At 39.1% G+C, this 72089-nt stretch overlaps 1 protein-coding gene and 1 long non-coding RNA gene across 2 annotated transcripts; one reads left to right on the top strand and one right to left on the bottom strand.

Annotated features, from left to right (window-relative positions):
* Positions 1 to 20610: 20610 nt before the first annotated feature.
* On the bottom strand, positions 20611 to 28231 carry LOC116419571. The gene is made up of 5 exons (XM_031940295.1): positions 28102 to 28231; positions 26344 to 26393; positions 24158 to 24289; positions 23419 to 24048; positions 20611 to 22581 (listed from the first exon to the last, which is right to left on the bottom strand). Exons 2-4 carry the CDS (start codon positions 26372 to 26374, stop codon positions 23600 to 23602), a joined length of 612 nt encoding a protein of 203 aa, XP_031796155.1. The 5' UTR covers positions 26375 to 26393; positions 28102 to 28231; the 3' UTR covers positions 20611 to 22581; positions 23419 to 23599.
* An 18753-nt stretch (positions 28232 to 46984) lies between these two features.
* Positions 46985 to 63246, top strand: LOC116419568. Its single transcript, XR_004229820.1, has 4 exons — positions 46985 to 47204; positions 48500 to 48574; positions 52804 to 52868; positions 61767 to 63246. It is a non-coding gene; the product is annotated as an uncharacterized LOC116419568 (long non-coding RNA).
* Positions 63247 to 72089: the final 8843 nt, after the last annotated feature.

Below are 72089 nucleotides of genomic sequence, written 5' to 3'. Positions count from 1 at the left end.
TTAAATGATTCTGTCATTATTAGAGGCATGGCCAGGATCATAGGTTCTCTTGTGATGGCATTAGTTCTTTTGACATGACTACTTGGGGTGTCTTCATAGGGTCTGTATTCTTCTCCCTGTGTTTTTTGGGAGGAGGGTTTGGGGACTGTCATAGGAGATGCCTTGGATTCTATGACCAAGGTAAGATGCACTTTACCAGTTCTCTTGGGAGGAACACTGGTTCATTTGACAAGATTGGCTAGTTTGTCTTTTGGGGTCTGTATCCTCTTTCCTGGGGTTTTGAAGTTGAGGATTTGGGGACAGTCATGGAGAATCCTTGGATACCATGGCTTAAAAAAATGGCTTCCTTCATGGGAGGAGGATTGGGGACAGTTTGGGGAGAAGGCCTGGATTCCATGTTAAGGGAGGATGGACTTTAGCGTTCCTTTTGAGAGGAGCACTGGCTACTGATTTAACAGAACAGGCTGGAGTAGCTTCTCTATGATCCTGGATGTACTTAGGATTGAACGATTCTGCCATTATTAAAGGCAAATCCAGGGTCATAGGTTCTCTTGGGATGAGCACTGGTTCTTTTGACAGGACTAGCAGGGGTGTCTTCTTGTTCGTATCTTTCTCCCTGGAGCTTTGAGGTGGAGGGTTTGAGGACAGTCAGGGGTGAAGTCTTAAATTCCATTGTCGAGGCAAGAAGGACTTTTGAGGTTCTCTTGGAATAAGCACTGGTTCTTTTAACAGGAGTGGCTGGGGTGTCTTCCATATAATCATGAATGTAATTACAATTGAATGATTCTGCCATTATTAGAGTCACAGCCAATGTCATGGGTTCTCTTGGGATGAGCACTGGTTCTTTTAATATGACTGGCTGGGGTGTCTTCTTGCAGTCTGTATTCTTCTCCCTGGAGTCTTGAGGTGGAGGATTTGGGGACAATCAGGTGGAAGTCTTGGATTCCATGGCCAAGGCAATAAGGACTTAAACAGTTCTCTTGGAATAAGCACTGGTTCTTTTGACAGGACTGTTCTTGGGGTCTATATCTTTCTCCCTGTGCCCTTTGAGATGTGCATTTGGGGACAGGGGAGAAGCTTGGATTCTATGGCCAATGCTGGATGGAATTTAATAGTTCTCTTGGGAGGAGCACTGGTTTATTTGACAAGACTGGCTGGGCTGTCTAGTTTGGAATCATATCTTTCTCCCTAAGTCCTCGAGTTGGAGGGTTAGGGGACAGTCAGGGGAGAAGCCTTGGATCCCATGGTCAAGGCAAGAAGGGCTTTAGCACTGGTTCTTTTGACAGAACTGGCTGGAGTATCTACTTGGGTCCATATCCTACTCCGTGGGCCCTTTGGGAGGTTTGGGGACAGTTTGGGGAGAAGTCCTGGATTCCATGGACAAGGGAGGGTGGACTTTAACAGTCCTCTTGGGAAGAGCACTGGTTGCTGGTTTGCCAGGACAAACTGGGGTGGCATCCTGATGATCATGGATGTAATTAGGATTGAAAAATTCCACTATTATTAGAAACAGGGTCAGGGTTATAGGTTCTCTTGCAATTAGCACTGGTTCTTTTCACATGACTGGCTGGGGTGTCTTCTTGGGATCTGTATTCATCTCTTTGGAGTTTTGAGGTGGAGGGTTTGGGAACAATCACGGTAGAATCCTTGGATTCCAGGGCCTTTGGGGTGTGGGTTTGGGGACAGTGAGGGGGAGAAGTCTTGGGTTTTATGGCCAATGATGGATGGACTTTAGTGGTTGTCTTGAGAGAAGCACTGGTTCATTTGAATAGAATGGCTGGGGTGTCTTCTTGGATTCCATGTCTAAGGCAAGAAGGACTTAAGCAGTTCTCTTGGAATGAGCACTGGTTCTTTTGATAGGACTGGTTGGGGTGTCTTCTTGGGGTCTGTATCTTTCTCTCTGGGCCTTTGGGTTTTAGGGACAGTCAGGAGAGAAGCTCTGGGTTCTATGGCCAAGGCAGGATGCATGAGACTTCCTCCTGGCCCTTGAGGTCTGGCACTTGCTTACTCCTGGAGCCCAAGGGTGCAACACAGTGATGGGGACCTCGGGGTATCACTGATGTTTCCTGTTGGAACAGGCTCTTCTGCTGCACCTGGACCAAGTCTGTAAATGAAGAAGGGGCTTTATGAGCAAAGAAAAAGGAATCAGGAAACTGATTGTGGGTGGGAAAGATGGCAGCAGCAGAGAGATTATGATCTACCAAGGAGTGATTCCTGGCCTTTGGAGGAGTACTGGACCCTAGTCAATGTGCTCTTGCATATTCTTTTCCTCATTTCCTACTTCGATCAAGCCCAAGAGACAACTTCATTACTTCCAATTTTTCTGGTAAACCACTTAATTATACAGAGTTGTTCTTATGGAGTCCACCCCTAAGACTGGGAGGTCCTCCAGACCAGGGTCTGTTTTGGGCCGTTCTTTGTTATCCCTCTCCCCCGCCACCCTACCCCAGTGCTTCCTTTGGAGTTTGGCCCATAGTAGATAATAAATATCAATGCATTGTGGCCTCCACTTATTCTTTCCCTTTTCTCTCTCTTCTAAACTCTTCGCAGTCTGGTTTCTCACATTCTCAATTGAGTTTTATTCATTGAAATGCAAAGTTACTATTATAACCTTGAAAGTTCAAAAGTGAATGATGTCTTTTTTTCCTTTTTTAAATTTTATTTAATATTTTACCCAAGGTACATTCAAAAATTTTTCTTTTGCATTTGGTTTTGACATTTTTGCTTTGTAGGTTCTTTCTCTGATTCCCACTCAAGATTAAGAAACTATATTTGAAATTATTCAAAACATTTCTGTAAAAGTTGTGAAAAAAAACCCCATAGCTCTCCTACCCTCATGAAAATAAAAAACCTCGAGAAATTAAATTAAAAATAGAAAGATAAAGAGGGGAAAAAGAGAATGCTTCAATCTGTATTTAGACACAAACATTCTTTCTCTGTGAATGGATAGGATTATTTTTTTTAATCATAAATCCTTCAGAGTTCTTGTGGTTGATTGTGTTACTGAGAACAAAATCACTTACAACTGGTTATCGGAGAGCACTTCTATCATTTCATATACAGATATTTCACTTTGTTCATGGAGGACTTTCCAGGTTTTTTTTTTTCCTCCAAGAAAATTCTGCTCATCATTTCAGAGAACAATGATGTTCCATCAGAGAAATTTGCTTCAAAAATTATTTTTACAATTACTATTGCTAATTGTACCCCTCCCCCCCCATTTAGTCTCTCTCTCTCTCTCTCTCTCCTTTCACTATGTGTCTCCTTGAAAGGATTTTGTTACTGACCACTGACTCTCCTCAAATGTCTTGTTCTTTTAATACCTCTCTTGCCATATTCCATTCTCCTCCTATTTTTCCTTCAGATTAAGATAGATTTTTATACCCCTATTGAGTATTTATGGTGTCTCCTATTTAAGCCAATTCTGATGAAGTAATATTCTCACTCCACCTCTCCTCCTCTCCCCTTTCACTGGAAAAGCATTTTCTTGCCTCTTATTTTTAGGACAGATAATTTGCACCATTCCACTGCTCCCTTTCCCTTTTCCCCCCTTTTTTTTTTGGCTGAGGCAATTTGGGTTAAGTGACTTGCCCAAGGTCACACAGTTAGAAAGTGTTAAATGTCTGAACTCAGGTCCTCCTGGTTTCAGGGCTGTTGCTCTATCTGCTGTGCCACCTAGTTGCTTCAAGCACTTAAAAAAAAAAAAAGATTATCCCTTCATATTCCACTCATACCGGCTCTTTCTAATTACTAGAATGTTGAGAATGTCCTAAGGAATTACAAGTATCTTCCTATGGCAGAATGTAAACTGATACAGCTTAAACCACTCCCAGGTATATTGATCCTGCCTCTGTCTCTCTCTTGAGCGCTCTTCCCCAATTCCCACATAATCTGTTGGACATTTTGACTCGGATGTCCGATTGCACCTGAATCTCAATGTGTTTAAAACACAATCCATTCTTTGTCCTCCACCCTCTGCTCTCTTCTGAAAATACCTTTTTAGTCACCCAGGTTTGCAGGCTCAATCATCCACCACTCTTCCTTTTGCTTAGCCCAAATATTATCCATTTAGTTAAGCATTTTTTAATTCCTTACTCAACATTTTATCCCCAGAGATTTTCTTTGCTTTCTCCCATAGTTATTGGTCTGGTAAACCTGTAAGCCTCTCTCTTAAACTACTCTGATAGCCTCATTGTTCCATTAGGATTATGGCTTCTGACATTTTTATATACTTTGTATCTAGCAAATTCTAGTTTATGTACTGTTGGTCCTCCCTCTTAGAATGAATTTTTTGGGGTGTCTTCCGCTTTAATAAGTGAGTTATTGCTCATGTTTGTTGATAAATTAATTCTCACTCACCAATAACCTGGTTTATTTTCACTATGCTCAATTTCAAGGATTTCTTGAGGGAAAAAAATGTCAACAAATAAATACTAAGAACTCTGGTTTCAAAACTACCCCATCTTCTCAAATAAGGGAGTAATAGGCAGCCCAAGAAAGTCCTAATAGCTCACTGGGCACAGCCTAACCATTACTTTTCATTGTCCAATATGTTTTTACAGGAGAGCCAGCCTAGACTCAATTGCTTTTTTCCCTGTTTTCTCCTTTCTCCAACCTATCTCTTCTATTCTCCTCATTGAAAGTGATCCAAAGGAAGCAAATTAAAACCTTCCTCATATGCCAATAGAAGAAACTGAAGATGAAATATTGCAGGCAAAGTGTCAGTATAAAGAATCAAGTTTATTTTTTTTTACTGTGGTTTGAATGGCCTGTTTTAAATGGAAGGTGGATACCTTCTTATCAGATGGCCAATCACAAAATTTCTAAGAATTTAATTCTAATATTCATTGATTTCACAACCTCCTATGGATCCTGTCAAATTCTAGGTTATGTTGGGTTCTCTGTGGCTACCAGCTCTATCTCTCTCCTTCCTTCTCTCCCTCTCTCTATCACTCTATTCCCTCTCTCTTTCCCTTTCTCTCCCACCCTTTCCTCCTCTCTCTTTTCCTCTCTTTCCTTCTCTCTCTTTCCCTCATATAGCAGATCAATATGTTATTGGGACTATGAAAGAAGCTCTGGCATCACATCCAACATTTCATCAACCTGCTCGGAGGCTCAGAAAAATGTTTCAAATTACCAAAGAGCAGGGCCAACAGATAGAGATAGTCAAAGGATGTCTTATGTGTGTGTGTAGCACCGCCCTAAATTAGAGGAAGATATCTTAATGAGCTTGGCAAATGGAGGTTACACATGTATTAAAATTTGGAAAATGCAAATATGTGCATGCTATTGTAGATAGTGCCACAAACGATACAACATTGCCTCAATCTAACAAGCATTATTATGGGTATTTTGGCAAAGAGCTGTGGAACCACACCTCCCAATTGGGGAATCCATGTATCACCCTGTCCAGATTGGGACTTATGGGACTCTGAAGAAGCTGACCCTCCTTTTCTGGACTGCACAACAGAGCAGAGACTTTGTCACACAATTTGGAATCAGACGTATGTGTCCTGGCAAAATGACTCTCATTCTCACCATAAGTGTGGGGGTTACCCCAAACTGAATTGGTGGGGAAACAATCAAAAGGGAATGATCAGGTTTGGGGAAAGCACATTGCTGATCGCTCTGATAGAAATAAGAATGTATCATATAATGCTTCTGTGCAGGCGTGTTTGGGGAATGATTATGCTTCATGAGGGGAGAAATTAGCCAAGTGACAATAGCAAAGGTGGAAGGAGTTTACAATGTTTCTTGCAGGGAATACAAGGTTTCTAAATGCATAGAAAGTAAGTATTGTGTTTGTTATAATGAAGCCTTCATTTAATATGTTACCTATACACAGTGATAATTGGTATCACACTCAAGCAGACCATTCATTGGAGAACATTGAACATTTACTCAGCAAAAGTAGAAAGAAAAGTTGTATTTCATTTATTGTTTTTGGTTTGATTGCATTAATTTTTATTTTAGCTTCAAGTGCCTCAATTGCTAAGTCTCTAACCACTACTCAAAATCAAGTAATTCAAGCTAATTATTTACATGAACTTAGTGTGAACATCTCTAAAGGATTTGCTATACAAAATAAAATTAATAAGGAGTTTGACGAAGCTATAAATCAATTAAGGGAGGATGCCCTTGAAATAATAAAGAGGTAGAAATATTGAGGACTAGACAAAGATTGGTGTGTGATTACAGATTCACTAGTTTCTGTCTCATTAATAAGGAATACAATGAGTCAGAGGGAATGGGATAAAATTTGAAATCGCCTTACTGGATTATGGGGAAATTCAAATGTTACATTGGATGTTGAAGATCTTCAAAAAATTACTGATGTTAGAGTATAAGGAACATCCAGTGCTCTTGGGCATGAAATTATACTCACACCATTTCCTGTAATTTTACTAATATGTATTTGTATCCTTAGATCTACTCTGATAGCCTGTTTTCTGACCATAGTTTAAAAAATTGCAGAGAATGTCCGCAGGCAGGATCTCAGACTGCAAGACTTGAGAGCATCCCCCATAAGCAAAAATGGGGGAGATGAAGATGAAGAGAACTCCCAGAAAGCTAGAAACTTTGGTAATTGGCATATTCCCCTGTTCCTAAAATTAATCAAGGATGCATTTAAGCTTGAAGTCATGAGAAAACAAAGTCCTAGCATAATTACTGCGGCATTGTGAACTTTACATAAAATTGGGTCCCTAGAAGCTAACAATCTGCTTCAGAGAGCTAGATCATAGTAAACAAACCAGAGTTGGTCTCAGAACAATGCTTTTCATAATAACATGTGGTTTTAAGATATATAAGAACGATTTCTCTTAATAAACGGCTCTGTTGAATTATCAGCAAATGCGACTCTTTATTTTCAACTACCGCTAGCCTATTTGTGTTGTGCTGGTCACAACTGAAAAGGGCCTGATCGAATGGGCAATTTCCTCCACCGACACCCCAGATCTCTGTACCCTGTACATATTCATTTGGCACTGAAGCATATACTATCTTATTATACCTCTTGTTTTGCTATCCCATATGCTTGACAATACAAACGTTCTGGTTTCCCAATTAAATCACCACTGCCTTGTGAGCCTCAGTTCCCTCACTTATAGAGTGGGAACAGATAACAACACTTGTATTCATGAAGGGTTCTGAGAAAACCATTCTCTGTTTTGGAAAATGTAAATGATTGCAATTGTTATTTGACTATTAATGTTCCTGCTTAAAAATTTCTGTCATTCAGGTTGATGTCTAAGAATCAGAAGACCTGACCTGAGGTCTTAGTTCAGACACTATGAAATACTAAATAAGGAGCCCAAAACTCACAAAAATCTCTATACTCTGTTTAGTCAAATATAAAATGTGTCTAAGAAAAGGAATCCTATGCAGAACTGGTGGGAAGATAAAATGAGATTGTACATATAAAAATCCTTTGAAATCAAAAGAGTGAGGAATGTCTATAGTTCCCATTTCAAAGTACAGATTCTCACCAATTGTTCAGTAACAATTACAATCCATCAAGTATCTTAAACATATGCAATGCTTCCTTCCTACTCTACAAAATCTAGGGAATTCAGAGTGGGAAGGGACCACATTACATTGGGCCATCCCATCCAGTGCTCTGATCTTATAAGAAGGATCTCCAATAAGCCTGAAGAGATCTTGAAAAACTTGCCTGTGGCCATGGTTGTGGCATGTTCTTAGTTGGCAGGCTAAAACCTGAAAGGGACTTAGCATCCTAAAAGAGTTACATCTGCTGAAAGCTGTGATGAAAAAAAAAAAAAAAAAGAACCTAGACATCTTATAGGAAATCATAAAGAAAAACTTGCCCTGATGTCTTAGAAGCAGAAGGTAAAATAGCTATTGAAAGAATTCATTGCTCATATTCTGAAAGAGATGCTGAAATTAAAACTCCAAGGAATATCGTGGCTAAATTTCAGAACTATTGCTCCAAGGAAAAGATATTACAAGCAGCCAGAAAGAAACAATTTTAATACCAAGGAGCCACAATCAGGATTACTCAAGACCTATCAGCTTCAAAGGGCCTGGAATCTGGCATTCTGAAAGGCAAAGGAACTTGGATTATAGCCAAGAATAAATTATCCAACAAATATGAGCATTATCTTTTAGGGAAGAAGATGGACATTTAATGATAAAGGTCAATTTCATCTATTTCTGATTTAAAAAAAAACTAGAACTGAACAAAAAATTTGATCTCCTGTTTCAACATTGACCCTTGCAAAACTTTCTGTTCCAAATTTTTTCCTCCTTTCCCCCCACCCTTTCCCCTAGATGGCAGGTAGTCCAAAACATGTTAAATATGTTAAAATATGTTAAATTAAATATATGTATACATATTTATACACTTGCTGCACAAGAAAAATTAGATTTAGAAAAATCTGACAAAAAACAAAATTCAAGCAAACATCAACAGAAAGCATGAAAATGCTACGTTGTGGTCCACACTCAGTTTCCACAGGCTCCTTTCTTGGGTGTATGTGGCTTTCTTCATCACTGAACACTTAAAACTGATTTGAATCATCTCATTATTGAAGAGAGGCATGTCCATCAGAATTAATAATTATATAGTCTTGTTGCCATGTATAATGATTTCCTGATTTTACTCATTTCACTTAGCATCAGTTCATGTAAGTCTTTCCAGGCCTCTCTGAAATCATCCTACTGGTCATTTCTTACAGAACAATAATATTCCCTAACATTCATAGACCATAATTTATTCAGCCATTCTCCAATTGATGGGCATCCGTTCAGTTTCCAGTTTCTAGCCACTACCAAAAGGGCTGCCACAAACATTTTTGCACAGGTGGATCCCTTTTCCTCCTTTAAGATCTCTTTGGGATATAAGCCCAGTAGAAACACTGCTAGGTCAAAGGGTATGTAGAGTTTGATAACTTTTTGAACATAGCTCCAAATTGTCTCCAGAACGGTTGGATTCATTCACAGTTCCACCAACAATAGAACAATTCCAATACTATATAAACTATTTGAAAAAATAGGGAAAGGAGTCCTACCAAATTACTATTTTGACACAAATATGGTGCTGATAGCTAAACCAGGGAGGGTGAATAAAGAGAAAAAAATTATAGAGCAATTTCCCTAATGAATATTAATACAAAAATCTTAAATATTAGCAAAAAGATTATAGAAAGTCATCCCCATGATAATACACTATGATCAAATAAGATTTATATCAGGAATGGAAAAACTATTAGCATAATTAACTATATCAATAATCAAACTAATAAAAATATGATTATCTCAAAAGATGCAGAAAAGGCATGTGATAAAATCCAACACCCATTCCTATTAAAAACACTAGAAAGTATAGGAATAAATGTTCCTATGTTTTGTAAGGAAAAAAATCGTTTTCCTTAAAATGATCAGTAGCATCTATTTAAAACCATCAACAAGCATATATAATAGGGACAAACTAAAACCTTTCCCAGTAAAATCAGGAGTGAAATAAGGCTGCCCACTATCACCATTACTATTTGTAGAGGGCTGAAACTCTGAAAAAGGTGTGCTTGAATCAGACAAGAGTGCACTTAAGGCAAATTACCTATTCAATGTGAGATAATGGCTCTATAAGCATATATTTAGATGATGGCTCTTATGATTGGGACTTGCTAAATGCTTGGTGGTGAGGTAATCATAGGCAAAAATCTCCACACTTTTCTCCTCCTTGTCCTGTGGCCAAGTGAAGTTTTCTTGCCTCTTTCACCCCACCCTTTAATCCTTACCTACAATTATCTTAACCCCAAACACTGAACCAGCATTAACTGTGAGAAGAGCAATTCCAAATATATGCTAAGTCATTGTCAAATAGGTAATTAGCCTTAAGTTCTCAGTTGTCTGATTCAACTACACCTATTCAAAGTTTCAACATTTTACAAAGAATTTCAAGAGAATGAATGAAAAACAAAATGCCAATGATGGTGGCCTAGGTGTGCCAGACCTAAAACTTGATTATAAGGCAGCAGCCATCAAAACCATTTGGTACTGGCTAAGAAATAGTGGTCAGTCAGTGGAATAGGTTAGAATCACAGGACAAAATATTCAATAACTATAACAATCTAGTTTTTGACCAACCCAAAGACTCCAGCTTTTCGGATAGCTCACTATTTGCCAAAAACTTCTGGAAAAATTGGAAATTAGTATGGCAGAAACTAGGCATTGACCCACACCTAACACTGTATACCAAGATAAGGTTGGAATGGGTTCATGATTTAGACATAGTGATATAAGCAAATTGGAAGAACATGGTGTAGTTTACCTCAGATCTGTAGAGGAGGGAATTTGTGTCCAAAGAAGAACTGGAATCATAATTGAATACCAATTAGATAATTTTGATTAAAGTTAAAAAAAGGTTTTGTACAAACAAAATTAAAGCGGATAAGATTAGAAAAGAAGCAATAAATTGGGAAAACACTTTAACATTTAAGGGTTCTGATAAAGATCTCATTTTTTTACTGAGGTAATTGGGGCTAAGTGACTTGCCCAGGGTGATACAGCCAGAAAGCGTTAAGTGTCTGAGACCAGATTTGAACTTAGGTCCTCCTGACTTCAGGGCTGGTGCTCTATCCATTGCACCACATAGCTGCCCCTAAAGGCCTCATTTCTAAAATACACAATTGAACCAAATTTACAAGAAAATAGGCCATTCTCCAATTGATAAATGGTCAAAGGATAAGAACAATTTTCAGATGAAACAATCGAAACTATTTCTAGTCATAAGAAAAATGTTTTAAATCACTATTGATCAGAGGGGAATGTGGCAAAACTGGGACACTGATACATTGTTGGTGGAACTGTGAACCATTCTGGAGAGAAATTTGGAACTATGCTCAAAAAGTTATCAACTGTGCATACCCTTTGGTCCAGCAGTGTTTCTACTGGGTTTATATTGCAAAGAAATCTTAAAGAAGGGAAAGGGACCCACATGTGCAAGAATGCTTGTGGCAGCCCTTTTTGTAGTGGCTAGAAACTGGACACTGAATGGAGCCCATAAATTGGAGAATGGCTGAATAAATTATGGTATATAAATGTTATAGAATATTATTCTGTAAGAAACGACTGACAGGATGATTTCAAGAGAGACCTGGAGAGACTTACATGAACTGATGCTAAGTGAAATGAGCAGAACCAGGATATCATTATACATGGCAACCACAAGACTGTACAACGATCAATTCTGATGGACGTGATTCTTTTCAATAATGAGATGATTCAAACCAATTCCACTTGTTTGGTAATGAAGAGAGCCATCTACACCGGGAGAGAGAATCATGGGAACTGAGTGTGGACCACAATATAGCATTCTTACTCTCTTTTGTTTGCTTGCATTTTGTTTTCTTTCTCATTTTCTTTCCCTTTTGATTTGATTTTTTTTTTGATGCAGCAAGAGAATTGTATAAATGTGCTAACACATATTTCATTAACATATATTTTAACAATATACATTGGGATTGCTTACCATCTAAGGGAGGGAGTAGGGGGAAAGAGGAGAAAATCTGAAACACAAAGCTATGCAAGGGTCAATGTTGAATAATTATCCATGCATATGTTAGATTTAACATATATTTTAACAACATATATTGGATTGCTTGCCATCTAAGGGAGGGAGTGGGGGGAAAGAGGAGAAAACCTGAAATACAAGGCTATGCAAGGGTCAATGTTGAATAATTATCTGTGCATGTTTTGAAAATAAAAAGCTTTAAAAAAAACTGGAAAGCAAAGGAATAATCAACTGGAGAATGGATAAACAAGTTATGATATATGATTGTAATGGAATATTATGGTATAAGAAATTATAAGCATACGTTAAGAAAAACCTGGAAACACATGAACTTATCCATGATGAAGGAGAACAGAATCCACAGTAACAGCAATATTGTTTCATGCAAAAATTGTGAATGACTTAACTACTCCCAGAAATACAATGATCTAAGACCAAAGGACTAATGAAGCAGACTATCTGCCTCCATAGAAGAATATTGCTATTATGTACAGAGTGAAGCATGCTATTTTTTTCACTTTTCTTATTTTTTCTTCAATATTTTGTGCAAAATGATTTATTTGGAAATATTTTATATAATTGCACATGTATATCTTATATCTGATTGTTGCCCACTTCAGGGAGGGAAGGAAAGGAAGGAAGAACAGAGGAAGGGAGACATAGAATTTGGAACTCAAATCTTTAAATATTTTTTTTATTTAAAAAAAACAAAGTTGCCTCTGAGAAGTGAGGCTGAAAAGCCTAGTAGAGTTAGGAGACATACCCCAAAGGGAAGGGGAAGAACACCGCAAGGTGAAGTGCCTTGTTGGGCTGACCCAGCAGAGGCCAGCAGCCATGGGGTGGTCCATGGGTAGATTTTGTGGGGAGGATTTGGGCCCAAAGATATGACTGGGATTTCTGGTTGGACAGGCAACCTAAGTAGACTTCAGACTTTGTTTGTGAACTTGCCACATTTTGGCGGGGGGGGGGCCTAATTTTGGGTGTAGAGTTCCAGTCTCTTCACTTTTATGTTTCTGGAGGTTTTTCATTGGGATATGTTGGAATCTTTTACAAAATGTGAAGACATTGGAGTTGATTTGATCTGATTTTGGGCCAGAACTTGAAACAAGGTATTGGTGGAACTGATTGAACAATGCTTATGTTCACACCTTTAGAGAGCTCAAGTATCTAAGTACTCAATGGAGTTCACACGAGAGTTCAGGGCTAGTATGAGAGCTGAATTCACACCTCCCTTAGGACCAGAGAGCACTCTGGGAGGTAACCCAGAATCCCTCTCCCTCCAGAAGGTGGAGTTAACCTTTGGGAGATCACATAAATGAAGGGAGCTCTTGGAGCGATAGGAAGCATTTCTCCGGAACATCAACAGGACTCGGAGGCAGAACACTCTGGAAGAAAAGACTACTCGCCACACACTGGAGATTGAGAAGCCACGAGTCGGAGCTGACTGGAGACTGAAGAAAGCAGAGGCAAGAGCCAAGGACAAAACTACAAGATCTCTTGGAGCCAGGCAGTGAGATAGGCCTCAACTAACCAGGATAATTTTGTAAGGAGAAATAAATGTTTGCAACTTTTACCAGCTGGCTGAGATTTCAAAGTAATTATTTATTTCAACTAAGACTAAGGCTGGCCCCCAAGAAAACCTCCACAGGGATATTTGATAGTTATTTGAAAATTTAGGATTGACAACTATATACTAGTTATTTATATATAAAGGCAAGATCATTTTTGATGCTGTATCAAAGATTCTATTCTTCAGAGTTAGAAGTGCAAGTTCTCTGAAAATGATCATTTCTTCTAAAGTCTCCATCTGTCTTCAGCAAATTATTTCATTATGTAAGTGGTCTTGTTGTTTAATGAATATGATAACAAATATGGTCTATAGCTCTCTTGAAGTATCCAGAGCAGGATTCTAACCTGACAGTCCTGCAACTAGCTTTGGCTGTGCTCTGCAGGCACATGGGATAGTTTAGGACCTAAAACCTGATGACTGAACGTTTCTGTTGAGATGAAATCTCTTGGGATTGTAACTAATATTATTTTCCGTTTCAAATTGGGATATCATTGCCTGGTGGATCATGAAGTTAGTAATTCACCATTTGGGAGGAATGCCCTTTGTAACTTGGAGGGCTTCCCAAGCTGTTACAGGTGGATGTCTTATCTGGGCAGGAGCTGGTGAGACAACCTTGACCTCTGCTCAGGTTGAGATACTTGTGACTCAGTTTCCCAGTTCTGTTATTCTCTCACCTGATTGTTCCTGAGTCTGGCTATGAGTTGGAATTGTTACTGCATGACTGGTTGTCAGAGGTAAGAATGTTTTATCCAGTAGTATATGTGCTCTCAGGCTGAGATCCTGAAAGATTGGTTTCGACTGATATTTTATTATCAAATCCCTGCTTTTTCCTCTTGTAGCAAATTTCTGTTATCAGATCATGTGGTCAGTAGAAATCAAGAGTATAATACAAGTATGTAGATAGCACCTTGATCTGCAGCCCAGCCCTGGAGGCTTCTCTGGCTGCTGCCATAAAAAAGCTCTTCACTTTCTGCTTTTGTCTGAAGGCTCCCTCTGCCTATTAGCCTGTTAAATATTTGGGCCACCTCCCAGCTCCCTTTTGGTCACTTCCAGAGGAAGCAGAATCTCATCACTCCCTGATCAGGCCCAGGCTTTTGAAAGCCTTGAAAGCTAAAGTGATTCTTCCCAGACTTAGCCCTACTAAAAGCCTTTTACTCTATGTTGCTGAAAAATGGGGTTAAGACCTAGGGGTCTTAACTCATTCCCTGGGACCCTGTCCCAGACTCCTTGCTTAATTCTCAAAAAAACTTGCTGTCCTTGTGGTGACTTTCAGGCCTAGAGCAATGGCTGTATAATTGAGATTCTTAAGCTCATACTAGGCCAGTCATTGGAGGTTCTCACTCCTCACTAGATTCGGAGCATTTTTGCCCTCATCAGAGCTTTGGAATTGGGGAAAGGAATGAGAGTGAGTATCTATACTGATTCCAAATATGCCATTCATGTTTTGTGTGCTCATGGGGGCAATATGGAGAGAAAGAAGATTTTTGATAGCCAATCATTTCCCAATAAGTCTGCAGGGGAACAATGACTGCAAGCTGTCCCTGGACTTAGAAAGGCTTCTGTTATGTTTCATAAAGGACAAGGGAAGAGGAATTCACTTTAGTCCAAGGGAAACAGGCTTCTGACTCAGGCCGGTGCTGCTGTCTGTTTGCCCCTGACCAGGGCACCTTTAATTCCCCAACTCCTGACTCATTGAAAGCCACACTGTTCCACCCATTGCCCCTACTCCTTTGAGGGAACAAAAGCAGGATTTTGAGGACTGTGCTTTTTGGTATTTATCCTAAGAAAAGCTGTGTGGAAGAGAGGCATTCATGAGAGCCTCATCTGCCCCCAAGTCTTCCTCTGGGTGGGGTCCCTGGTGACTATTCCTAGTAATCCCCATATTAACTCCACTTTTGTGTTTTTGCTCATATTTGGTCCTTGCATTTTTAATGTACTTGTGAGAGCTGTTTCTTCTAGACTCTATATCATGAAATTCCAAGTACGTGGACAATATGAAATCACCTGATTCGGGCACCCCATCCGCCTGCTGCTGAGACCCCCTATAAGTCATGGGTCTCCCCCTCCTCAGTGTGGACACTACTGGGCAGGTCCAGACCCTTGCCCCTTGTCAGCCTGCAGCAGCTCCAGAAGATGTCAGACATACTTGATACACGGTTTGGATTTCACAAATGCTTGTCTTCAAGGAAAAATCCATCTTCAGTCAAGCAACTTACTGAAGGGCGAGAGGAGTACAGGATTCTGCCATGGTTATTATTGATCGATTCCCACATGCCTTCACCCCAAGAGCTCTGGACTCAGCAGAGCAAAATGGAGCTTTAATGATGATCTTAGAATTGTCACATAAATATGTGGAACTCATACAGCATAAGGTAAAACCACAGACATAACTGTTAATTTAACCTCCCAATGTCACTATCAGGAACATAAAACACAAAACTATCTATCTGTTCCCCAGAGGAGTTGGTACCTCACTGGGTTATGTCAATAACAATAACTGATATTTATATAACACTTTAAAATTCCCAATACTCTTTAGATATATCCTTTCATTTAATAGTTGCAATAGCTGGCATTGATATAGCACTGGAAGGTTTGCAAAGAGTTTTACAAATATAATCTTATTTTACTCTCACAACTACCCTAAGATATAGGTAGTAGTATTATCCCCATTTTACAGATGAGGGCAATGAGGTCAGCTGAGTTATGTGACTTGCTCAAGATCACACAGCTAGTAAGTATCTGAGGCTACATTTGAACTCAGATCTTCCTAACTCCAAATCCAGTACTTGTAATATTCTCTATTGAGGTTTTCTTGGGGTCTCTGAAGGCAGCCTTCGTTTCATTCAGTAATTACCACATGAGTACAGCCAGGAGTTAAAGTTCAAATTCTTATTGTCTCCTTCAAAGTCTTGTCTCCTTCACTTGGGGCTCGACTAATTTTTCTGGAGACCTATTTCTCTCCTTGGTTTTGAGAGCTTGAGCTCCCGCCTGCCTTCTCTGGCTTCTGAATCTCCCCAATTCAGTCCTGGCTGAGGCTCCTAGCTTATATATGCTCTCTTATCAAAGGTGTGAATCTTGTAGAACTATAGTAAGTACTAAGTACATGTACTGAACTGGAGAACTGTTAAGCACCAGGCTAAATAACCATTGTCTCGATCAATTCCACTGACTTAGCACCTTGTTTCAAGTTCTGGACCATAATATCTCCTGATTTCTTTTGTTTTTAGATCATAGGTGGTCATGACCTCCCTGACTTCTCAAGGAGGTGAGAACCCAAAAAAAGAAGGTGATCACGCCTTCCCTGACTGCTCAAAAAAGGGGTGATCACACTCTCCCTGATGTGTCAGGAAGGAAGATGAAAACACCAAAGAAATGGGAAATCAAATCAGATTAGTGGGTTTCTGAAGGGTCTCACTCTTAAATCCATCAGCATAGGAGGTATTATACATAATTACATAAATTAAATAAACACATAGTAACACAGACTAGTAATGATGTAACAAATAACATGAATCAACATGAGGATTTATACATGTCCATAAATCCTAGAAATAGTCCAAAAAGAATCTATTGTCCATTACTTCATGTGTCAGGAATCTAATAATTCCTGCAAGTTTTGAAGTCCTGCAATAGTCTTATTATGTGTCAGGGAATCCAATAATTCCTGATGATTTTCAAGTCTTCAATAGTCTTTATCAACAATTTTTCATCTCAAGAAATCCAGTGATTCCTGCTGGTTTTAAAGTTTTTTAAGAGTCTCATTATCAGCATCATGCTCTTTCAGTGTCAGATGTATCTTAGTCTTCTCCTTTGTTTCGAGATTTTTCTCTTTTTCTGTCTCCAGGTGCTCATTGGCACCCATTTGATTCCTTCTCCATCTGTAAAAATACAAGCAAATCCTCTCTCCCAGGCAGTTAACCTATCTAGTTCCTTCAATTTACCACTTTCTAAATCTTTTCTCATCACCTGACAATTACATTAGAGCTGGTTTCACTGCACACTGCCCTTCTATTGGGTTAAAAAAGGCTGTATTCTGCCCGATTGTAATCCCTTTCTGCCATCTGATTGCTTTTTTGCTGATTGATCACATCAGAGTCCTGAACTTCCAAAGACTCTGAGTGTAAATTCAATTGTCATCATGCCCCACCTATCTTTTATATGATATCTTGGAGCTGGACCCTGCCTCTCATTTTCCTGGGTTGATCTACATTCTGAGGCCCAGTGGAAGCCCTTGTGGCATTTTGGACATGGGGTTTTAGGTCTTCTCTCACCCTGTCTTCTCTATCTCCATACCTACATTGGGCTCTCAGATGTCCTATTTTTCCACACTGAAAACAGTGTATGGCTTGGCTTATGGAAATGAGACTTTTTATAATTCTGTCCTTGCCTAATAGATATCCCTTTGTAAAGGGATCAACTGATTGATATTATAAGGAACACACCTGATGGGGCTCATGAGCAATACTATTGGAGAAATCCCAATCCTTTCCTCTAGATCTCTAAGGGGAGAAAGAGCTCTTCTAGAGACCCAACTTGCCAAAGGGAATAGTGCAGTGAGTCCTGAGGGAATGTGTTATCTCTGTATATAATTTTTCCCTTTGAAGATCAAAAACTCCTCAGAACTTGAAAGCAAGCTCTCTGCTGTTCTTCAGAGGTGATCTTTGTTAAAAGATCATCCATATGGCTCTTTGACCTATTGAACTGCATACACAGCTGTATCCTCGAGCTTGATGATAGGTAGACTTATACCTAGATCCATAATGCCTCTCTGTCTCCCTCCTGGGTGAGGAATTATCCTGTCTTCCATTACCTGGCAATTTACAGCACTATCCCCACATTGGGCGCCACTTGTGAATGCCAACTCAGCATTCACTACTTTTGTGAATACCTTTATTAACGCTCACTCGGCATTCACTACTGCCAGTCTCTCCTAATTCCCAGGTCCTCAGAGAAATCTCCAGGCACTGTCTTTTGCAGTGCTTAAACCAGTTTTACCAAGCTTACCTCTGTCTAAAGTCTTCAGAGATCTCTGGCCATCATTTCATAAAACCATCGTTTAAACACGATAGAGCATTCAAGAATAGTCATGTGCAAGGTTCAAGATTTTTTATTCACATGTTCATCTTTTATTCACATATTCATATCCTGCCTAGCTGACCTACTGATTTCTAGGGAATTCCAGGTCAAAGTGAACCTGCTTCCTCCTCCAACAGGATCTATGAGTTCATATGCACAGCCATTCAAAGGAGGAGACATCTCCTGTAAATGATGCAGATTTCAATGCAACCAGAGTTCCCGCCCATGAGGCGGTCCCTACTAGTTCACAGCAGACCCACTTCTGGGGGTCTCAAGCTTTATTGCTTGTTTATTTCCTGTTGCATTGTGTCTGAATTCTCCTTCAACCCTTACACATATATATTTATACAATTATCTTGCTGCCCAAGAAAAATCGGGAATAAGGGAAAAATAAGAAAATAAAATGCAAGAAAAAAATAAGAGTAAAAATCCTATACTGTGAATCACACTCAGCTCCCACAGTCTTCTTTTTGGATGTAGATGGCTCTCTTCATCACAAGATCATTAAAACTGGCCTCAATCATCTCACTATTGGAAGAACTATGTATATCAGAATTGATCATTGTATAATGTTGTTGCTATGTACAATGATCTCCTGGTTCTGATCATTTCCCTCAGCATCAGTTCATGACCCTCCAGCTTCTCTAAAATCCTCCTGCTCATTTCTTACAGAACAACAACTTATTCAGCCATTCTCCAATTGATGGGCATCCATTCAGTTTCCAGTTTCTGCCACAAACATTTTTCCACATGTGGGTCCCTTTCCCTCCTTTAAGACTCTCTTTGGGATACAAGCACAGGAGAAACACTGCTGGATCAAAAGATATGCACATTTTGACAGCCCTTTGGGCATAGTTTGGGCTTCTCCTTACAACACTTTCTGTATCTGGCTCAGGGGATCTAGCACCCTGTCCCACACATTCCTATTTTTTTCTTTTTTTGTGTTTTTTTTTTTTTTTTTTGCCTCATCTGATTTTTTTGTTGCACAACATGAAAAATGTGGTTATGTGCTAAAAAGAATTGCAATTATTTAACTTTTATTAGATTGTCTTGAAGTTGGTGGGATTAAGGGAGCAAAGGAGAAACTTTGAGAGCACAATGTCCGACAAAGACAAAGGTTGAAAACTACATGTTATTTCGAAAAATACTATTGAAATGAGATGAAAAAATAAAATTTAAAATATATGAAATCTTTCCAATGTAAGTTCTCTCGCACCACTCTTCTCATTTTCCTCCCTTCCCTTTAATCTCAATCTTTCTCCTCTTTCTTCCTTCTCTCCCTCAGTTGGTTTCACTCTGTACTTTCTTTACTCTCTCTCCTTTCCCCCCCTTACTCTCCCCCTTACCCCATATTCCCTGCTCAGAATCAATACTTGGTAGATATGTTTCCAGTCCAGCCCCCAGGGCTGCTGATGTGTCTTGTTCAATTCCAATAATAGCTCCAGTCTATTTAAATGGGTTGGTTTCAAAAATTTTTCTTTGATCTGGGGGTTTCAAAATTTGGCACGAATATTTCTATGTATTTTTCACAGAGGATTTTGTTGAGGTGCTATTGGATTTTTAAAAATGTCTACTTTTCCCCTTCATTTTCTAATTATTAAGCCATCTATATTTTTCCTGAAGCACAAAGTTGTTTAACTTATGGGGGAAATCAAAAGAGCTCAAATTTGAAAATCTATTCTAGCTCTTCTTGGGAGAAATCCTTATAGGCCAATCCTTTCACAAAGCCCCAATAAGGACATTTTTGTCCATATCCTCCTTCCTTGGGACTTTGGTCATGAAGGTAAATAGGTGGGCATGGTTCTAAATTAATCTGGGCATTGCCAGGGTCAGAGGAAGAACTGCAAAAGCAAAATTTCTGATCCATAATGGGCTTGGGCTGCCCAGCTTCTTTTTCTTGGTCACTGACCAGACATGAATGGCTTCCTCCTGGCCCGTGATATCTGACAATTTCACAGTATTGGAGCCTAAGGGTTCTATCCAGTGACAAGGATCTCAGGGTATCATTGATGTTGGAATAGGTGGTTCTGCTGCTCCTGGACCAAATCTGTGAATGAAGAAGGGAACATATATTCTTTCCCCTTCGCATATGAGCAAAAGGGAGGGAATCGGGAAACTTGATTCATGAATCTTAGCCCACAGTAGATAATTTATAAATGTTTATGGGCAGTGGCATCCAGTTATTCTTTCTGTTTTCTCTCCTAAACTCTCTTTTAAAAACTCTGGTTTCTTACATTCTCATTCAGTAGATATTTTCTAATAGATATGCAAAGTTAATATTATAAACTCCAAAGTACAAAGGTGAATGACTTCTTTTAGTTTTTTTAACTTTTAATTTATATCTTTTACCCAATTACATTCAAAAATTTTCTTTTACATTTGTTTAAAAATTTTTTGCTTTTTAGGTTCTTTCCCTGATTCCCATTCACAATTAAGAAACCAAATTTGAAATTATCCAAAACATTTCTGTAAAAGTTGTGAAAAAACATAGATCTCCCACCCCAATGAAAATAAAAAGCCTCAAGAGAAATAAAGATAAAAATAGATAAGGAAATAGAAAAATGCTTTGATAAGTACACAGACAATCATTCCTTCTCTGTGAATGGATAGAATTTTTTATCCTATGTCCTTCAGATTAGTTGTGGATAATTATGTTACTGAGAACAACAAAATCATTTACAACTGGTCACTCCAGAACATTGCTATCATTTCACATAAGGTATATTTCACTTTTTTTCTTGGAGGACGTTCCAGCTTTTGCTTTTCCCCAGGGAGCATTCTGCTCATCTTTTCCCAGAGAACAATGCTATTCCCATCAGAAAAACTTGTTTCAAAAATTAGTTTTACAATTATGAAAGCTAATTTTGTATTTCCCACATTTATTCTCTCTCTCCTTTCACCCTATCTCTCCCCAAAAATGTTTTGCTACGGACCACTGAGTCTCCCCAAATGACCAGTGCTTTTATTACCCACTCTTCTCATATTCCATTCCATTCCCATTTTCCTGCAGGCTAAGATAGATTTCTATTGCCCTTATTGAGTATTTATGGTATCTCCTATTTGAGCCAGTTTTGATGAGAATAATATTCTTTCACTCAACCTCTCCTCCTCCTCTCTCCCTCCACCTGAAAAGCTTTATCTTGGCCTTTTTCTTAGAGCAGATGATTTGCACCTTTCCACTTCTTCCTTTCCCTTTTCCTGATACATTCCTATCTCCTTTTCAACCTTTTTTCAAAAGAGATTATCCCTTCATATTCCACTCACACCCATTCTATCTAGCTATGTATACTCTTTCTGTCAGAATATTAAGAAAGTCCTAAAGTTACAAGTATCATTCTCCTATGTAAAGAGATAAAGCTTAATCCACCACTCCCAGGTATAATGATACTACCTCAGTCTCTCTTTTGAGCTCTTTCCCAATTCCACATAATATCTGTTGGACATTTTGACCCAGAAAGCCAATTTGCACCTGAATCTCAATGTGTCCAAATCACAAACTTTCTTTTGTTCCCCACCTTCTGTCCTCTAATGAAATTCCCTTTTCTGTCAGCCAGGTTTGCAGGCTCAGTCATCTACCACTCTCCCCTTTGCTTAGCCCACATATCATCCATCTCAACAACATCCCCCCCTCCCTCCGAAGTTTTCTCTTCTTTATTCCCAGAGCTATTTGACTGGTGACCTTATACATCTCTATCCTAAAGTGCTCTGATAGTCTCATTGTTCCATTAGGATTATAGATATAATAGGGCTATGTCCCCCTGATCTTTGGTAGGGGTGCACTTGGGTCGGAAAAACCCTGAATCCCAACCCCTCCCATCTCGGGGAACATTCCCACTCTCTTACTGGATTTCCCAGCAGAAACTCCCACAATTATCCTCACCTACAATTCATTTGGAGGTCTTGGACTGCGGCACAATCACCACCCTTATTGATGTCAGAATTAGCCCCTCAATCACTCCCCAGCCCAAGCCATAAAAGGCTAAATAAAAAGCAAGACTTGGTATCCCCAAACTTCACTATCTTCCTAATCAGGTACTAGGCCATTGAGATTTCTCAGTGAAAACCAACCCATTTCTGCCAAAAACCTCGCTTGGCGATTGGGACTTCGAATTCTTTCACAAAACCTGCGACACCAGTGTGGGGACCTCTATCGTTGTTAGGGATATTCTCACCCCTCAACATTGTGACTTTTGACATTATTTTTCTATACTCTGTATCTGACATATTCTAGGTTACATACTTTTGGTCCGCCCTCAGAATTTTTTTTTGGAAGGTATCTTCCTCATTTAATACAGTGACTGATATAAGAACAAGTATTACCACAAGTTTGTTGATTAATTGATTCTCACTGTGGGGAAACATCCAGGTTATTTTCATCATGCTGAATTTAAAAGATTTCCTGAGGGAAAAGAATGTCAATAAATAAATAAGAACTCTGCTTCCATAACTACCCCATCTTCCCAAATAAGGGAGTAATAAGCAGCCCAGGAAGGCCTCAATAGCTCACTGGGCACAGCCTAACTATTGCTTTTCATTGTCCAATATATTTTTACAGTAGAGTCAGTCTCAACTCAATTGATAAAAATAATGCATTGCTACAGGTTCCTTTCCCTGTTTGCTCCTCTCTCTATCCCACTTCTCCTCACTCTTCATCATTGAAAGTAATCCAAAGGAAGCAACTGAGAAACTCCTTTGTATGACAAAAGAGGAAATAGAAAATGAAACTACAATTGTAGGCAAAGTGTCTTGTCTGAGGATATAAAGAAGAATCTTGAAAGTTCATTTGCTGAGATTTGTAGTGGTCTGTTTTAAATGGAGGGTGGGTACCTTCTATCAGACTGCCCAAATCACAACATTTCTGTGAATAATTCTAATCTTTGATTTCAGAACATCTTATGGACCAGTCAGTTTTACAGTCCATACATAGGCTCCCACCCCTGCTTCTTCTTTACCCTAAAAGTTCTCTCATAGTCTTGTTCTCAAATCCACAAGACCTAAGGGCAAAGAAGCAACTGCAACGTGGGCCAGAAGGTTAATTGTCAGAAAAAGGTTAAAACCTTTGATGCTGTTCTGCCCCATCTCCTCTCCTGCTAAGGGGACCCACAAGTCTCTGATGGTTCAGCTTGATCCCACCAAAATACATATCTAGCCCCAAATACAAACTACCTCATTTCCCCTTCTACACATATCTGGCAATCCTCACCCCCTGCAAAGTCTGGATCATTAAGCTTCTTACCACTAAGAGCTTCTTGAAGATGAGAAAAACTAGGCAGCCCCTTAGCTGGTCAACTTCTAGGTTAGGGTGGGTTCTTTGAAGCCACCAGAGCTCTCTTTCTCACTCTCTCTCCCAAGGCTCTTCAGACTCCTGGCCTTTTATCCTAGTAATGGTTATTATTATACCTTTGATTTTCATTGAGCTACTCAATTACTTCCTCGGAAAATCCTCCACAAGCCAACCCTTTTATGAATCCCCAGTAGGGTCCTTTGTCTCCATATCCTCCATCTTGGGGGCTTTGCATGTAGAGTTTGGGGATGGTCTGATACAAATCCTTGTTTTCTCTGCCCAAAGCAGGGTGGAGGATCCCCGTGGGAGCGGTACTGGAAAAGGCTATGGTGCCTTCCTGTATGTCATGGAGATACACAGGTGGACAGGGTTGTAGCATTAAGCGAGGCACTGCCAGAGTCAGAGGAGGAACCGCAAAACTTAGATTTTTTACCCATGATGGTTCCCCTTTCTCCTCTGACTTATTTACGGGAATGACTTCCTCCACTTTTATGGTTTTAATCTTCAAGGGCTCAACACGGTGACCTCTGCATAAAAATGTTTTCACTTGTTGGAACAGGCCCTTCTTCCCCCGGACCAAGTCTGTGAATGAAGAAGGGACCATATGAGCAAAGGGAAAGGAATCAGGAAGCAGAATGTGGGTGGGAAAGATGGCAGCAGCTCTGAGATGTTGATGTACCAAGAGTGATACCTGGTCTTTCAGTGAGGTCCTCCTGGCTCTTGAGGCCTGACACATTTGAGCCCAGGGGTGCAGGTGCAACACGGTGAGGGGGACCTCGGGATATCACTGTTGTTGTCTGTTCAAACTTCTTCTGGACCATGTCTGTGAATGAAGAAGGGAATGTATGAGCAAAGGGGAAGAAAGTGAAGACACAGAATGTGGGTGGGAAAGGTAGCAGCAGCACAGGAATTATGGTTTACAAGAGTGATTCCTGGCCTTTGGAGGAGAACTGGACCCTTGTCAATGTGCTCTTGCCTATGCTCTCCCCCATTTCCTACTTGGACAAAGCCCAAGAGACACCTTCATTAATTCGAATTTTTGTGGTAAACCGTTTATATGTACAGAGTATGTTTCTACCTCCTTAAAAAGAAAACTCCTGTACGCCAAGGCCTTGCTTGGGCCATTCTTTGTACCCCCAGTCCTTACAATGGAGCTTGACCTACAGTAGATAATAAATGTTTATTGACTGTGGCCTCCACGTACTTATTCTCCCCTCTTTCTCTCTCTTGAAAACTCTCTGCACTCTGGTTTCTCACATTCTCATTCAGTTGAGTTTTCCTAATTGAAATGCAAAGTTACTATTATAACCTCCAACGTACCAAAAGTGAACAATCTCTTTTTTCTTTAATTTTAATTTATTTAATATTTTACTTATGTTGCATTCAAAAATTTTTCTTTTACATTTGTTTTAACATTTTTGTTTTGTAGGTTCTTTCCCTGATTCCCACTCACAATTAAGAAACCACATTTGAAATTATCCAAAACATTTCTATACAAGTTGGGGTGGGGCGGGGGGGGGGGGGGGGGAGGGGGGAACTTAGATCTTCCACTCTAATGAAAATAAAAACCCTCAAGAGAAATTAAGCTGAAAATAGAGATAAAGAGGGAAATAGAAAATGCTTTGATCTGTATTGAGACACAATCATTCCTTTCTGTAAATGGATAGGAATTTTTATCATGAATTATGCAGAGTAATTGTGGATGATTGTGTTGCAACAAGTCACCACAGAACACTGCTATCATTTCATATATGGAATATTTCATTTTGTTCATGGAGACTTTCCAGCGATTTTTTTCCCCCTGAGAACATTCTACTCATCATTTCTGAGAGAACAATTATATTTGATCAGAGAAAATTTCTTCAAAATTATTTTTTACAATTACTATTGCTAATTGTATTTCCCCCACATTTATTCTCTCTCCTTTCACCTTGTCTCTTCTCAAAAGTATTTTGCTACTGACCACTGACTCCTCCCAAAAGACCTGTTCTCCATGTTCCATCCCCTTTCTGTTTTCCTGCAAGCTAAGTTAGCTTTCTGTATCCCTATTGAGTATTTATGGTATCCACTAGTGATGAAAGTAATGCTCTCTCAACTTCATCTCCTCCTCCTCTCTCCCCACCACCTGAAAAGCTTTATCTTTGCCCTTTTTCTTAGGGCAGATGATTTGCACCATTCCACTTCTCCCTTTCCCTTTTCCTGGTATATTCCTACCCCATTTTTTTTCAACCTTTTTTCAAAAGAGATTATCCCTTCATATTCCACTCACACCCATTCTATCTAGCTATGTATACTCTTTCTAACTGCCAGAATATTGAGAAAGTCCTAAGGTTACAAGTATCATCCTCCTATTAAACAAATAAAGCTTAAATCACTCCCAGGTATAATGATCCTGCCTCAGTCTCTCTTTTGAGTTCTCTTCCCCAATTCCCACATGATATCTGTTGGACATTTTCACCCAATTGCACCTGAATCTCAATGTGTCCAAAACATAATCCATTCTTTGTCTCTCCCCCCACCTCCTTCTGCTTTCTAATGAAATTCCTTTTTTCTGTCATCCCCCATTCTTCCCTTTCCTTAGCCCACATATCATCCATTTCAACATTCCCCCTCCCCCACCCCTCCCCGGAAGTTTTTTCTTTACTCCCACAACTATTTGCCTGGTGATCTTGTACACCTGTCTCCTAAAGTACTCTGATAGTCTCGTTGTTCCATTAGGATTATGACTTCTGACCTTATTTTTATATACTCTCTATCTGGCATATTCTAGGTTACATACTTTTGGTCCTCCCTCTTAGAATGAACTTTTGGGGTTTAATACAGTGAGTGATATAAGAACAAGTATTACCACAAGTTTGTTGATTAATTGATTCTCACCGTGGGGAAATATCCGGGTTATTTTCACCATGCTGCACTTGAAAGATTTCCTGAGGGAAAAGAATGTCAATAAATAAGTACTAAGAACTCAGGTTCCAATAACTACCCCATCTTCCCAGGAAAAGGAGTAATAAGCAGCCCAAGTAGGCCCTAATAACCTTCTATTGACTGGGCTCAGCCTAGCTTATGCGTCTCATTGTTCATTATGTTTTTACAGTAGAGCCAACCTCAACTCAATTGATAAAAGCGTTCTATTCCTAAAGGTTTTTTCCCCCCATCTCCTCCTTTTTCCATCCGATCTCTCCTCTCTCCTAATCACTGAAAGTAATCCAAAGGGAACAACTCCCTTGAATGACAACAGAGGAAACACAGGATGAAACATTGTAGGCAAAGTGTCTGTCAGTATAAAGAAACTTTGAAAGTGCATTTTCTATGGTTTGAAGGGGACTGCTTTAATGGAAGGTGAATACCTTGTATCACAAAATTTCTGTGAACAATTCAAATATTATTTGATTTCACAACATCCTATAGACCTGTCAGGCTTACAGTCCATGGGCTCCCATCTCTGCTTCTTTTTTCTTCTAAGAGTTCTTTCTTATCTGCATTCCCAAATCCCCAAAACCTCAGGGGAAAGTCACAACTACAATGTGAACCAGAAGGGCCAGAATGAGAGGCCTGAAAATCCTAACCTGCACTTCTACCCTGGACAAGTCTTTCAGTGAAAGGACAAGTCCTTTCATTGCTTTGAAGCTCACCAGCTCTCTAAGAAGAAATGACAGATTGGCTACCCATCACAGGGAGAAAGGGATTTGCCACACAACATTGGATATCTACAGTAGAAAGAACAGTTGTCCACTTCTCCAATTGAAAAGAAATAAAGCAATAGATTAGATACATTTGGAGATTGCAGAGAATTATTTTTAAGAATGTAAAATATGAAAAAAAATAAATAAATAAAATAAAATAAAAAAGAATGTAAAATATGGTTTGGAGAAAGGTGGGATAAGCTCCACTAGTGGTCAGGAGGTTAATTGTCAGAAAAAGCTTAAGAACTTTGCTGTTCTGCCCCATCTCCGTTCCAACTAAGGGGACCCACAAGTCTGATGGTTCAGCTCAATCCATCAGCTGATGGGGGAATTTGTTTGAATGTTCTAAGCAAGGAGGACCTGGAGGCAGTCTCAGGATCACATCAAGGAGAAAGAGAGTGAGAGGAAACACCTCTTTTCTGTCCTTTGCCCTGTGTGCTCCACACCCAATATGGTGTGGAGCACGATCTCCTTTGATCCTTACATCAACCCTGTGAGGAAATGGAAGCTAATGGATGAGATGGTTTGCCTCAGGGAAATTCAGCTCTGTCTGTGATAATTAGAAACTCAGATTATCCTTACTCCTAGGCCCAGTTCTCTGAGTCCTTACATATCTAACATCTACTTAAGGAAACAGGAACTTCTGGAGAATAACAAAAACCATTTCCCTTGGTATTAAGTCTTAGATGGGTTTGTGTGGTCTCCCCAGAGTCTACAGAAGAGGGTTCTCTCTTAGGATCTCATATGTATTTTAGCTGCTCCCCCATTGAGGACAGGAACAAGCATCATGTCCATCTCCTATTGCTGTACAAGGAATGTCTCTCATTCATCTCTAGACCAATGACTTTCCACAAAAATATATATCTTGCACCAAATACAAACTCATTCCTCCTTCTAAACCTATTTGGGGATCCCCACCACCAGAAAAGTCTGTTATCATCAAGGTTCTTACCACTAAGAGCTTCTGGAAGATTAGAAAAACAAGGCAGCTCCTTCACAGCTCAAGTTGCAGGTTATTATGGATTCCTTGTGGCTATCAGCTCTATTTCCCTCTCTCTCTCTCTCTGGTTTTGGCTCTCTCTTACCTCCTCTCTTCTCTTTCTCTCTCCTGTACAGAGCACAGCTGTTGAGACTTTTGGCCTTTTATCCTAGTAACAGTTTGTGAAGTTGTCATGACATCACATATAACCATTTGCTTTTGTATCTGTTACCTCCCTCTATCACCTCTGTCATTTCAGGCTGGAGTATTTGTGCAGAGGCAGGGAGCTTGCTCATTACTTAGTGTCCTGAACCCAAGCCACGCTGCCTCATTGGGTTTCAAACTGTATTTCACACTGATTCTCATTTAACAGTTTTGCCATCTTCCACCTAGTTTGTTTCTTTACCAAAGATTAAAAATATGTCCCAACACTGAGTTTTTAAAATTCTAGTCTTTGTCTGACTATTAATAATTCACACCATTTTTCCTTTTAATTCTTACACCCTACATAGAGAATCTGTCTCTCTTAAAATCATCTTGTGTATTCTACTTAGCCAATTTGTAAAGGCATTGGTAGATTTGTTGTGGAAGGATTAATTTCAGCCCTTGCAATTCCCCTATCAGTCCTGCAGATCAACCTGAAAATAAGATGGAAAAGTCTGAGAACTGCCAGGAAGCCAGAAACTTCAGTAACTGGAATGTTTTTCTCTTCTTAAGATTAATCATTGATGCATTAAAGCTTAAAATCATGAGAAAACATAAGCCTGGACACATGTATGATCCATACTGGTCAATATGAAGGAATCATGTTAGGAGACAGGAGACCTGGCTGTAAAACACCCATTGTCTCCATTTGGTTATTAATTGTCCTAAGATCTGTCAACATCCTCCATTTTTCTGATTTCTTATCAGAAATACTGGAGAATTCCAAAGGCTGTTGGAGGGCTCAATATGTCCTGGTTCTGATTGGATTTGTACTATCTCTTCTGAAGCCTGCAAATTTTCTTTGGTAAGGAGCCACTGTTCTGTCCAAACTGGTTGGTCAGATTTCCATCGATTTGGAACAGATGCTGGCTGTGCTTTGGCTCCTGTCGAAAAGCCTCTGTGGTGAGACTACTCCCTAATTGACTGAGCAAGTCAGGACCCCAAATTTACTGGCAAGTGATCAATGTTATAAAGGTCTGATTTTCCCTTGGTGCCCTTTTACACCCATGTTAAGGGATAAGTACTAATGTGGGGAGCTGCAGTTGCACCATTGCCCACCAAAACAGTTATCAGCTAACTGAGAGGGCCATTCTGCCAGTCAGAACAAGGATGACAACAGTGTTTTATCTGCCCCTGTGTCTATGTGCCCCATTTTCCCATGGATATCAATCATTAACATAGGCAAGGAAGATTGAAATATCACTTTAGACCAATAAATATGGGAGTGTTCTGCATCTAATCCTTCAGTATCAAATTTCATAAATTTTGGTATGGAAAATGAGGCCATAAGGCAACATGTTCCCCTCCTGAAAATGCATGGGTTGGTTGATAGGGTTAATGCCAGCCACCATTTTCAGTATTTCCCCAGGGCTCCAGAAGAAGGGATGTATAACGTAGCCTTTAAAGGCAGCATTCTATGCCAATGGTAATGCCTAAGATAGATTTGGGGAAGGGGAGCTGGGTTCTCTATTGTGCAGATTTGAGAAGTAGAAAATAGTCAGACATGGGCAGGATTGGTTATAAAAAATGGAACTTCTGCCCCAGCGAACATGGCTTTTTCTTGGGCATCTATAAAAACTAAGGCTTTTGTGCTTGCCCTTTCAGCCACTGCTAAATGATTGCTCCCATATTTTGTTGATGAGGCCTGGGGATTGGGCCCCTTGAATGATTTCCCGAGCTACATTCCAAAGCCCAATGAAGTCCCTTCTTATGTTTGGGGCAAGATGTTGAGGATCAGGGATTTTTCTGTCCTTTCCCTCCTCCTAGTGGGCAGGAAGCACGGAAGTGCTCTGGCTTACCACACTTGAAACAATTGCTCCTGGGGCCAAATAGAGCTTTCATTGCTTCCAACAGTAAATCAACATAATATGTTTGAGAGCCTATAGTCTCCTTCAAAGGCCTGTCTGGGGATACCCCCAAAAGAGTCTTTTTTTTAAAAAAATAACTTTTTATTGACAGAACCCATGCCAGGGTAATTTTTTACCACATTATCCCTTGCACTCACTTCTGTTCCGATTTTTCCCCTCCCTCCCTCCACCCCCTCCCCAGATGGCAAGCAGTCCTATATATGTTAAATAGGTTACAGTATATCCTAGATACAATATATGTGTGCAGAACTGAACAGTTCTCTTGTTGCACAGGAAGAATTGGATTCAGAAGGTAAAAATAACCTGGGAAGAAAAACAAAAATGCAAGTAGTTTACATTCATTTCCCATTGTTCTTCCTTTGGGTGTATCTGCTTCTGTCCATCCTTGATCAATTGAAACTGAGTTAGATCTCTTTGTCGAAGAAATCCACTTCCATCCGAATTGATCATCATGTAGTATTGTTGTTGAAGTATATAATCTCCTGGTCCTACTCATTTCACTCAGCATCAGTTCATGTAAGTCTCACCAATCTTCTCTGTATTCATCCTGCTGGTCATTTCTTACAGAACAATAATATTCCATAACATTCACATACCACAATTTACTCAAACATTCTCCAATTGATGGGCACCCATTCATTTTTCAGTTTCTAGCCACTACAAACAGGGCTGCCACAAACATTTTGGCACATACAGATCCCTTTCCCTTCTTTAGTATCCAAAAGAGTCTTTTTACAGTCTTTGTTACAGTTCTCCCTACCCAGTAGTTTAACAATATCAGCAGACTGTCCTCCTATAGTTCCATTTACAGCTGTCATAAGTCTGGCAAGGAAGTCACTGAAGGACTCATTGAATCCTTGTTAGATCTATGCAAAAGAAACGTTCCTATCTTTTGCAAAAGGAAGCCCTTTGAAGGCAAGCATGTTGGTATGTTTGCATGGAAAAAAACAGTTCTCTCCCTGAGTTTTCAGACCTGCTCCTGAGCAAATTTACATTATGCACTTGCTTTTCCACTGCCTGGAAATTACACTGTTTCCTGAAAGCTGTAGACCATGTTAAAAAATATCCTGGGTCTGGACAAATAGCAGCAAGAGTGCACCAATCATGTGGGGGCAGAACTGAATGTTGAACCTGTTCTAAAAGGCTTCTAACACATGCACCTATAAGGCCATGTTCCTTCAGAGTACTCCTAGACAAAGGAACATACTCTCATCCAGCCTGTCCTGCACTATTTGAATCTGGGATTTCCTGGATTTGCCTTTGAGATCTCTTGCTGGGGAGTAAGAAGTTGCCACTTTTGTGCCAGTTAAAAACGGGAGGCTTGGGGCAGCTAGGTGGCACAGTGAATTAGAGCACCAGCCCCTGAACTCAGGAGGACCTAGTTCAAATCTGGTTTCAGACACATAATACTTCCTAGCTGTGTGACCCTGGGCAAGTCACTTAACCCCAACTGCCTCCTCAGCAAAAAATAAAATAAAGAAGTGGGAGGCTGCTGCTGCTCTTGTCCTGGGGCAGTCTGGAGGTTCCTCTTTGATGTACAAAGAGGGCAATTCTTCAAAAATCTACCTGGATTTGAGCTTTACAAGATAAGGAAGACAATTCTTCAGGATGTTTGTATTTGAGCTGAGAAATATTTGATTGCTCGGAAGCAAGTAGGATCAGCCATGCACAATTTTAAAATGTTGTATACTTGGAAACAATGAAGAGGAAAAGCATCTGGTCCCATTGTGTTATAAAATTTTATTAACTATTATGCCCACGAATTGCCATTGTTTCATGTCTAAAGTTCCTTCAGAGAGAAACCAGGGAGATGTTTTTTGTATCACATTAAGGAACTCTGTAACTTGCTTTGAGGTGATAACAAGGCCCTTCTCTTTAACAAAGGCTTTTAAAACCTTTTCATATATTTTTCTACAGGGCTGTTTAACTTCTACTTGCCCCATTGTGTAAACTAAAAATAAAAATAGATGAGAGAAAATGCTAAGAAACTCACCCTATTCCCTACCCTGTGTGTCCGTCAAACTGTCCCAGGCAAGGGCTAATCTCTGTGTAAGGGGTATCCTGTATGTCCCTGTTCGTGGGTGCCAGTCTGTGAAATGCCAATGACAGGCCAGCTCTGTTGGCTTTTGCACAGACCATGAAAGCAAGAAAAGAGAAAAACATGGGTCTTGATGGTCAAGACAACTTTATTGTATCTGTGCTCTGCATATTTAAGCTTTAAAACCACAAAATTACTGAGGAAACATAAAGCAGATATATCAATTAGTGCACAAAGAGACAATGTTTTGGGTACTAGTAGAAACTAGGTGTTCTCTATAGAAACAGCTTCACCCCCTTGCCAACCTGATTATGGTACTTGCCCAACACACCTGTTCCCAATTCTTTTCAGTCTTTGCTGGTCTGCTGGCTGGCTCTTGGGGGGCTCAAAACCAGGCCAGGATGACCTCAAATCCTGCAGCTAAGCAGGTGTTGCTAGATAGGTGTCATTGCCTGGAGAAGCACAATGAGGCAATCACTGTCAACTGGTATATGCTACAATTGTGAATTTGTTTACTTTAAGCACAAGATCTTAGAAATTTATGTGCAGATATTGAAACATTACTGGAAATTTAATTCTGTATTTGATATGTTTTTAATTTAAAAAAATAAGTTATTAAAACAAAGTTCTGATAACTTACCTTAAGAGGTACTTGTCTAAAGCAGCTTTATCCTATCACTCACTAGTTCATGCACTTGAGCACTAGAGTGAGTCAAGATCTCTTAGTAAAGTGGTTCCTGAAAGCTCCCATTGATGTGAGGGACTTGGTTCTAAAGGGCAGAGAGCAGTTACATGGATTCTGAGGAGGGGGACCAACCTGAAGGCCTAGGTAACAAGGATGTCCTGGTGGAAGAAAAGCATCTGGCCTGGGGTGAGAAAGCTTCAATAGTTTGAAATAAAAAGGGACTGAATGGGGGGAGATTTCTCAGAGGCTGGAGGACCCTAGGCCTAAGGTTCAGCAAGTCACTTGATCCTTATTCTCAGAGGGTTCTAGGGCAGGAAAGATCAGACCCTCAGTCTAAGTTTCAGGAAGTCATATGATCCACGGGGAAGTAGACAGCATAGGTGACCATTAGTCAATGGTTACTTCCTTTTCTGTCCATCCAATGAAGCCATGTCTTTTGCTATTTAATCCATTCCCTTTGTTGAGTTTGGATCTACAGGCCATGCTGGGCTGATCAGTTAGTGTACTTAGACCTCTCTCTCTTTTTTTATTAAAGCTTTTTATTTTCAAATCATATGCAAGGATAATTTTTAACATTTACCTTTGCAAAACCTTGTATTCCAATTTCTCCCCCTTTCTTTTAATTCTCTTCCCCTATATGGCAAGTAATACTATTATATATTAAAGAGAATGAAAATATGTTAAATCCAATACATGTATACATAACATATTTATATAATTATCTTGCTGCACAAGAAAAATCAGATCAAAAAGGAAAAAAATAAAATAAAATGCAAGCAAAAACAACAAAAAGTAAAAATACTGTGCTGTGTCTAAAATGGATAAAGATCTTTATCCCATCAAACATTAAAAGGCAATGATTACACTTGAGATCTAAGATATAAGACCTTTATCCTATCAAACATTAAGAGGGAATGGTTATAACTTGAGGCACTGAATAGGACAATTAGGGAAACTGGTCAGGACATTAAAAGGGAACTGGGACAACATTCCACACTCTCTTCTGACTAGCCTCTGTAGTGGCAAGGAACTGGAAAGTGAGTGGATATCCATCAGTTGGGAAATGGTTGAATAAGTTATGGTATATGAATGTTCTGTAAGAAATGACTAGCAGGATGAATAGAGAAAGACCTGGAGAGACTTACATGAACTGATGCTGAGTGAAATGAGCAGAACCAGATTATACATGGCAACAAGATTATATGATGATCCATTGTTTTTTTTTTTTTTTTAATTGGAAGTGGTGGGCAGAGTTGTTCACCCTCCCTGTAGATATCCAATGTGGCTGTAGAAAATCCCTTTTTCCCTGTACTTAAATAGCCAATCTGTCATTCTTCTTAGAGAACTGATGTGCTTCAAGGAACTGAAAGGGTTAAAAAAAAACTTGCCAGCGGTTTTAAAATGCCCAATACATAGAAAAATTCTAAATTGCTATTGAATCCATAACAGAAACATGTTCAAAAGGACAAAGGCAAAAACTATTATTCTCAGAGTCCTTTTAAATAATGGTACACCTTTAAGATGACTCAATACAATTAATTAAAACTCATACAGAATATCCTATTTCCACATAAAAGAACCTTTCAGATTTAACATTAATAATCTCTTCATTCTTAAAAAATTATTAAACTTTTGGAAATAACCCTATCAATTATAAGATCAGATTAAAATTCTGCTCTAGGTTTTTTATTATCATATTCCTTAAACAAGGAGACCATTATACACTTCGATAAACATTCGATAATTTTCTGAAGATAAGTGGGATACCTTAGTAGAAATAAATTGCTTTCAGAAAATGTATGGTTCCAACAAATCTTGTAGAGCAGCTATAGACTTGAAAAATAAAAATAAAACATTCACTTATTAACACCATGTAAATGTAAGCTGTTCCTTTAAACAGTATAAGCAATTAATGTTTCAATAAGCAAGGAGTTGCAGTTTGTTAAAAAGCAGCTGAGCCATACTTAATGGGAGAAGAGGGGAATGAGATTGTCACCTGACAAGGCCCTTTCCACTTGGCCGCTCTTCCTCCCCATTCCACATGGCATTTCTCCCAACTCCACCAAGTTTCCCGACCCCCACTTCTCACAGCTAACCCTTTTAGGGTGCCAAATCCCCTAGGATTCAATCTGCCAGTTAAAAACAGACCCCAACCTCATGAAGTATCTCCTTTCCCCTAGCAAATGGCAAGTTCACTAGGAGCTTACACATTTTCTGTCCCCTATTTTTAACACATCATTTTTCTCTCTCTTTCTTCCTCCTTTGCTCACACCATCTCTTCCCCTGTCCCATCTCTATCTCCTCCAGATACCTACATGCATTATTCCTTCTCCATTGTACTTTAAACTCACTCCCAAACCATACCCCTTCTAACTAAATGCTCCATTTAAACTATTAATTGCTTTTGAAAATCAATCTTTCTTGTCCCTTGTCTTCAAATCACTCTTTTGTAACTTTAAAATTTAAGATTCCAATTAAATAACTTTGAATTAAGTTTCATAAAACTTATACATATATCCAGTAAAGCTGACAAAATTTAAAGCATAACTCATAATTTACAAATTACCCAATTCTTCTAGAAATATACCCTCTAAGTAGGGAGATACAAGCTCACCTAAGGTAAGCTATCAGTACTTTGTTTTAAAAACCTATGTTTCAACTTAAAATCCAATCAAATACAGCCTTAAATTCCCAATAATATAAAACTGCTTATATCAAATAATGAATTTCACTACAGTGATTAAATATAGTTTCTTTCTCTCCCTCTGGCCCCATGTGATCTGCTGCAGTTTGGGAATGAGGAAAGAAAAGAATCTTCACTCTCTGCATGATCCTCCCCAATTTAATTGAATTGCTTTGGAATTTTGAAATGACCAATTGCTAAATTCCCCAACCATTATTCCCAATGACCTTTCTATTTGGCCAACTTTGGCCAGAGTTGAAATCTACAGGAAAGCCAGACCTTTCTTTTTCTTTTTGTTCTCTAACAAATTCTAGCTCACAGAACAAATCTGAAAAAGACACTGTGCACAGACACACACACACACACACACACACAAAAGTTACATGGAAGAGACCACGCTTTCCCCACTTTCCCACATCCAATTGAAATGACCAAGTGCCCTTTTTTTTCTTTCCTCTGAAGATCTGAATTGGAGTGCCCCCTCTCAGAGCGTCCAATCTCATCTCCTGGTCTCCAGCAAATGCACAGTTGACCCTCCCAGGGTGGCTTGGCAGACCAGGTTCAGAAGGAATTCCATATCTTCCTAGCCAATCAGAGCGCCTTCATCCTGTGCCATTAATGGAACCCCTTTTCTTGGCCCTCACCTCTTAATCTGGATCACCCAAGGCTTGATGATCCCAGGGCCCACAAAGACAGTTCAAGGGTCCACTATTGAAGTCATCCTCAAAGATTTGTGTGTCTTCTCTTTGTATCTGAGTGTCTCTCCTAGCCCATCCTTTTCAGAGAGGGAGGCTGGGAGTCTGATCTCAAGGTCAGTCAGAGAATCCAACCTAGGGCCTACCTTGAATCGGGATCCCAGCCATCTCTCTGGGAATTCACAGATCCCGGATGAGCCCCCATGAACTGTGTGGGACCGAGCTAGACCCCTTTCCCAAATTAATCAAAGACATCTTCAAGTACAAAGAGAAAGCATTGATTTAGTCCATGCAGAGAGAGGCCCAGACATACCTGGGAGCCATGCCAACTCCACCATGTGATCCTGGAACCTGGGCAGCTTCTGCCTTGTCCAGGACTTCAAAGCAAAAGACCTAAGCCTTCTCATTGAATAGACTAAAGGGATGTAACCATCTTTGACCAATGGTCACTAATGTTGTCTGCTTCCTGTGGGTCACATCACTTCACTAACTTCCTGTATCCCAGGGTTCAAAGCTGGGAATAGGGGTCATGTGACTACCTGGAACCGAGGTTCAAATGGGTATAGGGATCTTGTGACTTGGGCCTAGTCTCATAAACTTAAGAAACTTTTACATCCAATCAGTCCCATTTACTATGATAAAAATTCCTATCCATTCACAGAAAGGAATACAAATCTGAATACAGATCAAAGAATTTTCTATTTCTCTCTTTATCTCTCTATTTTTAACTTAATTTCTCTTCAGCCTTTTTATTTTCATTAGGGTGGAAGATCTAAGTTTTTTTTTCCCCCCCAAATGCTTTGGATAATTTCAAAAGTGGTTTCTGAATTGTGAATGGGAATCAGAGAAAGAACCAACAAAACAATGTAGCATAGGTAAAATATCAAATAAATAAAAATTAAAGAAAAAAGGGATAGTATACTTTTGTTCTTTGGAGGTCATAATAGTAACTTTGCATTTCAATTAGTAAAACTCAACTGAATGGGAATGTGAGAAACCAGAGTGCAAAGAGTTTAGATGAGAGAGAAAGGGAAAAGACTAAGTGAAAGCCACAATAAATAAACATTTATTAATTATCTACTGTGGGCCAAACTCCATAGTAAGTGCTGGGGATACATAGAATGGCCCAAGCAGGGCTTTGGACTAGAGGAGCTTTCTGTCTAAGAAGGTGACTTCACACAAACAACTCTGTATAAATAAATGCTTTACTACAGAAATTAGAATTAATTAAGTTGTCTCTTGGGCTACATCCAAGTAGGAAACGAGGGAGAGCTATGCAAGAGCACATTGACAAAGGTCCCGTGCTCCTCCAAAGACCAGGAATAACTCTTGGTAGATCATAATCCCTGGGCTGTTGCCAACTTTCCCACGAACAAATGTGTCTTGATCTCTTCCCCTTTTCTCATACAGACCCTTCTTCATTCAAAGACATGGTCCGTGAAAAGCAGAGCCTGTTCCAACAGGCAAAAGCACTAATTCCCCAAGGTCATCCTCACTGTGTTGACCCCTTGAACTACAAGGCTATAAAAGTGTCTTAGCATTAAAGGCCAGGCAGAAGTCATTCTGGTTCAGTCCATAAATAAGTCAGAGGAGAAGAGGAAGCCTTCTTCATAGGTAAAAAAATCTGAGTTTTGCTGTTACTCCTCTGACTCTGGCAGTGCCTTGCTTAATGCTATTACCTTGTCTACCTATGTATCTCCATGACATACAAGAAGCCTTTTCTAGCGCTGCTTCCACCAGGATCCTCCATCATGCCTTGGGCAGAGAAAACAAAGATTCCCATCAGATGGACCCCAAACCCTCCACCCAAAACCCCCAAGATGGCAAATACAGAGACAGAGGATGCTATTGAGGCTTTGTTGTAAAAAAAAAAAAAAAAAAAAAAAAAAGATTGGCCTGCAGAAGTTTTTAGGATGAAGTTTTAGAATAATTTGATTTCCCCAAGAAATTGAATAACTTTGTGCGTCAGAGGAAATATAGATGGCTTAATATCTATAACTTGAGGAGGGAAAGGAGAAAAAGAAAAAATTCCAATACTACCTCAACAAAATCCTGCGTGGAAAATGCAAAGGAATATTAGTGCCAAAGTTTCAACCTCCAGATCAGAAAGAAACAAACAGAAAAAACAATTCAAATATGTTGGAGCTACAACTGGAACTGAAGACAACATATCAGCAGCCCCAATAAAAGACTGGAAATATATCTACCAAGTGTTGATTCTGAGAGGGCAGAGCAGACAGCAGGGGAGGAGAAAGGAGAAAAAGAAGGAAGCATGGAGCAAGACTAACTGAAGGAAGGAGAGAAGATAGAAAGGATGGAGATAAAATTGGAGGTAGCAAAACGAGAGAGACAAGAAGAGGAAGAAGCAGAGAGCAAGAGAACTTATACTGGAAAGTTTTCATATCATACAGTATTTGTTTTAAAATTTATTTTTTCAACTCATTTCAATAGTATTTTTCCAAGTACATGTAAAGAGAATTTTCAACCTTTATTCTTGTCAAACTGTGTATTTTCAATGTTTCTCCTTTATTCCCTTAACCCCACTGTCCCCAAGATAGTAAGGAATATAATAAAAGTTAAATAATTCCAATTCTTTTAAGCACATAATCACATTTCTCCTGTTGTGCAAGAAAAAATCAGATCACATGGCAAAAAACCACAACAAAGAAAAAAAAACAAAAATCTGTGTTGGACAGGGTGCTAGAACCCCTGAGCCAAATTGGCTCCTCAGAGGCATCTCTAGATAACAAAGAGAATGCATTCTGCCCTTGCAAAGAGCAATCCAAACTATGCCCAAAGAGCTATCAAACTGTGCATACCCTTTGACCCAGTAGTATTTATATTGGGTTTATATCCCAAAGACATCTTACAGGAATGGAAGAGACCCACAATGCAAAAATGTTTGTGGCAACCCTTTTTGTAGTGGTTAGGAACTGGACACCGAGTGGATGCCCATCAGTTGGAGAATGGCTGAATAAGTTGTGGTCTATGAATGTTATGGAGTATTATATGGAATATGATTTCAGAGAGATCTGGAGAGACTTGCTTGAACAAATGCTGAGTGAAATGAGCAGAACCAGGAGATCATTGACCACAGCAACATCAATATTATATGATATATTCTGATTTATTCTGATGGATGTGATGTTTTTCAACAATGACATGACTCAGGCCAGTTCCAATGGTCTTTTGATGGAGAGAGTCATTTATGTCCAGAAAAGAGGGCTGTGAGAATTGAGTGTGGATCACAACATAGCATTTTCACTCTGTTGTTTACTTGCATTTTATTTTCTTTTTTTCCTCATTGATCCAATATTTCTTGTGCAGCAAGATAATTGTATAAATATGCATATATTGGATTTAACAAATATTTTCTCCATGTATGACATATATAGGATTACTTGCCATGTAGTGGAGGGAATGGGGGGGTATAGGAGAGGGAATGAGGGGAAATTGGAACACAAGGTTTTGCAAGGGTAAATGTTGACAATTGTGTTTGCATATGATTTGAAAATAAAAAAGCTTTATTTAAAAAAAAAGAGAAAGAGAGATCTAAGTACACCAACTGAGCAGACCAGCATGACCTGTGGCCCAAGGCCACAGGGAATGGATTAAATAGCAAAAGACTTGGGTTCATTGGTTGGATTTAAAAAGAAGTAATCACTGACCAATGGTCACCTATTCTGTCTACTTCCCTTAGGTAATGTGACTTTCTGAAACTTAGGCCTTTGAGAAATCCCCTTCCTCACCCCCCCCCCAGCCCATTCAGTCCCTATTTCAGACCTTTGAAGCTTTCTCATGCATTTCTTGCACCAGGACATCCTTGTCACCTAGGCCTTCAGACTGGCCCCTCTCCTCAGGATCCACTGTTAACCTGCCCTCTCCCCTTCAGAACCAACCCCTGCACATCAGTGGGAGCTTTCAGGAACAACTTTAGCTAAGAAATCTTGACCCATTCTAGTGCTTAAGTGTGTGAGCAAGTGGGTGGTAGGATAAAGCTGCTTAAGGCAAGGAGCAGGAGTTAGAGATCCTGCTCCCACCAGCTCCTCCTCCCCTCCCCCATCTTGGAAAATAAAAATCTTTAATTAAAAAAGATCCAGGTATACCAGCTGAGAAGCTCAGCTTGACTTGTGGCCCAAGGTCAAAGGGAATGGATTAAATAGGAGAAGACTTAGATTCATTTGATAGACTGAAAAGTAACCACTGACCAATGGTCACCTATGCTGTCTACTTCCCTTGGGTCACAAGACTTTCTAAAACTCAGGCCTAGGGTCCTACAGCCTTTGAGAATTCCCTCTCCCCCCCCCCCCCCCCAGCCCATTCAGTCCCTCTTTATTTCAGACCTTTGAAGCTTTCTCACCCCAGTCTGGATACATTTCTTCCACCAGGACATCCTTGTTGCCTAGGCCTTCACACTGGTCCCCCTCCTCAGTATCCATGTAATCTGCCCTCTCTCCTTCAGAACCAACCCCAGCCCATCAGTTGGAGCTTTCAGGAACCATTTCACTAAAAGATCTTGATTCACTCTAGTGCTTAAGTGCATGAGCAAGCTGGTGATAGGGTAAAGATGCTGAAGACAAGGAGCAGGAGTCAGAGATCTTGCTCCCACCAGCTCCCACCCTCTGTCTTGGAAACACCATCATCACAGAGCCACAAGTGCCATCTGGCAGCCAGTGTCATCCACGGAACTCCAGCACTGTCCAGGCCCAGAGGCCTCAGGGCTGTTAATCCATCTCAAGCAGGACAGACTCTATTTGGTACTCTATTTGGACCAAAGGGATAAAGGTCTCACCACCTGGAGCTGCTGCAGGCTGACAAGGGATGAGGGGCTGGCCCTGCCCCATGGGGTCCAGACTGAGGAGGGGAGACCATGACTTATAGGGAGCATCAGCAGCAGGGGGGCTGAGTGCACGAATCGGTTGTCAGGAGATGTCAGGTTGTCCACTTACTTGGAATTTCATGGCTTGGAGTCTGGGAGAAGCAACTCTCACAAGTAGATTGCAAATGCAAAGACCAAATATGAGTAAAAGCATAAAAGTAGAGTTAATATGGGGATTACTAGGGACAGTAACCAAGAATCCCATCCAGAAGGCGGCTGGGGGAAAATGAGGCTCTCATGAATGTTCTCTTTTAAATAGCTTTCCTAGGATAGCAATGTTTTCCCCAAATTCTCTTGTTTTCTCAAAGGAGTAGGTGCAATGGGTAGAACTTCTGCCCTTCAGTGAGTATGATTTGTCCCAGCAAAATCCCTAGAGCCTTTCAAGGGAAGGTTTACCCAATTAGTACAGGTGTTAACAAAACCAAAAGCAGGTTGAAGTCCCTTCAAGGGGCATATGTGCAGGCCCTTTTCAGAATTTACTTGCCTGGAAGCCATATGAGAGAATGCAGGAGTTGGGGAATTAAAGTTGCCAAGGTCAGGGGCAGACAATCAGCAACATGGACAGCTGAAGTGTGAGCCTGCTTCCTTTCACCTTAAACAGAAACCTCTCTGGGTCCACGGATAGCTGCCGTTAATCATTTCTCCACACACTTAATGAAGAATTGTTTGACAGTCAAAAATTCCTTTCTTTTCCCTCCATATAACCCCCATGATCACGCAAAACATGAGAAACGTGTGTGGAATGGAGAGATAAGGTGAAGAACTTACAGGAATGTTTAAATTCTTTTTCTGAATTTTATCTTTTTTTTTATTTCTATGTCTCTGTGACCTATATAATAAGTATGGTGTGGGCTAGCCACTATTTACTTAACCAGAGATGATAACGTTTATCCTTGTTCAATGTTATCATTATTTAGATTATTAATGCTATCAGCTCAGTAATCTGAAGTTTGAAGGTCTGATGGATGATTCCTCTCTGAACCAGGGAAACTGAAAGCATTCTGTTCTAATCTGCTTTTGGCACCATTATTTAACATTCAATTAGGGGAAAGGGCACCTATTTCTCAATGCTCCCCAACTTATGATGTAATCCTTTGTAACAGAACCTACAAAATCTGTATATATTTACTACTTCTTTAGCCCTCCTACCACGAGCTTTCTCTTTCTTATCTCGTGATGGAACGGCTCATCCTCCGGAGCTTTAATAAACAACCTTTCTGTTTTCTATTTTGAGTGATCTCTTAGTAGTCATTTTGGGTAAGGGTCTTCAAATGCATTTTGAAGTCAGTATAGCTCTTTGATAAGTAAGCAAGGGATCTAGGATTGGAATTCCAGAGACCCCAAGGACCTGGCCCTACTTTCCATTTGCTTCCTTTCAATGAACAAAGGGAAAATCAAATATTTGTATCTATTTTATATCTTCCTCTGATCACTTGCTCTGATTACAGATATTTGCTACAAGAGGAAAAATCAGGGACATGTTTTACTTGAAGCAGTTTTATTTCAGGTAACTGTCCTAATTTTTAACAATTCCACCTTAAGTTAGACTAAGGAATAATCTGGTGGGATCTCATTCAAAAAACACCACTGGAAAATTGTGTCAGAAGGATCCTACCTTCAGCAGAGGCCAAGACTGTCCTAATTTGTTCCCAGATACTAACTTCCGCTTGTAACAACTTCTGAGTAGCTTACGGCATATTCCTTTCAGATGGTGGAGCACTGGTTTGATGATCTATACAGACAGTCATATCTGAATTTAAAACTCCAAATATAAAAGTCCCAAGAGATTTTATCTCCTACAGCAATTATCATTAACCAACGCTTCAGATGAACCTAGCTCTCAAGGATCACAGTAAGAGATTCATCCTAGAAATTCACAGCTTATACAGCTTAACTTTCATATCTAAGTAGATGGTTCTAAGTTCAACATTTCACAGATCATTTTAATACCCAGTACATAGAAAAATTCTAAATTACATATTGTCCACAACAGAAACATTTTCAAAGGGACAGATGAAAAACTGTTATTCTTAAGAGTCCCTTTAAATAATGGTACAACTTTTAGATTTCTCAATACAATCAATTAAAACTCATACAGAATATCCTAATTCCACACCATAAAAAAAAAAAAAAATCTGAAAGATTCTTAACACTTAGCATTAATAATTTCTTCATTCTTAAAAATACCAATTAAACTTTGGAAATAACCCTATAAAATTATAGATCATGTTTCTTATCATATTCCTTAAACAAGGGGATCATTATGCACCTGTTCCAACAGGCAAAAGCATTTTTTTTTTCAGAAGTCCCCATCACCGTGTTGAACCTTTGAACCACAACATTGTAAAAGTGTCAGATCTCAAGGGCCAGGACAACATCGTTCCAAGGCCAGGTATCACTCTTGGTAGACTCCACAAGAAGAAAAGGAGCCCGTATCCACAAGCAAAAGCATTTTTATTCAGAATTCCCCATTGTTCTATCAAACACTTAAACTACAAGACTATAAAAGTAAATAAGCCAAAGGAGGAGGGGGAGAGTCATTAGTTTTGTGATTCCTCCTCTGATTCTGGCAGTGTCTTGCTTAATGCTACAACCTTGTCCACCTGTGTATCTCCATGACATATGGGGAAAGCACTGTAGCCTTTTCTAGTGCTGCTCCCAATGGGATCCTCCAATTTTCCTTTCGTAGAGAAAACATGGATTCGTATCAGACTATCCGCAAATCTTCCACCCAAGCCCCCAAAATGGCAGATACAGAGACAAAGGACCTTACTGAGGCTTTCTTTGCAAAAGATTGGTCTGCGGAGATTTTTAGGATGAAGCTTTAGAATAGCTTGATTTCCCCCAGAAATGGAATAATTTTGTGACTCAGAATTAAAAAAAAATCTAATACCCCCTCAACAAAATCTTTTGTAGAAAAAAACGCAGAGGAATATTTGTGCCAAATTTTGAAATCCCCAGATCAAAAAGAAAATCTTGAAAGAAACAAAACAGAAAAAACAATTCAAATATGTTGGAAATACAATTGGAATTGAAGAAGGCACATCTGCAGCCCCAGGAAAGACTGGAAATATATCTACCTAGTGTTAATTATTAGTGTGTGTGTGTGTGTGTGTGTGTGTGTGTGTGTGTGTGTAAATAATACATGGGAGGAGAAAGGAGAGAAAGAGAGAAGGAAGCATGGAGTGAGACCAACTGAAGGAAGGAAAGAAAACAGAAAAAGGAAAAAAGATTGACATAAAATTGGAGGGAGCAAAAACAGAGACAAGCAGAGGGGGAAACAGAAATAGAGTAAGAGAACGTACATTGGAAAGTTTTTATATCATACAGTATTTGTTTTAAAATTTATTTTTTCAACTTATTTCATTAGTATTTTTTCCAAATACATGTAAGGAGAGTTTCCAATCTTCATTTTTGTCAAAATTTGTGTTCTCAGTGTTTGCCCTTCTCTCCCTTAACCAACCCCACCCTCTTCAAGACAGCAAACAATCTAATAAAAGTTCATTGTAATTCTTTTAAGCACATAATCACATTTCTCACGTTCTGCAGGAAAAAATCAGATCATGTAGCTAAAAACCACAACAAAGGAAAAACAGGAATCTGTGTTGGACAGGGTGCTAGAACCCCTGAGCCAAATTGGCTCCTTGGAAGCAGCATCTCCAGATACAAAGAGAGTGTATTCTGTCCTTGAAAAGAGAGGTTCAAATTATGCCCCAAAAGTTATCAAACGGTGCATATTCTTTGACTCAGAAGTGTTTATACTGGGCTTATGTCCCAAAGAGATCTCAAAGGAGGGAAAGGGACCTGTATGTGCAAGAAAGTTTGTGGCAGAAACTGGAAACTGAATGGATGCCCATCATTGGAGAATGGCTGAATAAGTAATGGTATATGAATGTTATGGAATATTTTTTTCTGTAAAAAATGACCAGTAGAATAATTTCAGAGAGACCTGGGGAGACAGGAACAGATGCTGAGGGAAATGAGCAGAACCACTGCTCATTTGTATATGGCATTGTATATGGCAACAACAAGATTATACAATGATCAATTCTGATGGACATGACTCTTTTCAACAACTAGATGATTCAGGCCAGTTCCAAGAGTCTTGTGATGGAGAAAACACGTTGCACCCAAAAGAGGAGGATTAGGAACTGGTGTGATCCACAACTAGGCATTTTCATCTGTTTTTACTTGCATTTTATTTTTTTTTTTCCTTATTTGTCCAATTATTCTTGTGCAACAAGGTAATTGTATAAATATGCATATATTGGATTTAACAAATATTTTCTCTGTATATGACATATATAGGGTTACTTGCCATGTAGGGCAGGGAATGGGGGAAAATTGGACACAAAGTTTTGCAAGGATACATGTTGACAATTATGCTTGCATATGATATGAAAATAAAAGCTTTAATAAAAAAGAAGAGATCCAAGTATACTGACCAGCCCAGTATGACTTGTGACCTGAGGCTACAGGGAATAAATTAAATAGCAAAAGACTTGGGGCTTAGACTTGGATTTAGACCAATGGTCTAAGACTGACCAATGGTCACCTATGTTGTCTACTTCCTGTAGGTCACATGATTTCCTGAAATTTAGGCCTAGGGTCCTACAGCCCTTGAGAAATCTTCTCACCCCCAGCCCATTCAGTCCCTCTTTATTTCATTCCTTTGAAGCTTTCTCACACAGTCCTGATGCATTTCTTCCACCAGGACATCCTTGTTACCTAGGCCTGCAGGCTGGTCCCCCTCCTCAGGATCCATGTAATTGCCCTCTCTCCTTCAGAACCAAACATCACTGGGAGCTTTCAGGAACCACTTTAGCTAAGAAATCTTGACCCATTTTAGTGCTCAAGTCATTAAGCAAGCAAATGGAAGGGTAAAGCTGCTTAAGACAAGGAGCAGGAGTCAGAGACCCCACTCCCACCAGCTCCCACCTTCTGTCTTGGAAACCCCATCATCGCATACCCACAATTGGCATCTTGCAGCTGGTGTCATCCACAGAACTCCAGTACTGTCCAGGCCTGGAGGCTTCAGGGTTGTTATCCCACTTTCAAGCAGGACAAACCAAGTCATTTGGGCCAAAGGCAATGAAGGTCTCACCTTCTGGAGCTGCTGCAGGCTGACAAGGGGCGAGGAGCTGGCCCTGCCCAGTGGGGTCTGGACTGAGGAAGGGAGACCATGACCTGTAGGGGGCATCAGCAGCATGGGGGAGTGTCAAAATCAGGTGTCAGGTGATTTCATGTTGACCACATACTTAGAATTTTATGGCTTGGGGTCCGGGGAAACAATTCTCACAAATAGATTAAAACTGCAAGGACCAATGATGAGCAAAAAAACAAATTGCTATTAGAATGGAGATTACTAGAGATAGTCACCAGGAACCCCACCCAGAGGAAGATTGTGAAGGAAAATTGAGGCTCTCATGAAAGTCTCTCATCCACACAGCTTTTCTTAGGATAAATACCAAAGAATACTTCCCGCAAATTTCTGCTTTTGTTTCCTCAAAGATCCACACTAGGTGGAAGATGGCAAAACCGTTTAATGAAAATCAGTGGGAAATAGTTTGAAATCCAATGAAGGCAGAGTGGCTTGGGTTCAGGAAACTAAGTAATGAGTAAACTTCCTGTCTCTGCACAAATACTCCAGCCTGCAATGACAGAGGTGATGGAGGGAGGTAACGGATATAACGGAAAAAGGGTTCCATGTGTTGCCATGACTACCGCACAAACAGTTATTAGGATAAAAGGCCAGGAGTCTCAACAGCCTTGCTGAGAGAGAGACAGACAACATGAGAGAGAAAGAGAGAGAGAGAGAGAGAGAGAAGAGAGAAGAAGAAGAAGAAGAAGAAGAAGAAGAAGAAGAAGAAGAAGAAGAAGAAGAAAGAGAAAAAGAGAGAAAGAGGAGAGACAAAGAAAGAACAAGAGAGAGAGCTCTAGTAGCCACAAAGAACCCACCATAACCTAGAAGTTGACCAGATAAGGGGCTATCTAGTTTTTCTCATCTTGGAGAAGCTTTTAATGGTAAGAAGCTTGATGATCTAGACTTTTCAGGGGGTGGGGATTACCAAATATGTGTAGAAGGGGAAATGAGGTAGTTTGTATTTGGGATGAGGTGTGTATTTTGGTGGGATCAAGCTGAACCATCAGAGACTTGTGGGTTCCCTTAGCAGGAAAGGAGATGGGGCAGAACAACATCAAAGGTTTTAACCTTTTTCTGACATTAACCTTCTGGCCCACATTAGAGTTGCTACTTTGCCCTTAGGTCTTGTGGATTTGAGAATACAACTATGAGAGAATCCATGACTTAAAAGCCTGACAGGTGCATAGGATTTTGTGAAATCTAAGAATATTAGATTTATTCTCAGAAATTTTGTGATTTGGGCAGTCTGATAGTGTAATGCTGGAGAAACTGAGGTAAGATAGGGATTAGAGAGTTTTTAATATTTTATTTGGATTTCTGAAAGGGAGAGATTGTGCTGGGGTCATGATACCTCCAGGGCTGATGTCCAAAGCATCCAGCAGCCAATGTGAGTTTCCAATGACATATTTATAGCTCTTAGCTGGGGGGAGGAGTCCAAATTCTGGTGAGCAGAAATCTCCAGGCAGGGACCATCAATCCAGTTCTGACAGGTTTGGGGATAGGACCATAAATTCTTACAAACTGACAGTTTAGAGATAAGAAGTCTGAAACTTAATTATAAACAATGCCAATTAGGTATCTGAAGTAGGAACTTCTGGAGTCTTATCTTCTGGAATGTCAGATCTCCACAGCCCTAATTATATCAGTTCTAATGGGCAGAAAAGGAGGACTGCAATCAGGGAAACTGAGGCAGAACAATAAGGGAAACTGAGTCAGGACAATAAAAGGGAACTGTGGCACAACAATAGAGGGTACTCGACCTCCATTTAAAACAAGTCACTACAAAACTCAGCAAATGAACAGTCAATATTCTTTATACTGACAAACACTTTGCCTCTACTGTTTCATCCCCTATTTCTTCTATTGTCATACAAGGGAGTTTCTCAATTGCTCCCTTTGGATTACTTTCAATGATGAGGGGAGAGGTGAGATGGGATGAAGAAAGGAGCAAACAGGGAAAGGAAGCTGTAGGAATGGAACATTTTTATCAATTGAGTTGAGGCTGGCTCTACTTGTAAAAAACATATTGGACAATGAAAAGCAATAGCTAGGCTGAGCCCAGCTAGTAGGCAGCTATTAGGGCCTTCTTAGGCTGCTCATTACTCCCTTATTTGGGAAGATGGGGTAGTTATGGAACCAGAGTTCTTATGTATTTATTGACATTCTTTTCCCTCAGGAAATCTTTTAAATTCAGCATGGTGAAAATAACCCCGATGTTTCCCCCCAGTGAGAATCAATCAACAAACTTGCGGTAATACTTGTTCTTATATCAGTAACTGTATTAAATGAGGAAAATATATCCCAAAAATTTCATTCTAAGAGGGAAGATGAAAAGTATATAACCTAGAATATGCCAGATACAGAGTATAGAAAAATAATGTCAGAAGTCACAATGTTGAGGGGTGAGGATATCCCTAACAGTGATAGGGGTCCCCACGCTGGTGTCCCAGGTTTTGTGAAAGAATTCGCAGTCCCTTATCCAAGGGAGATTTTTGGCAAAAAATAGGTTTGTTTTCACTGAAGTCTCAGTGGGCTGGTCCCTGGTTAAGATAGTCAAGTTTGGGATACCAAGTCTTGCTTTTTATTTAGCCTTCTATCCCTTGGGGCTGGGGAGAGATTGAGGGGCTAATTCTCAAATCAAGAAGAGTGGTGATTGTGCCCCAGCCCAAGATCTCCAAATGAATTGTAAGTGAGGATTAGTGTAGGAATTTCCCCTGGAAATCCAGTAGGAGCTGGAGAATGTTCCCAGAGGTGGGGAGGAGTTGAGATTCAGGGTTTTTCCAACCCAAAAGTACCACCCACCAAAGATCAGAGGGACATAGTCCTATTATATCTATAATCCTAATGGAACATTGAGACTATCAGAGCACTTTAGGATAGAGGTGTATAAAGTCACAAGGCAAATAGCTCTGGGAATAAAGAAAAGTTCTGGGAGGAAAATGTTGAGATGGATATGTGGGCTAAGAGTGAAGAGTGGTGGATGACTGAGCCTGCAAACCTGGCTGACAGAAAAGAGAATTTCATTAGAGGGCAGAAGGTGGGGAACAAAAGAATGGATTGTGGTTTGGACACGTTGAGATTCAGGTGCAAGTGGCTTTCCGGGTCAAAATGTCCAACAGATAATTATGTGGGAATTGGGGAAGAAAGGTCAAGAGATAGACTGAGGTAGTATCACAATACCTGGGAGTGGTTTAAGCTTGATCTGTTTACTTGTAAATATGATGATTATACTTGTAACTCCTTAGGACTTTGTCAACATTCTGTCAAGTAGAAAGAGTATACTAATAGCTAGATAAGATGAGTGTGAGTGGAATATGAAGGAATAATCTCTTTTGAAAAAGAGATAGGAATGTCCCAGGAAGAGGAATAGGGAGAAGTAGAATGGTGCAAATCATCTGCCCTAAAAAAAAGAGGCAAGAAAAGCTTTTTAGGTGGAGGAGAGGAGGAGGAGAGGTTGAGTAAGAGAATATTATTTTCATCAAAATTGGCTCAAATAGGAGACACCATAAATACTCAATAAGAATATAGGAATTTATCTTAGCCTGCAGGAAAATGGGAGTGGAATGGAATATGGAAAAAGTGGGTGATAAAAGCACTGGTCATTTGAGGGTATCAGTGGTCAGTACCAAAACACTTTGGAGCAGAGACAGGATAAAAGGTGAGAGAGAATAAATGTGGGAAATACAATTAGCAACATTAATTGTAAAACTAATTTTGAAACTAGTTTTTCTGATGCAATCACATTGTTCTCTGGGAAAAAATGAGCAGAATGCTCCCTAGAGAAAAGCAAAAGCTGGAACGTCCTCTGTGAACAAAGTGAAATATACCTTATATGAAATGATAGCAATGTTCTGGAGCGATCAGTTGTAAATGATTTTGTTGTTCTCAGTAACATGATCATCCATAACCACTTTGAAGGACTTAGTTAGGATAAAAAATCCTATCCATTCATGGAGAAGGAATGATTGTGTCTATATACATATCAAAGCATTCTCTATTTCCTTATCTCTCTCTTTTTATCTTCATTTCTCTTGAGGCGTTTTATTTTCATTGGGGTGGGAGATTTGTTTTTTTTTTTTTTCCCACAACATTTATGGAAATGTTTTGGAATCCAAATTTCAAATGTGGTTTCCTAATTGTGAGTGGGAATCAGGGAAAGAATCTACAAAGCAAAAAAATTTAAAAACAAATGTAAAAGAAAATTTTTTGAATGTAATTAGGTAAAAGATATAAATAAATTAAAGTTAAAAAAATAAGAGGTCATTCACTTTTGTACTTTGGAGCTTATAATATTAACTTTGCATATCAATTAGTAAAAAGCAACTGAATGAGAATGTGAGAAATGAGACTATAGAAGAGAGAGGAAACAGAAAAACTGGATGCCATGTTGATGTGGGCCATGCTTCATAGTAAACACTGGGGGAATACAAAGAATGGACTAGGCAGGCTCTGGCCTGAAGAAGCTCCCAGTCTAAGGAGGTGACTCCATACAAAAAGCTCTGTATAAGTGAATGGTTTACCACAAAAATTGAAGTAATGAAATTGTCTCTTGGGCTTCCTCCCAGTAGGAAATGAGGGGGAAAGCATAGGCAAGAGCACATTGACAAAGGTCCAGTTCTCCTCCTCAGGCCAGCATTCCATTAAACTTTAAAGTTCCAATAACTTGGGTCCTCGTTTTAACTCAATATATCTATTAATTTGTTCTTTAAGAGCTTAAGATACATTTTTTAGCAAAATGATTTGCGAATTTGCAGTCTGAATAGATTCTGTTGAGAAGAAGCTGAAATAGCAAATAATGTAATAATTGCTATAGTTGCTAGAACTCCAGCAATGAATAACCCAAGAATTCTCCTTTTCCTATTTTGTTTTCCAATTTTCCTTTGTTATTTCAAACCTGTTCACCTGCTGACCTGTACCAATGGGGATTAATCTTTGTAGGGACCATCACACAGGATGGGTGTTCAGTAATAAGAGAAGTGAATCAGAAGACATTGGGACAAAACACAATTGTAACATTTTACAATATAAATCCTCCTAGCAGATCCATGGGGTGGATTCCAATGCCATTCCTTGCAACAGTATCTGAAGTTAGAAACATCTGTGGATAATTTTAAACAAGCTGTACCATAGGGACTGAAAACACCATGGAATTCCTCATCTGAAATATGAAAATTTGTGCTTTCCTAAGTCCCAAAGCCCCAGTGTGACAGGAGACCCACCAGACACAGATAATTTGGTCTCCAATTCATCATCAGTTCCATTCCTCCCCAAACCAATGGGGGCCCTAAGCCTTTGGGAGCAGGGGTGAAGATCTCATCTTCTGAAAGCCCTTCCTGCTGAGAATGGGCGCAGAGCTAAGTCACCTACAGGCTCTCATCTTATATTAGGGATGGCGTGTAAAGCTGGAACTGATTGAAGCATCCAGTGGTTGATTCAGCTCCTCGAAGCTGGCCAATGCATCTGTAACTGACCCAGTTCTAAAATTAAAAACTTCCAAATGGAGGTTAGATTAGTCTGAGATGGACAAGTCCTCTAGGAGAGCTATAAGATGTACATGTAGATTGGCCAGCAACTTTTCATGTAAAGACATAAATTAGCTTCACGGGGCACAAAGTACATACAAATGTTAAAGATGTTTAGCTTCAGTTTCATTAAACAATAAAATAACAGGTCTTACAGACAATCCTGTTAATTTTTCTTACATTATTTTGGAAGCCTATATAAGGACTTTATTTCACACAAATATCTATATGGATGTATGACTAGGCCAAAGACTCATTCACCAAATCATTTAGTATATAATGACCACATATTTTCAGAATGAAAGCAAGACAGTGAATTTTTATTAACTATTTGTTCTCAATGTAGAAATTTGTTATAGGGAGAAAATACAGGGATATGATAACCCATCAGAACTAGTTCTTCAGGTTCTGGAAGCCTGGGAGCATACATAAGATAAAATAAAGCTTCCTTAATTTAGTTTGATGAACAATTATAATAGTTCTACCTTATCAGACTCAGGTATGATCAGGTGGGAAAGAAAGAAACAGAACTGGGAAACAGACTCGGAAGCTATCTCACCTTGAGCAGAAGCTGCAACTCTTGTTCAGATAAAGACCTCTATCTGTTCAGGGTCACATTTCTCTGAGTACCTTATGATAATTCTCACAAGTGGTGAAATACTGACTTAATGATCAAGTAAGCAAATTCAAAACTCAAAAAAAATCAGTTACACTCCCAAGAGATTTTGTTTCTAATAGTAAATTCTACTCATTACAACTTTGGGATAGATAAATTATTTTTTAAAAAGCTGACCAAAATCTAGACACATAGATTGTTAAATTTGTTTTGTGTGTTAAAACTCATCCTAGTACAAAGGGGTAATCATTAAATGAGCTTATAGATTTTATCATTAAATGAGCTTATAGATTTTTAGTAGATATTTTCATTGTTTTATATATTACTATATCTCCTAAACAGGCTGCTCCTCGCTCAGAGCTGATAACCTTCCTTATCCTGAAAGTTAAGAAAACTGGCAAGCTCAGGTGAGTTGACAGAGGCCCCAAGGAAGGGGCCGAGCTGTTTCTGGCCCAACTCCCACCATTCTTAATGTTTTTGTGGGCTGTGCACTATATACAGTAATTATCAGATTTAGATTTAACATGATGATAATAGCTTTAAATAAAACATAGTTAACAATTTTAGATTTTTTTCCAATAGTTTTGCTTGTAATTTCTCAATTTTTCCAGTGACAGTGAAAATAATTGCCTAAATGAAATTTACAAAATAATATAAAACAGGATTAGCAAGGCTAATTAAACTTTTCACCTTCTTATAGTTGACAAATCCATTCCATCTCCAAACTATTGAACTGGGAAGTTCTCAGGATTTCCATCCCTTTGGATACTTTTCTTTTTTGTTTTAGGGAGAAAAAAAAAAGACTTAATATTATTATTTATTTTTTAAATTGAAGTAGAACAGATTTTAGAATTTACTTAACTTCAGTTGATATATTTCTTAAATTTCAATTAAATGTTCCAGACAAACTGAATTGCTATTTAGATATTTTCCAGTTCATACAAATCATTCCTCTTTTGTGAGCTAAGAAAGAGTTAAGGTGTCAGTTTTTTGTGACTGGGCCCTGAGAAGCCTGACTCTAGATAACTCAAAAGCAAGCTGGTTTTTGTTGGCAATATTTTTAAATAGATGTGGACTGCTTTTCTATTTTCCTAAATTTAGTGCAAATAGATTACAATTTACATATCCCTTCAGTGGGCTTTGAAAAACTGCTTTTACGGCAGAGATTCCAAACATGGTCGCCATGTGAGGACCCTCTGTCCACTGGACCCTCTGTCCAGTGCCCTCCTTATCTCTACCTTCACCTATCTCCTACTTCTAAACTCAATAATAAACCTCTTTTATTAATCTAAAAAAAAAAAAAAAACTGCTTTTACTATATCTCGAATAACGAATTTCACTGAATTATGTATATTTTCTTTCTCTTCCTCTTAACCCTTCTTCCAGTCAGGGAAAGGAGGAAGGAAGAAGGAGAAATAGATTCTATGCATTATCCTCCTCGGCCTGTAAAGCGTTCATTTTAGTTGAATATGCCTAATTTAATTTACATCCCAAAATTATTTATCTTAACTTTGGCATTGTATGTTGGCCATATCTAAAAACCCATAAAATTACCAAATATGAAGCAATTTTATCCAACAAAGCAGTTAACATTTATATAGCATTTTTTTAAGGAAGCACTTTCTTATTTATGGGATCTTCACAACAACAATCATTGTTAATTCTATCTTTGCAAATCAGAAAACTGAGCAGAAATAAAATAACTTGCCACAAATTAAACAGCTAATACAGTTCTGTAATTGAAATAGAGAATAGTGAGTTTACTGAATGCAGAGGCTGGCTGGCTTTCTGGGTGCTGCCAGGAGTACCCAAATTCTTCCCAGGCAATTCCTAGACAGAACCTGCTGAAAGCTGGGGTGACTGGTGTCAGGATTTCCCTTTGATGGTGGTTTCAAGTGCCAGGACTCGGGGAATGCTGACCATGCAGCCTGACCCCCACTTTCTCCCCATTTGTGGAGCTGTTTGGGCAAGGTTGTGAGCCGATGGCTGTTGCTGCTTGCCCTACAATATCTTAGCATTCTTTTTTCTGAATCTGATGTGAGATGAAAGAAGTTAGTAAACCCAAGAGCTTGGGGCTATATTGATCTTGCTAGCAAGCCCCACAACTGAGATACCCCCAGGACCACTCAAGGGAGTGGAATGGTGGAAGGGAGTGGAATACATTCTGGGGTGCTTTGGGACAGCTTTTCAAAGGTGCAGAAGGACGACTCCAGATTAGGTAGGAGTCAAGGAAGGAGAAAGTTGCTCTTTGTTTTTTGTCCCTTTTCTTTCAGAATGGGGTAAATTCTTGGAGTTATCCCCAGTATTTCAGGATTTTTCTTGCAATATCCATTGCTTGTCTGATGGAGAGATGCCCACTTCCCTCAAGAACATGTGATAAATTTTTGTTTTGCTCCTAGAGATCTCACCAGGTTTTTTTTTTTATTTTTATTAAATGGTGACCACTCACCATTCTGAGCCACACAGAAGGAAGGAAAGGAGCTGTTGTAGAATTGACCTTTGAATCAAGAGACAAAAAGCTTTATGATGTTGCTATAAGGTGGGCAAATTTAGAGAAAAACTCAAGACTAAATGACTAATGAACTGGCAATTTGCAAGGGCAAAAAGGGGATATTTTACATTTAGGGAACAACCTGGGGGATTAATTAACCTCCTGATTAGATATATAGTGTGTTTGGGGTCAAGATAGTCTCATCAATGTAAGGGACTCCACAAGTGACCATTGCAACAAAGGCCCACTGAAAGACAAGATAATCCTAATCCTGTCAATGCCTATCTCCAGATCAGACTGCCTCAGTCCAACAGACCTGATAGAAACCTTGCCTCCAGGGCCATCTCCAGGCCCTGATCTATTCCTGGCCACTGGACCCGGAGGGTTCTGGAGGAGAAAGTGAATCCAGTGACCTTGTCCCAGGTCCCCCTCCCTTAAATCCAATTCACTTGAGTGTCATGATCACAGTCAAGTTCTTCAGCCTCATTGGGGATCCTTCCAGTAGGTTGGGCCAACCTGATGCGGTCCCCTTCCCTCTCTGAACTCTCCAGATTTGATAGAGTAGGGAGGAAGCTTTGCATATGTTTGAGATACTCGATGGATTGTATTTGTTACTGAACAACCAGTGAGAATCTATATCTTGAAATGGAGGCTACAAGACACTCCTCACACTTTTGATATCAAAGAATTTTTACATCTATCATCTCGTTGTACCTTCCCACCAATCTTGCGTAGGATGCCTTTTATTATTCACATTTTACAGATGTGAATAATAGAGTCATAGAGATTTTTTTTTTTTGGATCCTTACTTAGTATTTCATAGATAGAACATTCATGACATCAGGTCAAAAGTTCTTTGCACTTTTCCATCTTATTTTCTAGTCATCCTGTAGGATCCTCTGTAGGGGAATTATAGGAGCTGGAATTAATCCTTTCACAAGAAATCTACCAGCACCTGTGCAAATTGGCTAGGTAAAATACAAAGATAATTTTAAAGAGAGGCAGACTTTCTATTGAGGGTGTAATAGTTAAAAGGAAGTTTGACAGAATGCTGTGAATGGAGCTAAAGAGTGTCAGGGAAGGAAGAGGAGGAGGAAGAAGATAGCAATTTTGTTGCCCTATCAATAAAGACATATACGTTTCCTTGACTGGACATGAACCAGAGAGAGAGAAAAAAAAAAGCTGAATCAAAAAGTTTTACAGAGAAGCATATCAAATTCCCCTTATCCAAGCTGGACCAGAATATGTATTCTTCCTTAATAGTCAAAGATTAGAATTTTAAAAGTTCTGTGGTGGATAACTGAGCCTGCAAACCTGGGTGATAGAAAAGGGAATTTTAGAAGAGGGCAAAGGGTGGGGGACAAAGAACAGATGGTGTTTTGGACACATTGAGATTCAGGTACAATTGGGCATCCAAGTCAAAATGTCCAGCAGATTATGTAGAAATTGGGGAAGAGATCTCAGAGAATCTGAGGCAGGAAAATATACCTGGGAATGCTTTAAGCTTTATCAGTTTACATTCTGACATAGGAGAATGCTACTTCTAACTCCTTAAGACATTCTCAATATTCTGGCAATAGAAAGAGTATACATAGCAAAGGGGAAGGATGGGAGTGGAATATGAAGGGATAATCTCTTTAAAAGGGGGAGGGGGGGGAAGAAGATAGGAAGGTACCAGAAAAGGGAAAGAAAGAAGTAGAGTGGTGCAAATTATCTGCCAAATAAGAAAAGAGGCAAAGAAAAAGCTTTTCCAATGAAAGAGGAGAGAAGTAGAGGTTAAGTGAGAACTTTATTCTCATTAGAATGGGCTCAAATGGAGACAACCATAAATATTCAATAGAGAAGGGAAAGCTATCTAGCCTGCAGGAAAATAGGAAGAGAATGGAATAAGGCAACAGGGAGTAATAAAAGAGCTCAAAAGAAGAACTCATGTGATAAGGAGCCAATGGGCCAAAATTCATTAGAGCTGAATTTAATTCTTTTAATTATTTTAACTCCAGGTTTAGCCAAATGCTGATTCCTCGTGCATCCTCTATGGCAGGGCAAATCATAAGATCCTTTGAATATATGCCTAACTCAGTCCCTATTTATCAATGGCCACCAATAGCCATTTTTAGAAATTGAATATACAGGTCTATCTATCACAAAAGATTATATAAAGGGCAACATAAAGGAGCTCTTAATTACAGACCAGATGAGCTGCTTGTTTTAGAGGAGGAGAGATTGAGTGATAAAACATTTAACTGACTCAAATAATTAGATACCACAAATATTCAATATGGGTATAGAAATCTATTTTAGCCTGCAGGAAAATAAAAGGGGAATGGAACATGGAAAAGGAGATGATTAAAAAAAATAGGTCATTTGGGGGAGTCAGTGGTAAGTAGCAAAACACTATTTTTATTATAACTTTTTGACAAAACATATGCATGGGTAATTTTATAACACTGACCCTGGCAAACACTTCAACTTTTCCCCTCCTTCCCTCCACCCTCTCCCCTAGATGGGCAGGCAGTCTAATAGAAGTTAAACATGTTTAAGTATATGTTAAATACAATATATGTATACATATTTATACAGTTATTGCACAAGAAAAATCAGATTTAGAAAGAAGGAAAAAATAATCTATTTTAAGGAAAAGTTCATTTATTCCTATACTCTTCAAGTATTTTTAATAGGAATAGGTGTTGGATTTTATCAAATACTTTTTCTGCATCTATTGAGATGATCATATAGTTTTTGTTAATTTGGTTATTGATATAGCCAATTATGCTATTAGTTTTCCTAATATTGAAGCAGCCCTACATTCCTGGTATATAACTCCTATTTGGTCATGATGTATTATCCTGGGGATGATTTTCTGTAATCTTTTTTGCTAATGTTTTATTTAAATTTTTGCATCAATATTCATTAGGGAGATTGGTCTATAATTATCTTTCTGTTTTCAACCTACCTGGTTTAGGTATCAGTACCATGTCTGTGTCATAAAAGGAATTTGGTAGGACTCCTTCAATCCCTATTTTTTCAAATAGTTTATATAGCATTGGAGTTAATTGTTCTTTAAATATTTGGTAGAATTCACATGTAAATAAATCCATCTGGTCCTAGGGATTTTTTCTTAGGGAGTTGATTAATAGCTTGTTCTATTTCTTTTTCTAAAATAGGACTATTTAACCAATTTACTTCTTCCTCTGTTAATCTGGGCAACCTATATTTTTGAAAGTATTCATCCATTTCATTTATCAAATTAATTGGCATAAAGTTGGACAAAGTAACTCCTAATTATTGTTCTAATTTCCTCTTCATTACTGTCAAGTTCTCCCTTTTCATTTTTAAGACTAACAATTTGATTTTCCTCTTTCCTTATTCTAATCAAATTTGCTAAGAGTTTTTCTATTTTGTTGGTTTTTCATAGAACCAACTCTAGTTTTATTTATTAATTCAATAGTTTTTTTTTTTTTTTACTTTCAATTTTATTCTCTCCTTTTATTTTTAGAATTTCAAGTTTAGTGTTTGATTGGGGTTTTTTAATTTGTTCTTTTTCTAGCTTTTTTAGTTGCAAGCCTAATTCATTGATTTACTATTTCTCTATTTTATGCAAATAAGCATCTAGAAATATAAAATTTCCCCTTATTACCGCTTTGGCTGCATCCCACATACTTTGGTATGTCTTTTCAATATTGTCATTCCCTTAGGTGAAATTATCAATTGTGTCTATGATTTGCTGTTTGACCTATCATTGTTTAGGATGAGATTCTTTAGTTTCCAATTATTTTTTGGCCTATTTTCCCCTGGTTTTTTATTGAATGTAATCTTTATATTGCATCATTATCTGAAAAGGATGCATTTACTATTTCTTCCTTTCTGTAATTTGAATTTGAGATCTTTGTCCTTACATATGGTCAATTTTTGTATAGATTCCATGAACTGACGTTAAAAAAAAGTATACTCCTTTCCATTTCCATTTAGTTTTCTCCAAAGATCTATCATACCTTACTTTTCTAGTGTTCTATTTACCTCTTTAACATCTTTCTTATTTATTTTGTGGTTAGATTTATCTAGTTCTGAGAGTGCAAGGTTGAGATCTTCCACTATTACAGTTTTGCTGTCTGTTTCTTCTTGCAGCTCTCTTAACTTCTCCTTTAGGAATCTAGGTGCTATATACCACTTGATGTATATATGTTTAGTATTGATATTGCTTCATTATCTATGGTACCCTTTAGCAAGATATAGTGCCCTTCCTTATCTCTTTTAATTAGATCAATTTTTGCTTTTGCTTGATCTGAAATCAGGATGGTGCTACCCCTGCTTTTTTTACTTAATCTGAAGCATAGTAGATTCTGTTCCACTCTTTTACTTTTATCCTGTATATACATACAGGATACATATATACATACCCTGCTTCAAGTGTGTTTCCTGTAAACAACATATTGTAGGATTCTGGCTTTTAATCCAGTCTGCTATCTGCCTCTGTTTTATGGGGGAGTTTATTTACCCCATTCACATTTATGGTCAAAATGACTAATTCTGTATTTCCTGCCATCTTGTTAACCCCAGATTGTGCTTTTCTCTTTCTTTTCCCCTTTATCCCCCTCCCCAGTATTAAATTTAAGAGCACGACTTGCCTCACACAGCCCTTTCCCTTTAGGATCCCTCCCTCTCAGTCCCTCTCCCTTTTTTAAAACCTTTTCCTTACAATTTCTGTATTCTCTTCTATTTAGCCTACTCCTTCCCTTTTTGCTTTTCCCCTACCACTTTTCAATGAGGTGGGAGAAGTTTCTCTGTAAACCAAATGTCTAATATTTTCTCTTTGAGCCAATTCTGAGGAGAGTAATGTTCATCTTCTTCATCTTCTTCCCTTTTCCCTCAGATATAATAGGTTTCCTTTGCTTCTTTGTGACATATATACCACCTCCACTTTTCTCTTTTTCTGGTATAATTTCAGGTATTTATTTCTTTATTCACTCTTATCTTTTAATGAGTGGGAAGACTTATTTATCCAGGCCCTCTTGCAAAGCTTCCCTTTCCTTTCCCCATTTTTCTTCTAGCTCTTTTTAAAGAGCCTTTTAAATTTCTTCTATGAGAGCCTTGTGTGATGGAGACTGGTGATATCACCCTTTGGGGCTTCATCTGGAGACAAATTGCTTTTAATTCCTCAGGGTTTGAAGTCTACTCTCTTTCAGTATAGAGGGTATTTTTGGTTAAGAGCCTGTTTTGCCTTTTTACTCATTTTGAAAAAGAGAAAAATCAAAAAATAACCCTATGGTCTGCTTCTTGGGATATTACCAAGCTTCCTCAACAGACAACAGGAAGTGTCAGTGAAGCAGCAGTGGGACAGCAGAGGCTGCAATGGAAGCAGCAGTTGCATGCTGGGATAATGCTGAGTCTCTCCTGGTGCTGGGTGGGTGTGGCCAGGTCCTGAGAGACCCTGGCATTTTGGGGTTATAGTCTTTATCCCCTCTGTTTGTAGCTTGTCTTTTGATCTGCTGGCTTGCTGCCAGGGCAAAATAGCCACATTCTGTCCCCGTCCCATGAGCAAAAAACAGACCTTTTCTGATGAATTTTGAGATTGTTTTCTGTTGGTGACTCCCAATATTCATGGTTTTGCACTAATTCCAAGGATGTTTAATAAAAGAAGTAGTCTGAGGGTAAAGGAGAGCTTAGATAATAAACCCATGTGTCTTCTCTTCCATCTTGGCTCCACTCTCTGTAGCAAAACACTTTTGAGGAGAGACAGAGTGAAAGGAGAGAATAAATGGGAGAAATACAATTAGCAATAGTAATTGTAAAAATAATTTTTGAAGCAAGTTTTTCTGATGGAATATCATTGTTTACTGGAAAATGAGCAGAATAGCCTTGGGGTGGGAGTGGGAAGCCTGGAAAGTCTTCCATAAACAAAGTGAAATATATCTTATATGAAATGATAACAATTACTCCAGAGTGACCAGTTATAAATGATTTTGTTGTTCTCAGTAACATAATCATCCACAACTACTCAGAAGGACTTATGATAAAAAATCCTGTCCATTCACAGAGAAGGAATGATTGTATCTGTATACATATCAAAGCATTCTCTATTTCCTTATCTATTTTTATCTTCATTTCTCTTAAGGCTTTTTATTTTCAGTAGGGTGGAAAATCTGTTTTTTCCACAACTTTTACAAAAATGTTTTGGATAATTTCAAACTTGTTAATTGTAAGTGGGAATCAGGGAAAGAACACAGAAAGCAAAAATGTTGAAACCAAATGTAAAAGAAAAAATTTTTGAATGTTTTACCTTGGGTAAAATATTAAATAAGTTAAAATAAAACCACAAGAGATCATATATATTTTGTAATTTGGAGCTTATAATATTAACTTTGCATATCATTTAATAAATAGCAATTGAATGAGAATGTGAAAAACCAGAGTGAGAGAGTTTAGAAGAGAGAGAAAAAGGAAAGAATAACTGGAGGCCACAATCCATCAACATTAATTATCTACTGTGGGCCACTCTCCATAGAATAGTTCAAGCCGGGCCCTGGTCTGGAGGAGCATCTAGTCTTAAGGGGTAGTCTCTCCATACAAACAACTCTGTACAAATAAGTGGTTTACCACAAAAATTGCAAGTAATGAAGTTCTCTTGGGCTTCCTCCAAGTAAGAAATGAGGGAAAGAATATGCAAGAGCACATTAACAAGGGTACAATTCTCCCCTAAAGGTCAAGAATCAATCACTCTTGGTAGATCATAATCCTTGTGCAGCTGTCATCTTCCCCACCACATTGTTTCCTGATTCCTTTCCCTTTGCTCATATAGTCCCTTCTTCATTCACAGATTTGGTCCAGGAGCAGTAGAAGAGCCTGTTCCCACAGGCAACATTGATGACACTCCGACATCCCCAATACTGTGTTGCACCCTTGGGCTCCAGTAGTGAGCAAGTGACTGACCTCAGGGGCCAGCAAAAAGTCATTCATGCCAGTTCAATAACTCAGAAAAAGGAGCAGGGGGGCCCATCATGGATCAGAAATTTGGCTTTTGCAGTTCCTATGACCATGGCAGTGCCCCAATCAGTGGCAGAATCATTCAGTCCTAAGTACATCCATGATCATCAGGAGGCAACCCCAGCCTATGCTGGCAAGTCAGCAGTCGGTGCTCCTCCCAAGACTGCTAAAGTCCATTCTCCCTTGACCATGGGATCCAAGGCTTCTCCCATGACTGTCCCCAAACTTGGAACCAGACAACAAAGTCCAATGTATGACCTTTGTAACACTTTCTCCTGTGTCAGAATATGATCCAGAATAGACTGTTTAATTCCAGCTCTCCAGATTTCCCCTCAAATTGAACAACTTTGTGCCTCAAGGCAAATACAGATGGATTAAAAGGGAAGACTTGGGGGGTCCTTCCAATACAACCCAAAAAGATGTGAAGAAAGCCATGGGGCTGCAGATGAACCAGTCTCTAGTGCCAAGGGCCAGAAACAGGGAGTGGATTAAATAGCAAAAGACTTGGGTTCATTGGATGGACTGACCACTGGTCAGTAATGCTGTACTTCATGTTGGTCATGTGACTTCCAGAAAATTTGGCCTAGGGTTCTACAGCCTCTTGAGAAATCTCCCCAGTCCCATTCAGTACCTTTTTATTTCAGACCTTTGAATCGTTCTCACATCAGTCCTGATGCATTTTTTCCACCAGGACTTCAGGTTGGTGCTTCTCCTTAGGATCCAACACTGTAACCTATCCTTTCCCCTTCAGAACCAAATGGAACCACTTTAGCTAAGAAATCCTGACCCATTCTCATGCTTAAGTACATAAGCTGATGGGGTAGTAAGATAAAGCTGCTCAAGGAAAGGAGCAGGAGTCAGAGACTCCGCTCCCATCAGGTCCCACCAGCTCCCACCCTCTGTCTTGGAAACCCCATCATCACAGACCCACAATTGGCATCTGGCAACTGGTGTTATCCACGCTGTCCAGGCCCAGAGGCCTCAAGGTCATTTTCCCATTCTTCCTACCTCAAGCAGGATAGACCCAGAGACCACCTGGACAAAGGGACAAAGAACTCATCTGGTGGTGCTGTAGGATGACAAGAAGGGTTGGCTCTGTCCAGGGGAGGTCTGAATTGAGGAAGGGAGACCCATGACTTGTAATGAGCATCAATGGGGTGGGGGGGGAGGGGTGAGTGTCCAAATCAGGTGTCAGATAATTTCACATTATTCAAATACTTGTAGTAATTTCATGGCTTGGAGTCTGGAAGAAACAACTCACAAGTAGATTAAAACTGCAAGGAGCAAATAAGAGCAAAAAAAAAAAAAAAAAAGCAAAATGGAGTTAATAATGGGGTTACCAGGGACAGTCACCAGGGACCCCATCCAGAGGAAGACTTTGGGGCAGATGAGACACTCATGAATGCCTCGCTTCCACACAGCAATACCAAAGAGCATATTCCCCAAATTCCTGCTTTTGTTTCCTCAAAGGAGTAGGGGCAATGGATGGACCAGTGTGGCCTTCAATGAGTATGATCTTTAGCAAAACCTCTGGAGCCTTTTCCATGTTACAAGGGAAGGCCTTTACCCAATTAGCACACCCGTGCTATTTGGTATTAACAGAAGCCAAAAGCAGTTTGAAGCCCCTTCCAGGGGCACATGTGCACAATCCATCTGCTAATCCTCCCTAAGGATGTACCTCTCCTCCAGAGAGGCTTCTCTGGGGGGTTTCACAGCTTGTTCAGAATTGATATGTCTGGGAACTGAGGGAATACAGGAGTCAGGAGTTGGGGAATTAAAGGTGCCCTGGTCAGGGGCAAACAGGCAGCAGCACAGGTCTGAAACAGCAACCCTGTTTCCCTTGGCCTGAAGTGAATCCCTCTTTGTCCTTTACAAAATATAATGGGATCACAGCTTGCAGTCGTTCCCCTGAAGACTAATTGGGGAATGATTGACTATCAAAAATCTCTCCATATCACCCCCATGAGCACATAACACATGAACAGCATATTTGGAGTCAGTATAGATATTCACTCTCATTCCTTTCCCCAAAGCTCTGATGAGGGCAAAAATGCTCTGAACTTGAGGGAGAATCTCCAATGACTGGTACTGTGAGCTTAGGGGTCTCCTCAGTTATACTAATGGCAGCCATTGCTCTAGGCAAGAAAGTCACAAGGACAGCACGTTTCTTTGAGAATTAAGCAAGGAATCTGGGACAGGGTCCCAGGGACTGAGTCAAGACCCTTAGGTCCAGCCCCACTTGTCAGCAACATAAAGAGTAAAAGGCTTTTGGTAGGGCTAAGTTTGGAGGGAGGGTCACTTTCAAGGCCTTCAAAAGCCTGGGCCTGATCAGGGAGTGATGAGATTCTGCTTCCTCTGGAAGTGACCAAAAGGGAGCTGGGAGGTGGCCCAAATACTTAACAGGCTGATAGGCAGAGGGAGCCTTCAGACAAAAGCAGAAAATGAAGGGCTTTTTTATGGCAGCAGCCAGAGAAGCCTCCAGGATTGGGCTGCAGATCAAGGTATCTACATACTTGTATTGTGCTCTTGGTTTCTATTGGCCAAATGCTCTTGATTACAGAAATTTCCTTAAGAGGAAAGAGCAGGGACATGAGTATATGATGTCAGAATGGATCCTTTAGGGCCTCAACTTGAGCACATACATGACAGGATAAAGCATCCTTATTATGACAACCTATCATGCAGTAACAATTCCACCTCATAGCCATACTTGGGGACAATCAGGTCGGAGACTAACAGAACTGGGAAACACACAAGGATCCCACCCTGAGCAGGGGCCAAAGATAGGAGATAAAATCTCAACAGCAAATTTTACTCATCAGCTTTTAGATCCTAAAGTATCCCATGTGCATGCAGAGCACAGCCAAAGCTAGATGCAGGACTCTGAGAATCTTGCCTTGGGTACTTCAAGAAAGCTATAGACCATATTGTCATATTCATTAAACAATGAGACCATTATGCACTTAAATAATTTGAAGACAAAGACCTTGGTAGAAATCATTTTCAGGAATTTTGATTACATCAAATTAAAAAGCCTTTGTACAAACTAATGCAAACAAAATTAGAAGGGAAGCAACAAACTGGGAAAACAGTTTTACAGTTAAAGGTTCTGATAAAGGCCTCATTTCCAAAATAGAGAATTGACCCTAATTTACAAGAAATCAAGCCATTCTCCAACTGATAAATGGTCAAAGGTTATGAACAATTTTCAGATGATGAAATTGAAACTATTTCCACTCAAGAGTGTTCCAAATCACTATTGATCAGAGAAATGCAAATTAAGACAACTCTGAGATACCACTACAGACCTGTCAGATTGGCCAGAATGACAGGGAAAATGAATGTTGGAGGGGATGTAGAAAACTGGGACACTGATACATTGTTGGTGGAGTTGTGAACGAATCCAACCATTCTGGAGAGCAATCTGGAACTATGCCCCAAAAGTTATCAAACTGTGCATACCCTTTGATCCAGCAGTGTTTCTACTGGGCTTATACCCCAAGGAGATACTAAAGAAGGGAAAGGGACCTGTATGTGCCAAAATGTTTGTGGCAGCCCTCTTTGTAGTGGCCAGAAACTGGAAAATGAATGGATGCCCATCGATTGGAGAATGGTTAGGTAAACTGTGGTATATGAATGTTAGGGAATATTGTTCTGTAAGAAATGACCAGCAGGATGAATACAGAGAGGCTTGGAGAGACTTACATGAGCTGATGCTGAGTGAAATGAACAGAACCAAGAGATTATATACCTCAACAATACTGTATGAGGATGTATTCTGATGGAAGTGGATTTTTTCGACAAAAGAGATCTAACTCAGTTTCAGTTCATCAGTGATGGACAAAAGAAGCTACACTCAGAAAAGGAACACTGGGAAATGAGTGTAAACTGTATTTTTGTTTTTCTTCCCAGATTATTTTTACCTTCTGAATTCAACTCTTCCTGTGCAACAAGAGAACTGTTCAGTTCTGCACACACATATATATAGGATATACTATAATATATTTAGCATGTATAAGACTGCTTGCCATCTAGGGGAGGGGGTGGAGGGAGGAAAGGGAAAAGTTGGAACAGAAGTGAGTGTAAGGGATAATGTTGTAAAAAAATTACCCAGGCATATGTTCTATCAATAAAAAGTTATTTAAAAAATCATTCTCAGAGAACTTGTGTTTCTAATAAACCTTTGTAAAGTAGAATCTTTGATACAGCATCAAAAATGATCTTGCCTTCATGAAAATAACTATATACAATTTTCAATCCTAAATTTTTGATTAACTATCAAATATCCCAATCTAAAACCTCCAAAGTGAAGATACTGGAACTCTATACCCAGAACTAAGCTTTTTCCCAAACCCAGCTAGTTCACAAAGCAGGGGCTGAAGTCTACTTTCCTGGCCTGCCCAACCAGAATTCCCAGCCATGTCTCTGGGGCCCAGTCCTCCCCAGAAAATCTACCCATGGGCTACCCCATGGCCACTGGCCTCTGCTGGATGAGTCCATCCAGGCATTCTGACTCGTGGTATCCTTCCCCTTCCCCTTGTATCTTTCCTAATTCCACTAATCTTCCCAACCCCACTTCTCCTTTCAGCTAACTTTTTTAGGGTACCAAGTCCCTTTCAAGATTCAGTCTGCCAGCTAAAGACATGCCCCAACATATGGGTGCTTTCTTTTCTCCTGGCAAATGGCAAGTTCCACTAAAGAAGTTGGCCTTTCTTCCCATCACTAATCATTAAAACCCTTTCTATGCTCCCCCACTCTACCTCATATCTACCACTCCTGTTGTCCATTCTCTCCTTTTTGGGTCTTGGAACCACCTTTTGGTACCAGCCAAAACATCCTGCTCTTCTTTGTGCCCTCACATCTCCTCTCTCCATCTCTCCCTTTCTAACATGCTGTCTCCCTCTTTCTAACAACCAATCATATCAATAATCCTTAATAAATTTAGGTTTCAATATGACAATAACCCTATTTAATTAGCAATTTCACAATGTTTATGAGTGATAGTTGAATAAACATAACATAAACCATCAAAAAACTTAAGAATCATAATTTTGTCTTTTCCAATTTTAACATAATTTTAAAGTTTTTTGAAAAATCAATACTTTATCTTGTGATATTCTAACTACATGTACCACTCAGAGTATTAATTGCTTTAGCAAATCAATCTTTGTTTTTAAAATCATCTCTTTTAAAAAAATTCAAAGTTCAAAATGTAGCTATTATATAAATAACTTTGGACTAAATTTCATATGCTAATACATATGTTCAGCAGAGCTAACAAATTGTAAAGCATAACTCATAATTTTTATAAATTACTCAAACATTTTAATAACACATTTCATCTAAGTACAGGAAACATACATGTAACTTCTTGAGGTAAGTTCCCAGAAGTTTGTTTTAATAACCAATTTTTTAAACTTAAAATCAAATACAGAATTAAATTTCCAGTAGTAATGTTTCAATATCTGCACATAAATTTGTAAGATTTTGTGCTTAAATAAATTCACAATTCTAGCACATAACAGTTAATCATATAATTGTAATAGTAAGAGATTCATCATATAAAATTTAAAATTCATCTTGATATCTAAGGAGGCAACCTTAAGCTCAATATTCCTGGTGTAAATGCCAATCTTTAGAAATTGTTTCTACTTAACAAACTAGTAGATTATCAGTAAACTCATCCTTCATTGGGACCTATGTAGCTCAAACAAGTTATTCTCAGGGATAAGACCCTTACTCACAGGATAGTTTCAAGAAGCCTAACAATTGAAGAGGAATTTCAGAAAAAGACTCCATTTCCTGTCTGTTTACTTTCTATGACTGACATGCACTTTGTTCTCTTTTACTTCCCCCAGTTCAGAGCTGCCTACTCTCAGGGTTCTAGGTTTTTAAAGTGCAAACCTGATTCTGATAAGGTTTGGGGTTTTTTTGTTTTGTTTTGGCAGATATGAACTTTTAGTTCCAAGCCAAATCTCAGTTCTACAATTTTAGAAAGAAACCATTACCTTTTGATTGATTTTGTCAATCCACACAAATCTTTTACATTTTCCTCTGTGAATCAGAAAAGGCTTGAAGACAGTCACAAAATAAGTGAAAATAGAATGAAATTATTAATAAAATAATTATCAAAATGAAATAAAATAGATTTATTAATAGAATAAAATGAATTTATACATAAAATTATCACCAAACATAATTAATGAAATAAGTGAATTCATAAAATACATTAATAGATAAATTAAAATTAAAATTAATCTATAAAATAAATTCAAAATAAAACTAACCTTAAACCATTCGACCACTCATAACTAGTCATTGAGAGAAAAAACTATAAAAGGAAATCTTGAAATAATACAGTCTTTGAAAACCAATAAGGTAATACAATATAAAGAACATACCCACATAGACACATAAATTCATATAAAAACAAAAACAGAAAGAGAATGAAAGCTGGGGATTGCCACTAGGTTTTTGCTCTTCCCCCACCCCAATTCTTCCATTGGGGGCAAGAGGAAGAGAGAGTAGATTTGCTGTTTTCCAAAGTCTTGATTTGATTTGAAATCATCAACCCTCTTTCTCTCTTCCCTTTCCCTCCTCCTCTTCCTCTTTTTTTCTCCCTCTCCCTCTCCTCTTTCTCTCGCATGAGCTCATCATCCTTTCCTTTCAGCATCACCATGCATTCTTTAAGGTGCAAAACCAAAGAATATTGTGTCAGATGAATCATCCAGATGTGGGATGAATTGTCCATGCACTTTGCAGCACACAATGGAGCACAGAAGAGGCTAGCCACTGAAGACAGATAGACAGGTGCGAAAAATGCTTGCCCAGAATTGCTCTAGGATTGACATAATACATTTTGAAATGCTCCCAGGGTTTAACAGAAAAACAGCTTTGCTGATGAATGAGATGATGGTATTGATGCTGAATAGCTCCTGATTTCTTGGGTTCTCTCCTTACAAATACCTTTGTCTCCTTACTTTCTTACCAAGGGTCCAATGAGAAGATCCCTTAATTCCAAAGGATAATCCAGTACTGCCATCTATTAATTAGTAAGGTACTCTATTCCATATCCAATTTTTTTTCACTTAATGGTATATTACAAGTTGTTTTCCTTGATAGCTATAAGTTTCTTGAGGGCACAAATTGTTTTATTTTTGTCTTTGTATCCTCAACATATCAACTAGCATATAGTGGGTGCTTAATGAATGTTGATTGACTGATTGATTGCTATAAATGTGCTATAACACAGATGTACATGGTAGCTCCAAGGATTGATGTTTTGGAACAGGAACTTTAATCAGTCCATTGTCAGAACTGTAATCCACCCATTGATTGTCTTGTTAGCATACCTAAAAAGCATATTCTACTTCCTCAAGTCTCATTGTATGCCAGGTCACACAAGTGAACAAACAAATTTGTTCTTGACTAGGCCCTTCTCTGGCCCCTCTCCAACTCCTCCCTAATTTCTTCATAACTCCTTAGACTCTGCCCTTACTTACCTCCCTGTATTCTCTCAGATTTTTTTAAAAGTCCATGACATATGATACATCTTGCTTAATCATACATGATTCAGCCTTGCCTAGTCAAATTTGATTTACCCCATGAACCTTTTCATATAATAAATAGCATCCTTTGTGGCTGTGACAAGTGTCTTTCATGTGAGTCTGGCACATTTCAAACCGCTCTCCCACTTGGTACATGGATATTTGGTATATCAGCACATGTCATCTACAGGCATGATAAAGGTGCTAAAATCTGTAAGGGAAGCAAAAGGGCTGGATATTCTGGTGTTGACCTGTGAACCAGGATCAGATGAAAATAGAGACACTACCAGGTACAATTAAATATTTCAGGCCCCCAGTCTCTGTTCCTCCCTATTCCTGATCCCCATATCAAGCCCTGTACTCTCCATGTCACTAAGGCTGAATGAATCTTAGAATTTCCATTAGCCTCCTATCTCTGACCCTTTGAGGTTGCTGATTTTAACTGAACCCCTGCTTCTTCTATCCTGTATAGACTGCTTGCCTACTATATCAGCTCCACCCAACAGTTTACATTCCATTTACCTAGAAATGGCCCCAATTCCCAGTTGCTTTCTTGGATGATTTGGTTGACACTTGACCCTGACCCAACAACAGACCCTCAGAAAAAGGGGCATAAGCACTTGACACCAGGGCAGTTTTGACAAGGAGTCATTTCCAGAGGTGGAGCTGAAATATCAGTTTATTTTCCTTCATTTGGTCCAGAAGGACAGCTGTCCTTTCAGAAGCAAAGAAGAAATAGAGGCTGATGTGAGCTACTAAAGAGGCAAAGGGGACAGATAAAGGCCTCCTATTAATGAGAGAATCCCTACCTAAAATTTGAATCCCTCTGGAAATTTGCTCAATTGTAGGTAAGATTGTTCACTACATCTTGGTGAAATTACCTCATTGAATACTTAGTCAAAAGGCATTTATTAAACATTTGCTAAACATTGTACTCTTAAGAGCTTTATATACTACAAAAGGCAAAAAGGAGGGAAACAATATGCAAATAACTGTGTACATATAAGATATAGAAAAGGACTGGGAAAAAAGTAATCCCAGAGAGAAGCCTCTTGGGGTTAGGGGGCTGGACTAGGAAAATGGGACTTGAGCTAGTTCTGAGAACCACATTTTAGGAAATACAAATTGGAACATATCCAGAGAAGGACATCTAAGATAGTGAGAAGATTGGAGATCATGACCTGTGAAAATTAGTTTTAAAAAGTAGGATTATTTACCAAGAGAAAAGGAAAGATTAGGCAGAGCATTAGGATTATCATCAAATATTCAAAGAACAGTGACATAGAAAAGAGATTATATTTTTTTCCTTTGGCTCCAAAAGACAGATCTAGAAGAGATATGTACATATCACAAGTAGGCTATAAGGAAGATAGATGTGGGCTTGCAACTGCAACACAATTCCACTGGTACAGAAAAAATCCTAGATGAGGGATCTACCTCAAAAATGTAAATCTGTATTTTCTCAGCAACTTAAAGTCTTAAAGAGCTGTTTGAGAGATTAAATTTTACTTACCCAGAGTTACACCTTTATAATACAATAAATATTAACATATAAAATAGTGTTTGATAGCCCTTCACCACTGGTCATCAGTTGAAGGCTATATGACTATTTGGTAAGGTTTCAGAGAAAGGATTTCTATTCAGGACCATGCCATTGGACTAATTGGCCTCTGAGATCCTTTTCAACTTAGAAATCTTGTGATTCTGTTTGTGTGATGACTAAACAAGACATAGAATTTAATTTCATTTCCACAATATCATCCCCAAATATGTTTGTTTGCTCCTTTCCTGGCTAAGAAGCATCCTTCTTGTTCTCTGAGCTAGATCTTATCTGAACCCATCTTCCTGATATTTTTATTTCTGTTTGTACTGCTGCTGGGAAGCTGTAAAAATGACAGCCCAGGTATTTCATGTCATGATAAATTGCTTTGTTTTGTTTTTAAAAATAAATTCTGCCGTTCTGATTTTGAAATCCTCAGTCTGGGCTGTGGTTAGCTCCACCCAAATGTTATTCTGAAACTGGGGAATATGAATTTCTGTAGAAATTCTGGCAGCCAATAAGCACACTCACACTCACACACACTCCTTCCCTTTTGATAAAACTTTCCCAAAGGAAGTCAGTGAGACTGACAGACCTCTGGAAATATGGGAATTGAGGCAAGAACAGAAGAAAGGGGAAGAATTTTGCATCACAGAGAACTGCTGAAGGAGTTGGAAGGAACCTTAAAGGTCATTATATTGTTGTCATGGCTAACTCTTGATAATTCCTGGACCATATTGTGCCAATCCCAATCTTGTCCATGGGGTTTTCTTGGCAGAAAATACTGAAATGTTTTGTCATTTCTTTTGCCAGCTTATTTTATAGAAGAAGAAACTGAGGCAAACAGGGTGAAATGACTTTCCCGGGATCACACAGGTAGTAAGTGTCTAAGGCTGGATTTGAACTCAGTTCTTCTTGATTCCAGTTGCTTTATCCACCTTTATTAAGTACCCATTTATGTGCTAGGCAGTGATAATCACTGGACACACAACTAATAAAAAAGACAGTATCTACTCTCAAAGAGCTTACAATTTAATGGGGAAGGGGGGAGAAGATGACACATAAGAAA

The sequence above is a fragment of the Sarcophilus harrisii genome, chromosome 5 (assembly GCF_902635505.1).
Source record: "Sarcophilus harrisii chromosome 5, mSarHar1.11, whole genome shotgun sequence".
NCBI classification, from domain to species: domain Eukaryota; kingdom Metazoa; phylum Chordata; class Mammalia; order Dasyuromorphia; family Dasyuridae; genus Sarcophilus; species Sarcophilus harrisii.
This window is presented reverse-complemented; position numbering and strand designations above follow the sequence as displayed.

Excerpts from the sequence above, each read along its gene's own strand:
- LOC116419571 (XM_031940295.1), bottom strand. The coding sequence starts at position 26,374 with ATGGTGAAAATAACCCGGATATTTCCCCACG. Across the intron at positions 24,290-26,343 it reads AACCCGGATATTTCCCCACG|ACATGGTCCAGAAGAAGTTT; the intron begins GTGAGAATCAAT and ends CTTCATTCACAG. Across the intron at positions 24,049-24,157 it reads GGACCTCACTGAAAGACCAG|ACTTGGTCCGGGGGAAGAAG; the intron begins GTATCACTCTTG and ends CTTCATTCACAG.